Source organism: Tauraco erythrolophus, chromosome 3, assembly GCF_009769465.1.
Source record: "Tauraco erythrolophus isolate bTauEry1 chromosome 3, bTauEry1.pri, whole genome shotgun sequence".
Lineage (NCBI taxonomy): Eukaryota > Metazoa > Chordata > Aves > Musophagiformes > Musophagidae > Tauraco > Tauraco erythrolophus.
Window position 1 is genome coordinate 82,157,181 of NC_141467.1, and position 72,089 is coordinate 82,229,269.

At 45.6% G+C, this 72,089-nt stretch overlaps 1 protein-coding gene across 1 annotated transcript; it reads right to left on the reverse strand.

Annotated features, from left to right (window-relative positions):
• Positions 1–10,965: 10,965 nt before the first annotated feature.
• NCALD (neurocalcin delta) lies at positions 10,966–18,428 on the reverse strand. Its single transcript, XM_009992548.2, has 3 exons — positions 18,051–18,428; positions 11,371–11,476; positions 10,966–11,063 (listed from the first exon to the last, which is right to left on the reverse strand). The coding sequence occupies exons 1-3, from the start codon at positions 18,426–18,428 to the stop codon at positions 10,966–10,968; spliced, it is 582 nt and encodes a 193-aa protein (XP_009990850.1).
• Positions 18,429–72,089: the final 53,661 nt, after the last annotated feature.

The window sequence follows — 72,089 nt, forward strand, 5'->3', positions numbered from 1 at the left end:
TGGGCAGAGACGTTTGATTGTGTTTTACAGGCAGTCATTTTACTGGGTGGTTGTTAAAATATGGACACTTTCCGGACTGAGTGTCTGGATGGTCCGTCCGCGGGCTGCAGAGGAGCAAGAAGGAACGGGCCGGCGGCCGGGAGCTGTGGCTCCTGCAGAGTGCTCAGAGGCTCTGTGCTGGGAGCCTGTCCACATCCCTGTCCCAGGACAGCAGCCCGGGGCTTTGTGCAGCGAGGTACACAGGCCAGCACAGGCGGTCAGTGGAGCATTTTAGCATCCTGATGGAAATTAACCCCTCCTCACACCTCTGCCTTTTTATGCCTTCATGCAAAATCATATTATGGCCCTAATGGGAGGGCGAGGAGAATGTATGTGATGGGGACTCTGGCACGCTGAAAGTTTATATCATAAAGCTGATCTGAAGGTGCTCTGAGCACGCAGGTACCTGGGTGATGTAACCGATGCTCCATCCGGGCTCCAGCTTATTTCAAGCCCGTATTATTGTGCAGCTCTCCACAAATCGGCTAGGTATTTTTTTTTTTAATGTCTAAAGGAAATAGGCACAAGTTTTAGTTGTCTTCCAGTGGAATTTAAGCTACTTTTAGCAGTCCGGTGCTAATCCCAGCTCCAAATTTAACCTAGGTAAAAGCATGAGGAGCTTCAGGAGCATGCAGCGGGGTGGGAGCCAGCCCCCTCCAAAGCCCAGCTGAGCTGTCAGGAGCCCCTGCTGTCATGGGCTCTGCTGCTTGCCCCACCAGCCACGTCTCAGAGCCACTATTCACAGCTACCACCTTACCAACCCCTGGTCCCTCCCCACATCCTGCCCCCCCGATGGTGTGTGCTGGTCTTTTGGGGATAAAAAACTCTAAACCCAGAGAGGGATTTATCTATGGCAGGGAAAGCTTCCATCACCCAGCTGAGTTGGCCTTTCCAGCACCAGGGCTCTCAGCCTTATGCTTCCTTTAAAAGCCTTGTGCTTCCTTATAAAATCCTCCCTTTGCTTTTATAACCACCCTGCTTTATCTCGCTCTGCACCTGGCTGCTGGTTTTAGCCTCTGGAGGAAAAAACAGTGAGCAGCAGAGAGCCCAGCCAGCGGCAACGTGCCGGCGCAGTGCCCATGCATGGCTTAAGCCCTCGTTAAGCCCCCTCAGATGGACTTGCCTGGCTGTTGTCCCTTTGCCCGCAGCGGTGAGCCTGCCAGGGGCTGTGAGGACAGCAGGCAAAGGCTTCTTCAAGCTCCCAGACCATGGGGCTACATGAAGCTTTATGGCTCTGGTGTGAAGGGAGTAATGGCGCGTGGCACGTCGTAGGTAGCTGCAGCAGAATATTTATTAGTAGGGAAAGAACATTTAGGGGATTTCAGTAGGAGAATTGTCTGAACCGTTGGTATCCACCATACATTGGTTTTCATCAGGATCATTCAAGGTTACATATTATATAAGAAAACAAAATAATTCATATTTAGGTGCAATCAGTAATTCCAGTATGAAAAAGCACCATGTCACAAAACAGTTTACAATACAAAAGTCTTCAAAATCTAACATTTAAAAACAATATTTGTTCAACAGTAATAACAATACAGTAAAAAAATTCTTATTTCCCTTCAAACAATACTGCTTATATATTTTGGCACTGAAAAAGAAACTATCACAAGTGCGCCTTTTAACCACACAATGCTGTTTTGTGAGTGTCTATATAACAAGGAAAAACATGCTTTTGAAGTCAGTCATTTTGTCAGGTGCAGTTTGAACTGCTTTCTCAATTAAAAAGAAAAAAAAAACTAAAAGAAAAAACATCTCCTAAGCTGCAGCATGTCTTGTCTTTGGCCCAGGACATGATCTGGAGAAGCATCTCTCTCAGACTCAATCTGTTGAGTAAGCCAGCCCTGCCCGAAAGGCTGGATCCGGCCTCTCTTCCCTGTCTTCTGTCTCCAAACCTGACAAGAAATGAGACTTAAGCCCCCAAAATCGTCCTGTCTTTCAGGGACTGGCCCTAACTTCTTGCTATATCAATACATTCTGACCCTAAACTTGCTGCTCAGGCTCTTCTTTTCCTTAGTTGCTTAATTCCTCAAAATTTTAGTTAACTATTTTAAAGAAGCCACTTGCACAGATGGTCTTAAAATGTGAACCCATCGGTTTTGTCCTGGTATAGCCAGCAGTCCCAAGGAAAATCGAGCATGCTCGCGGGTGAGTGAAGGGATAGGGAAGCCTCATGCTGGGTCCAGCGCAGTGCCCTGGGTTAGGGGACCCTCCTCCCAGGTCTCCTTCTGGGGCCGGGACCGGCACACAGCATGGGAAGGGGAAGCTTGAGCCTGAGAGAAAGACAGAAAACTAGACTTTGCAGGAAGAATTAGTTTCTGCTCAGAACTGACCCCTATTAAAACTAGAATGCAGGTACTATGCTCCGGGTGAAACACCGGTCGGTGCCTGTGTGCAGCTATGACAGCCCTTGAAAAAGGCTGATTCTAGTGAACATGCAGTCCTTGGTGCTATCTCTAAAAGCTGAACAATAGCAAAAGAAAAAATAATTTTAAATAGTTTTTACATCTTACGTCAAAGATGCCACTACGAAAACACAATAGTATCACATATTCATTAGTACAGTCTTAAAAACGCAAACCAACGCTGGTAAGACTCCCATACATTCTGCATATCATATGTACAGAAGAGAACAGCTTCTCGAGAGGAGAGGACAGTCATAGAGAGATAATCTTCTGGTTTTTTCTGAGTACATTGCATAATACAAATACATTATCAGCATAGGAAAACTTTACTCTGACACTAAGAGTTCAAGAAAGGTCCTAACCGGAAGTTAATAGCAGGGGGAACAGTGCGCGTGCTGGGGGGCACAAAACACATACACAACCCTCCGCCTAATTCTGTCTCCTCCAATTGCCTGATCATCTGCTTCCATGTTAATGGGTAGGTTTTAACAGGTTGCTCTGCAGGTACGCGCTCCCAAAGCATGCAACAGCACAGGGCCAACTCCTGAGAGCTGCCCCAAGTCCCCCTGAAGGCATCTCACCTCTCCATGTCCTTTCTGTGGGCTTCGTCTGGCTGAGAACTGGCCGGAGACTCAGAATATCACCAGATGAACTTACAACAGAATTGGGGGGGGCGGGAAATTAACACATCACGATAGCTATAGGCAACTACACGCAGGACACTAGCAATTCTAGACAGCCATAAGAAAAAGATGCGGATCGAATTTGTTTAATTCATATTCGTCCCTCTCCTTTCCGAGTTGTAAAAGTCTTCCTTAGCATACGTAGGTTTGCTTACAAAGCATTCATCTAGAGAGGTATCTAATTTTGCCAAGACACAGGATATGCTGAATTCCATGCTGCTGCAGTTAGTCTGCCTGTGGTAGGTTATTTAAAGTTAGATTTGGTATCTCTACTCTACGCTGCGACGTAGAAACAGCCTGAGGGAACAGAGACGAGAAAGTTCTCCCTGTGAGATGGTTACGGGCTTAAATGGGAACTGGACACTTGGATCCATTCAGCTTTTGGCCATGATTTGTCTTAATTTACTAGTCTCTACAGCATCAAAAATATCTGCCCAAATTTACACAGACAAATGTAAAACTATTTACTTTTGCATCTATCATGTCATTCATGTGGCAGTATTTAAAAATCAAAAGGTATCAAGTACGTCTGTCAGAAGAGGTCAATATTGGTCACCTCGGGTTCAAGAGTGGAATAGAACTGAACATACAAATATTAACTACAAGACTGCTCGGACGGAATTGAAGTGAGCAAGCAGAAGAGATAAGTGGTATTGCAATGCGGTTCAATCTGTCTCCTTGCAGCAGATGTGCAGACAAAATTAATCCTTACTGTAATTAAACACTCGTTTTCACTAGGCACAGCAAGACCACCTCACTGGTAGCTGCTCAGGCAGCTCTGCTCTGGGGGTTGTTGGGACTTTTGCTGGCATAAGAGCTGAATGACCGGCAGGGCTGAATCGCAGAGGATCCAAAATAAATAAATAAACCGCCAACACAACTAGAACATGAATAAGGAAATTTAAACACAAAACACCAAAGAAACATGATCTTGTAGAGCATTCAGATGACTAACATGGAGCACAATGTCTTTAGTAAGCTTCCTTAGATCCTTATCAGATTGAAACTCTGGGTTTCAATTTTTTTCTTTTCTTTTTCAAGTTTTTTATTTTTCTCCCAGATACTAATAAAAACTATTTGGTTGCCCTGGAAATGGGAATATGCTAATGACAGGAAATTAAAAAGTGGTGGCGGCAAGGACTGCCAGTCATCCCCCAAACAACCGCACAGGACCCATTAATCTTCCCTCTGAGAGCAGCCAATTAACAGCACAAACGAAGCTTAGGATGTAAGAGGATTTTCTCAGGTGCGTTTACTAATCACCATCATCCTGTTCGGTGGGGAGATGTGAGGCCAACCCTGAATATGGCTGAAACCCCTGTCCCCGGGGAGGAGAAAACCAGAGGTCACGCCCCCGACACGTGTTTTTGACAGATGGCAGGAAGAGTTTCTGCCTGACATTACTGCGCCAAAATTATCTCTTGGTCCACAGCATCTGAGCGCTCCAGGCAGCACCGGGGCACCGCACGCTGGATGGTGATGCATGGGAAGATACTGCTCCTGCCTGGAAGAAATCAGCTCTCTGAGGAAGAAACCCTGGGAGTGAGGAGTGAGCACTGGTCAGGTTCAGTCTGCAGTGCATCGACAAACACATACCCTATAACAAAAACCACGTTGTTCCAGAGGTTCAGTGTGTTCTTGAAATGTTTAATACTGCCATTACCTATTAATAGGAAATAAATAGTGTGGTTGGCAAGGTATGCTTGGGAGGGCCAAAGGCTGGGAACCGAGTCAGATGCTGTTCCATCTAAGCACATCAAGCCTGGCTTCTCCAGATGTCAAGGGCTGGTGTTTGTTGTTCATTCACACAGAGGGTAGGGGTGGCAACTGGGAGGTGGATGCAAAGCCTTGGAGAGCCGCACACCCTGAGCACCTGCCCTGGGAAGGTGAGAACATCTTTGGTGTAAGGTCAGGGCAAGAGGGGAAGATCTAAGACACATCTCAGCTGCACGGTAAGTGAACACTACAGAGAGGGTGGCTATCGTGTGCATTGAGATCTCGGAAGCACTCAGCAGGCTGAAGAAGCTCAGATGACCATCTCTATGGTGAGACCCAGAGTCCCCAGCCTCAGCACATGGTGATGTGGGCATGAAGGAGCCCAGGAGGTCCCACGGGCTGGGCTGGCACAGAGGAGCTATTCTGTGTTGACTATTGCTGAGAGAGTTTCACCTTGCGAATTCAGATCCTGATCTAAAGGCAGTGATATCTCTTACAGTTTTTCATTTTTCCGGTCTTTTCACGTGGTTCACTACAACCCGAGCTCTTTTTTGCCTTGTTTATTGTGCATTAGTCAACATTTTACACGACAGCGTAATCCCAACTATACATATTAAAATAACACTTATGACCTGTGGGAGCAATGAGGAAATCAAATGTGTGCCTTGCAAGAAGCCCCTCACATTTGGCCTTTCCAGACTTGTTAGGATATGGAGAGTATATCTGAAAAGGTTTCTACCTTATCCTGTAAACAACTTATCCCTGAAACAACTTCTCAGTATGATGATCTGGAAGGAACAGCAGCAAAAGCTAGGCTGGAATAAGGAGTGCTGCTAACTGAGACACCCATGATAGGGAGGGACAGTTTCTGCAAGGGACAAGGAGATTGACTTTGCATCCGACTGATTGTTAGTTCTAGTGCTCTGAACGACAGAGACGCCTAACAGCTTCTGCAACTCCTCAACAATGCTCACGATATCTAGTGTCACTGCTTTCCATGCCAGTTTACAAACCCTGCTACTCTTTCTCTCTGTGCGCTTAAAATGCAGCTGTTCTTCTCACCTTCCCCAGCCTGCAAAATGGCACTGGGGCTTTGAGACTCAAATGGAGCTCTCCCTTCTTGTCTACCACCACTGTGAAGAAAGCTGCTGCAGGCAATGTTTTGCCCTCAGTTACACTTAGGAAATGCCTCATGGTCCTCCTGGGAGTGGTTTGTTCATCTTCTACATGGGGCATGGCAGAGAGCTCTGTTGCTTAAGAAAGAGAAGAGTTATTCTACTCCTGCAGCTGCATGTTCATGCTGAAGGTATTTAAAAGTGTATTTTGTCAGTGCCTCTGACTGAGCACGCGGCAGACAGATCTGCTTAGCTGGAAGGTGCCATTGCTGGACTAAGCTCTATCTCGGAGCACATTGCACCACGAGCCTGACATATCTGTTTTGTATCTTATCTGCCTGCTGCACAGTCAGTGGAAAACTCCGCGCGCAGCTCCGAGCGTGGCTCGGCTGTCTGACGCTTGCAGAGTTTCTCCACGTTTCTAAGCAGAAGTTCTGCCCACGGCACCAAGGAAACCGACTTCCCCCACTTTAAGACTCTCCTACGTGAGATCCCACTCAGTAAGATACAGAGCAGAGAACGCATCCAAACACTTGGGCAAAGGGTGAGTGAAATACTCCTCTCTAGTGGTCTTGCACTAGTTACCTGCCACTGCACTCCTGTGCCAAGGACCGCCTTGCCAGGAAAAAGAAGGAGCACCGTGAGAAAGACAAAAGGGGGTGCTGGTGTAATGGGGTGTCCAGGAGGCCTCGTCCGGTCCTCCCCACCACTTGTTTCACTTGGCGCTTGTTCGCTAGGCTTCAAAAGGAAACTCTCTTGCAGGATGCCTCCTTTATCCTGACCATGCTGCATTGCTATCATGTTTCATCTTCACCAGTGTTGCTAAAAAAATACAAGAGAGGCTTTTAAAAGAAGGGAGACAGCTGAGCTCAGTGTGTTCGTTCTGAGGAAGGAGATTCCCTCCCCCCCACCACGTGTCCCCAGGGACCTGCCAGTTGCCACCGTGTTCCCAGGTTCACATGTATGGCCACGGCCACGTTCTCATCTCAGCTTAGTCTGTGGATTAGGGCTCAACATCAAGTTACCAGAGTTCACCAAGTTTCCATGAGTCAGCTGAGTTGAGGTTCTGCCCATGCGTGTGCTTCCAGCCCACCGCCAACACAAGGTAATGCGACTTAGTCTGGTCTGCAGTGAAAGAAAATTAAGCTAAGCCGCATTATTGCACGTTTGCCATCAGTGAAGAGAGCACATGCTGAGAGTCCTGGGGCTCAAACCCCAGGGGCAGTTATTAAACCATGGGGACTCGGTCATGTGTGACCGCTTTTTGTGCTGGTGTGCGATACTTCTGCACATAGACCTCGTCCAGCTACAGAAGTTACACACTGCTGACTCGCTGGTTTAAGCAGCAGTGTCTAGAAAATGTGGAGGTCATGCTTTATAACAGAGAACAACAAAGGACAAAGTGCCTCAACAATGAGATAAAATCCTACAGCTCCTAGGAACAGCAAGAGGAACGGCACAGCTCCGTGTACCTCAGGAACATCCACTGCTGTGAACTCACAGGGCTTCAAACAAAGTTGAAACATACATCTTTCTTCAGTCTCCCTTGAACCAGAAGTGTTCACAGAAGCACATGCATGCTGGTTTCATGAGGGCTGTGTTCCCCTTTCCCTTCCCAAAGCACCCTAAACCAGAGACAGGCTGCTGCAGATCACACAAGCCACTGTTCTCACTTCACATCTTCTGGCCCAGAGTTTGGCAAGCTGACTGGGAATGCCGGATAAATGGGACTGTCATTTTCCATGGATTCAGTCTATACGCGAGGTGTGCTCACTCATTCACCGGGACAACGCGTGAGTGAAGGTCACCTCTTTCACAAGCAGCTGATACTGCAGAACGCATCTACAAAATTAAGAGGTGACGTGAGATAGTATGTGCTGCCTGCCATCCTTCTTGGGTGGAAACACAGCTAATTGATCACTTGAAGGTGTCTCACTTGCTGGGCTCTTTCATACAGTCATTTTGTCTTCAAAAGGTTTATGAAGGCAGTTATGATTGCCGGTGCGAATGCCAGCAAAGCAGAAAATTCCAACGCGAGGCGCAGCACACCACTGCTGTCCTGCCGAGCTGAGGCCTGCCGATGCTCCTATTGCAACTCCAGCTATGAGTCGCTTTTAAAGGACATGCAGAGGCAGAGAAACAAAGGGATAGTTAATAATTTAAAACAATACCAATCATCAGTGGTAGTTGGGTAAGAGAGTAACCTTAGTTCACTCTGTAAATGTTTATACAATAGTCTTATCTCCAGCTACATCCTCTGCAGCTGTGGGCTAATCCTTATTCTTCTAGATTTTGTGAACTGTGGGAAGAATTACATCTCTGCTGGCCTGGGGTCATATCGAAGGTTGTGTTTTCAAACACGTGTTGTACATTATCAACACATGAAACAAGCCTGGCCCCAAAGCCCCAAAACTGCTGAGCAAAACCAGAGAGATTAGGTTCTGGGCCAGGAATATCTTATAGAACTAAAAAGGAATGGAACGCAGTTGCTTAAATAAAAGGCAATGTTTTAAAATTTCAGTTACATGCAACTGCTTTCACAACATTAAGAAGATGGAACGATAGAAGGTATCCAAGTTCACCTTCAGCTAGTGCCAGCTTCTGTAGATCTGGGCAGCTTTGGGTGGAGGTGCCTGCACTGAGGTTCCTCCAGCATTGCCTGGTCCTGCCCACATAGCGGAGGTGACGGAGCACCCCGGGAGTGACTGACGCAGTGAGACCAGTCGCTGCTGTCTGACAGAGCAGGTGTTGACTAGTACATGTCCGCTGACCTCCCTGCAGCAAGCCCCAGCAGCCTGGCCAGGCTTGTCCTGCTGAAAAAGAACCCTCAAAGCACTGAAGAGGGAATGTGGCTTTCAGAACACATGAGGTGATGGATACAGGAGAGGGCCAGAACCTCTTCAGGTAAAGTAGAAAATTATCCTGAAGAAGGTAGGTTCTCCTTTGAAAGGTTAGATTTGTGCACAGGATGTCTAATGAAGATGAAGGAGAAATAAATACAGAACATTTCCATGTGCTAGGTATTCAGATCTGTTTGTGTCTGTGGTTGGACCTCTTTCACTTTCTCACTTTCTCCCCACACCTCTGCTCGGTATTTTCATTAATATAACGGGAATATATCATCAACTGGATTTCTGTGATCATTTGAGAGACAGGCGTGTGCCTGAAGAGATTTATTGAGTGTAATTAGCCACTCATAATAATTTTAGTATGACTGATTAGCAATGGGTTTTTTTTAATTTTTAGTTTTAATTTTAATTTTTATTTTTTTTTATTTTAATATGTTCTGCACTTCACATCTGGCAAAACAAATGGTATGGAAATTAAGTCTAAGATTTTTTCTCTCTGTTATTGTACATGCTAGCTAGTGCTCAACAAAAAATTATTCTTACTCAGCTACTTTTTCATTACTTCTAATTAGTACTTAGCTAATCATCATCTCCAAAGTAGACTTATTTTACTTAACTTATTTTAAATTAAGGCTGCTGGGGATTAGCATCTACAAGGTCACTTGACAAAATGCCAACCTTGCCTGTCAGACAAAGGTTACTCTAACGAGCTCACGAATTCCCGACGCTGTGCGCTGCCTACATGGTACCTCTCCAACAGGATCACAGAGCAGACTTTAGCTAATGACAGATTAATGCCAATTTAGTCAGCATAATGCCTCCTGTCACTAAAGCTTTTCCGTTGCTGCAGCGCTTGTAAAGTCCCTAAGACATCCCACGTACGTGTACTAGCTTTGCATACGGCAACTTTGACCAAAGGATAAAGTTTTGCAGCAGCAAATTTCAGAACTCCTGCATCTAGGCGAAAACATAAACATTCAACATTTCTCTCAAGAGCTGATCTTTTTTTTGTTTTAATTTTTATATATATAAATATACCATAAAGCGTACCATTTTCTCGTTTCAGTACAGATTTTTTGAACTTTACTAAAATAAATGAAATATAAATGCTACAATTTTATGTTTAAAACAAGTTTTGATGACAGCCTTCCCCTAAGAGCAGGCCCAGAAACTCCGTAAGCCATGTGGAGAGAGACAAAAACACCTCCAAAACTTCATACTATGCAAGAGCATTCCAAACAGCAGACGTGCCTCAGCTGGAGCTGCTTGCAGGTGTCCGTGAGTTCCTCACATGAATGCCCACTCTCCTTAGTAGCAACTGCTTTATTACTAACCTGAAAATTTCACATTCAACATGTATTTCCCTTAAATTCATTGTCAAGACCCAGTTTTCCGTATCTGTATCTGCCTTTGCTGATCCCAGACGGCAAGAGGTATCATCAGTTGTGGATTTGGGGATCAGGATTGCAAATTGCTGAATTTTCAGATAAAGCCATGTGATATCAACCACTGTAAACCTAGTAAGAAACGTTGACCTTTGTTTTTTCCCTTCTCCTTCACAACCTGGAAAATGTTCACAGCATTGAAACTAGGAGGCGTAGGAGCAGGGGTGCGTATGATACACCCCGCACATGTTTTGGACTTTCGTACTTCTTCCCGATCCTGTCTTTGACCTCAACTGGTGCCTCCTGGACAGGAGAGGAGGTTCCAGGTGAATCCTACCCCTCCCATCGCAACCCCTTTGGTTCAACCTCTACTACACTTTCAGGTTCTGTGGGTGAATACTCAGCTACTAAAGCAGCAATCTAAACCCTGTCAGCGTGTCTTGCTGCCAAGGGTTTTGTTGTTGGTTTACTCCTTCTCAACACGTGCTTTCCAAAACAGACATGTTAAAACAACAACAACAACAAAAAAAACCCAAAATGAAATCTTTAAAACAATGATAACACCACAATATCTGTTTAAAACAGTACTGCCCGTGCTCTGGACAAATTGTTAAGAGCAATTCAGCATTCTTATAATTAATCCACAACAAAAGAAGCTATAAGATGCCACAAATGAAGGCAAAATTGGCCATACAGAGGCAACACTACCATGAATGTTGTTTGGCAAGGAAAAAAAAAAAGCAGATACATAATTCATCCAAAGAACGGGTTCAGAACTGCCCGGCGCTGCTGGGATCACACTGCAGGAGACGGACTATGGATGGATCGCTCTTGGCGCCTCGGATGAACTCTTCCAGAGAGAGCTTTCCTAGAAAAGAGACATGTTTGCTTAGTGCATGTGGTGAGTGGCAGCACACCTGCCAAGTCTCTGGACAAGCATAGCGGAAGGAAGGACATAGCGGAAGGAAGGATGTCCCAGGACAATCCCTGGGAAAGCAACCCTGCAAGGCAAAGCCCTTCCTTGCTTGCACCCTGCTGGCTGTGGATGGTGGTGGCTTTGCCTGGGTAGGTGAAGGAGAAGTGGTGGGTTTGAGGGGTCACCCCGTGTGGGCAGGATATCCCAGCCACCCAGCACGGGGCAGAGGCGGCCACCCTGGAGTCTGGAGGGTGCCTACCGTCACGGTTGGTGTCCATCTGGCGGAAGATCTTCTCTGTCCTCTTCTCTGGTGTTGACTCATCTTCTGGCATCTTCATTACAGAAGAAACCATCTTATAGATTGCCTATGTGATATGACAGGGGCAAAGATCTGGTAAGAAACACATTATCTTAATGCAGGGTTACGATTATCTCCTGGTGACAGAAATGGGCAGAAAATATCCCAAGAACATCAGCTGGGACCTGCTCTCTGGATGCTGAAGGGAGTCGGGTGGCACCAGTACATGCAGCTGCCCTCTTCAGTAGGACACTTGTTTATGAAATACCATGTTTCCTTATTTAGCCATGGTCAAACACAATCTGAGTTTGGACCGAGGTTACATTTTTCCGTATTAAAACAGTATTTGAATGGACTTATCACTTGCACAGCACATTAGGCACTGGAAGCTCCCAGCCTGAGGGAACGGGAAGACCATCAAAGTCTTGTCCCATGCTGTGTGTCTCCGTGCTTAGGCCACCCAGGCACCGTCCTCACCACTCCTGTCCTTTCACCCTGCATTTACTTCCCCCCATCTCCTTTTTCTGCCTCCTCTGTCAGCATCCTGCCCTCAGGGAGGGCAGTGACTCACTCCTTTGCTGTGTCTCACAGATAATGAAGACTTGACCAGCAAGGAGGTGACCTTTTCCTTGGGGGTTGGCATGCCTACACAGCAAAAAACCCCATTCACAATTTGTTCCACAGAGGGCAGCTGTTCTGGACCCACACGGCACTGGTGCCACCCATAGCTATTCTCTGCACAGATAAATCCATTAGTCACGTATGGTACTGGCCACCCCTAAAAGAGAGATAATTTTAAAACAAGGATGAGTAGCTGTCTCTGAACTGGCTATCCAAACGTTGTCTGCAAACGAGAGCATGTAGTACCAGTAAACAAGTGTTTTTTGTGTTAGATATATTTATGGAGCTGCACAGCTGGGCAAACAGCCAGGCTGCAGGGTGGTGGCCTCAGGGGACTGTCCCAGACATTTGGAAAGGTGGCACATCCCAGCCCAAGGTAGCATTGGCCTGGTCTGACCAGCTCCTTCTGCCTCCCGTTGCAGCTTGTTGGTTGCAGGCTGATGGGCACTGCCCTGGGCAGTCACTTCACCCTCCAGCTCTGGACTGTAGATGTGGACCACATTCTTCCATAGATTCATATTCTTGTTTCCCCCTCACTATGGTGTCCACAGAGGTCAGTTGATAACTTGATGCAGACATGATTATAGTTATGTGTTCTTCACTTCCTCCTGATCTGGGAGGGGAGGTCCTTGGCACAAGCCCAAGATTGCTCATGGGACCTCCCCTCTCCCCTTTTTCCATTCATGGAGGCACTCTGCCTAGCACGCTCCATCATCTGACCTAGAGTACCCAAGGGACGTGACAGCACAGATTCACCAGCTGGAGGATGCCTCTAAGCAGCAGAGACATTTCATGCTCAGACTAGGGAGCACCCGCTTCCTCAAATGTCTTGCTGACTTCTCCTCTGTCGGCGGCTCACCTTTCACATCTCCTGGACTTTAAATAGCTTAAAGAGTTACATCTGAGAAAGGCATTTGTCTGTTTAATTAATTATCCATCGCTTATTCTGTGCGCAGTCAAACATCTGCTCCCTCAGTTATGTCACCAACACCGTAGTCGTGGATTTCCTGCTCTGCCCTCTGCTAAGTCAGTAGTGCTGGCTGTGGACCAGAGTAGAGTAAGAGAGGAGAACATTTCAGCCTGAACAGCTGCTGGCTGAATGGAAAATTGGTGGGCACCCTTTCAATCGTCATCATTGTCTTCATGATTTGCACTGCAGGAATGCCCAAGAGCTCCTAAGAGTATTGAGCAGAGCCTCAGTACAGGCAGGGATGCTGTCCACGCAACCGTGATCACCTGAGAACCAGTAGAACAGAAGAAGGGATGAACATGCAAGCACATGAATGTAGGGACGAGGGAGCGGGGAGGAGGGAACAGGGGAAGAACAAAAAGGAGAGAGTGGACAGCAAGAATTTACACCTTCCTCATCCTCATCAGCATGCAAGACTTGCAGGGGTCAGAGCAGAGATCAGGCGTATAAATCTGCCAATGTTTAAGCATCTTAAGCTGTCTGGCTTTTGTCTGGGGTAGGAAGAGAGGTGGAGAGGTCATTCTCTCACTCTGGGTGAGAGGACGGCAAAGCAGAGAATTCGTATTGAAAGTGTGGGAGCAATGCCCTGGACCAGGAGTGCAGGCGTGTTTACTCGGATCAAAGTACCCATAGTAAGAATATGCAGATTTTTAGGACAAAAAAAAAAAAGCACTTCAAGATGACTTCATCCTACAGGGTCCTTTTCACAGAGGCATGTGAAGGGAATAACAGATGAGATATTCTAGGAAAGCCAGATGGGAATAGCATAGTAAGCGTTCTTTTCATGCTGAAAATGGTTACTCTGGACAAATTCTTACGTCCTTACTCAGAAGTTGAGGGGGAAGTTTTCCCAAAGTAAAAGCCAGCTAAAGTTGATTAAGAATCTTGAGACTTGCCCCACATTAATTCAGCGCAGCTACACAGAGCTCTTTATTGCATGTTTGAAAGAGGGAGCTTTCAAAGGAAGCTGGCTTCATGCGATGATTTCGTGGAGCTGGGCTGCACTAACCCTGGGCTGTAACCTGGGACTGAAAGGCTGCAGGGGCACGTCAAGGATGACTCCTTGGCCTTGCAGCACTTGGGCCAAAAGCCATGGGTGGCACCCAGCAGGAGGAGGTTTGAAGGGGATTTTCTATCAGCAGCCACCTGAGCCAGAGTAGCCTTGGCAGGAGGAATTCTGCCAGGAGGGCTCCTTACAGCTCCCTGGCACCCCTGAATGCCACCAAGAAATTGTGCCTCCGGAGCTCTGCGTGCATCACTGGAGCAAGCACAGACTCCAGCTTCATCTAACAGGCTGGTTCCCTGCTCAGCTCTCCCCTTTGATTTTCCACTTGCATGTGGATGAGCGGCAGTGGGTGATCTAGGGCAAATCTCGCCCCTTAGCGCAGTGGTTTTGCTCCCAGTTGCTGGCTGCTGCTGCTGCACTCAGGCCATAGACCTTGGTGGGGGCTGCACTTTCCTGCCGTACTTGGCAAAGCATCAAAGAGCTCCTTACGGTGATGGCAGCAATGACAGCATGAATTTTCAGTCAATCCTTTTTACTCTCTGTTGAAACAAATTTTGACAGCTAAAAGTCTCATGAAGTGAATAATCGGCCTGAAAAAAATCGCTTTCCTCTCAATCTCATGGAGATGTTTGACACTGTCTGTACTGAGCTGTATCAGCTTCTGCTCCTTCCCGTATCAGCTTCTGTTTCTTCCTGGCTTACAAATAAGCTAGCCCAGCAAGTGAGACGTGTGTGCTTTGTTTGTATTAAACTGAAAGTGTTACTCTCGTCTCTCAGCTCAATATTCTCAAATGGTGAAAAAATGTACCCTTAGGACAAGGTTTCCATCTCTTATTTGAGCTCTTATTTTAAGAGACTCTCACCAAATATGTCCCATTTCAGCAAGGGGAACAAACTCAAATCTTCCAGCTGGTTTGCAGCTATTTTTGAGCGGGCTGGGCTATTTAGATTATAGGTAAACATATGGGAGACATGAAAAACATTTCTAGAGCAGGAGCATCTGTGAGGATCTGTGGCCAGGTCTGTCGAGAGGGCAGGCTGTGAAGCATCTTCCCCCAGTACTCTGCAGATGTGCTAAGCCTGGTATGCAAAAAATTATCTTGTGGACCTTCATTCATTAGGCTCTGCAATCGTCAACCCGCCACTAAAGTCCTTCAGGTTATGTGATCCTCCAAACTGTGCAGACAGCTCCATGTGGATGGCTGACATGTGCCTCCAGGCAGAGTTTTGGAGATTTGTCCAGGGGAAGTCCATGGCCAGGCATGGTGAGCCCGTGACCAGCAGAGCTTAGAGGAATGTGAGTGCTTTGCCCTCCAGCCTGTTGCTTTGCAGAGAAAACACACGGCTTCACAAAGCTGGTTGTGGACCATTCAGGCTCATCCCCTCGGCAGCTGGCTGGTTACTTGTGCTCCTGTGGGACACGAGCCATCTTAAGCAGCAGCTCTACTGATCCAGTGCTGCTGCTGCTGCCACTGTTACCACAAGCACCTTCTTGCAATGCTGAGCAAGAGTGCAAAGCCTGTGTGGCCTGCAGCGCTGTCGCCTTGGGCCAGAGCACGAGAAAGGAAACGCAAGTAACCGTCAGCGTAACAGTGAAAATCGATACAGAGAGAGGACTTCCAAAGCGCAAAGAAAAGCAGACTGAGAAAGAAGAAAAGCACGCCCTGCCCCTATGGTATTTAAGATACAGTAATCCGGCCGTAACAGCGGCAGTATTTTTCTGTGAAACTTTTAGGTTGATGGTGTTGCTTTTAGCGTTCATTTTGATGTATTGTCTCATGCAAAAATCTTGATGAAAACATAATAAATCCTGCTATATCAATATGCAAACGTATGCTAGATAAGGGACTTGTAATAGGTCCCTCTGAGACATATATCAGAGATAGACAGAGTTCTGTTTTTCACTATCAGAAAGACTGTGATGGCTGAGGGCCCCCAGGAAGGCGTTTTAAACAGAATCTTGTCTTTTCATATTAAAAAATAATAATCTTTTGTAAATGAAAGTGATAGCTGGTCTTTTTTAGAAGTCTAATCACTCTACATCAAAGGAACCTCTCAATAAAACAAGAAAATGTGCTCATCTACTTCACTTTCACATATCAACTGAACATGCTTCCAAAGACTACGCAACAAATCCTGCCCCACCAGGAGATGCAACGGGTGACCAGGGCAACACAGGGAGATCACTGTGATCCTAAAAATCTGGAAAAAGAGAACAGGGTGAGATCGACAAGTGCATTGCCTGATGGGAAGCTCCGTCACAGAAAGGGCAACTTTCCTGATTGGAAAACTGCTGATAGCCCATAATACAGAAATGACTGTTGCTCAGGCTTATTAGCTGTTTACTTCTATCATTGCTTTTTGTGTGGTCCCTCAAAATGTGAGGTGAGAGTAAATGAGAGAAAGCATCACTCAGTTGAGTTTCAGGTGCAATCTGAAAGGAGGAGAGAGCCAAACCTCCCAAGAAGTGCATTTGGGAGGGCAGCAGTGCCAAGCCGAGGGCTGCACGCAATCAAATTGCTGCTCTGCATTGAATATACAAATTGACAAAATGTTGCCATGTGCTAATCCTTAAGCTGCAGCTTCATTCGATGGTGGCGTTGCAGTTGTAAAAGACAATGCTACAATTTGATACCAACGCGACTATGAAGAGGAGGCAGAGCATTTCCTCCTTTAAACATGCTGGTAAGTAGATCTGGGGTAACAGGAAAAAGCTCCCAGTTTTACTGGTCCTCGCTTGGCTTGCTACAGAGAGTCCAGCCACCCGTGTTCTCGTTAAATTTTACATGAACGCATTTGTGACCTTGTTCTCCCTGTTTGTAAACTTTCTGGTCTGGGGGCTTCGTGTCACCGTTCAGCATCAAGACCTTCCCAGGCTATTCGGCAGCAGCAAGGGCTCCTGCGGTCCCAGGGGCATCTCCTCCTCCTCCTCCTCCTGAGGAGCAGGGGCTTGCTCGGGTTTGGCTCCTCGTGTTTGTTTTGTTTTATTTTGTTAGTTCTTCTGGGATCCTCTCTGTTTTCTCATGAGCAGAAATACAGCTAGAAAAACAATAATTGACAGCCTGTTTGCCCTGCCTGGGGGGAGAGGAAGATTTGTAAGGAAGAGAGTATCTTCTAATGCAAATATTCCATGGAGTTTGTCATGGCACAGAGACAGGGAGGTCTCCATGTCTGAATGCAGTCCTGCTCTTTAACTAGCTCAAACGCAGGAAGATAAACCAGAATAAGTGGAAGGCGACACGACAACCCTATGTTTGCAGCTGAGCTTAGTCTCTGGTCTTGCTGAAGCAGTGCCAGTGCTGGTGTTAGCTGCTGGTCAGAGGATATGAGAAGATCCCTGCTAGAAAGATAAGGGCACCACGGATTAGGCTGGCCCTGTACATGCAGGCTGCCACCATAGCCTGTAATTTGCATGCATTCCTTTCCCTTGATTTCCAGCACAGATATAAGCCTGAATAATACAATATATAGTTAGCACTTCAAAATTTCCAGGGAAAGGAAAGATCTTGATAACAGGCCTTTTTTTGAACAGTGCTGCATTATACAGATTCAAGCTGTGTAAATACACTGCCATATAAAAAGTGTTTTAAAGCTCTCAGCAGAGTGATGTGCCTCAAGGGTAAAAACATGTTAGAGGACGCCAAAGTGAGGTGGGAATCCTACTAATGCCACAAGAAAACGCATCCAAAGAAGCTGTGTACGGAATCGTCATCTACCCAGATAAGGTTTATCTACACTGGCAAGTTAATATGAAGACAGCTAGTGTGACACTAAGTATGCAGACCTCGCTTTCTCAAAGGAGAACTTCCCACGCAGCATGTTGCTCAGGAAAAACTTGCAATGGATATCAAATGCTGTAGTTTGAGTTGTGACACGATCTTTGCCAAACGAAATAACATTTTATATTCAAGCAGTTATACAGAGAACCAAGAACATAAACCCCCCAACACTGCCAGAGTATTTAATTCAATGTCTCATTGCAACATTGCTTCATAATTTGCTTGGAAGGAGGGAGGCCAAGGGGTGGTTGTGAGCAGCACGTACCTGCACGATTTCCAGCATCTCTGACTTACTGATGTAGCCGTTCCCATCGAGGTCATACATGCTGAATGCCCACTTCAGCTTTTGCTCCAGTTTGCCTCGTGACGTTACACTCAAGGCTATGATGAATTCTCTGAAATCTATTGTTCCGTCTCCATTGGCATCAAAAGTGCGGAATACATGTTCCGCAAACTTAGAAGCGTCCCCATAAGGGAAAAAGTTCCCGTATATTTTTTTAAACTCCTCCATAGATAAATGTCCACTTGGACAGTCTCTCAAGAAGCCTTTGTACCACTCCTGGATCTCATGCTCTGTAAAGTCTGTACTTTCTAGCAAATCTTGCATGACTTCAGGGCGTAGTTTGCTGTTTTGCTTTCCCATATTGGTGTCAAAATATTACCTGCAGAGGAAAAACAAACACATATGAATTATTATTATTGATTATTAATTATGAATAACTATTAGCTTGGAGGCTGTAGAAGAGCAGTGTGCTAGATTCTGAGTTTTCTGAAGATATTTCACTCCTGGAAATCAATTGAAACTTCAGGCAGTGTCCACTAACACAAGCATACTCTGAAAAAATTAACAAGCCTAATCTACATGTTGACTGCATTGTCTTTTCACAGTTCGGAGGACTGTAAGTACATTGCATTTCTTGTCATCCTACTTTGCCTTTGAAATCACAATGTAAGCAATGGCTGTTGCAAGGTGTAGGTGACCAGTAGCTGTGTGCTGCAGCATGCCCTCCATTCTCATCACCCAACTGTCCCAGGGACCTTACCTGAATGAGACAGATAGATTTTTTGTACCTCTGGTGGAAACCAGGTTACTACAAAAGGCTGTTTTCACTTGGTCTTGCTCCAAAATGGGATCAAGGCGCATCTGCAGTGTGCACTGAAACCAGGAGCTCCAAAGTACTTCTAGATGTATCTTTACAATCAGAATCAAACAGAGCAACCTAGAATTTGCTTCTCTTGTTTGGCAAGGAACAATTTCCATTTCGTTCAAAATGGAGATAAAATCTGAAAAGATTGGATGGTGGATTCCTCTGCCTCAAACTATAACTACGCTTTTAAATTCTCCTTGCAGAGCTATTACTAAGTACTAGCAATCTGGGTGGTCACAGCTTGTTGAAAAAAACCTTTAAAAAAAAAGGAGAAAAAAAGCACACTCAAACATCAAAACTAGAAATTTCCCTTAAATTAACCATTAAGTAATATTATTTGATATAACTTCCATTAAATTATCTTAATTATATTTTATATAAGGCAAGTTGCTACTTATCACATTGTACAGCAGATTTACTAACAAATGATGCCTTTTTGGTTTTAAGTTTTGGAGCCTAAGTGTGTTGACTCCAAAAGGCAACATCGTTAGTTTTACTGGAAGCTTAGCATTACATCTGAATTGTGGGAAGCTATTCTCTATCGAAAGAAACCCGCTTGAGAATTTGTCATGTGAATGACAGTCACAATTAAAATACGATGTATGGATAACTTAGGTAGAATTGCAAATAATTTATACAAGACTTCCATATTGTGTAAGAACGGAGTCTCTGGGCCACAAAGATGGATTTATGAACATTATGAAATGTCTGGACTTACTAATAGACATTCAATAAAATGTCTTTTTAGATCAAGGTAACGCTTTTTTTTTTTTTCCCACAGTACCATTAAATGTCAGAAGCAGCTAGTGATAAATGTACTGCCATTTGAAGCTAATCTACTGTCTATTTGGCACTGGGAAGAAGCTGAGGCTCCCCTTGGTTGATACTTATTCTTTCCTGTGGCGAGAAGTTCTCCTTCTACCCAAGAAAAAATTGAACTCTCCGAGGCAGCTAGACGACTGACTCTTTATTATCCTGTGTTGTTGCGCCAGAATGACCAAAAAGCTTTATTTCTCAAGAGTAAAATGGAAGGATCCATCCTAGATCTGTCTGTGTCTCCACGGGATCCAGGAATGGCTGTTTGGTAGCTACATGTCCACTCTAAACTCATTGCCTACGCAGTTGATGGAGAATAGGCTCCCTTGTTCACAGAGAGGAGGCTGAAAGGGGTGAGGAGTCCTGTCCAATGGGAGCCTCTCCATCTCCTGACCATGTCAGGGGCCTGGATGACTACCTTGATCCAAATGACATCTTTTCTTCCAAAGTGTCTCCAAAACACTTGGAAAGTGGAAGATGCCACCTCAAAGGTAATTTTTTCTATTGCCTTTCCTCCTAATCAAAACATACTGTACAGTTTTTAAGTCATCCAAGCTCTTAATCCTCTGAAAATAGCAAAAAAGTCCTTGTTTTATAGACCGAGTCCAACAGCTGCCGAGGCAGCTGAAGGTTGCGCTGCCTTCAGCGGGTGTTGGATGGGGTCCATCGTAAACAACCTGGGAATTAGCTGAGTGAACGGATTACATTAGGGCAGCCAGACGGGTTTATGTCAGGCAAAACAACACGAGCAGGGCCTGTCAGCAGGACGGAAAAGCAACCGGACAAGTGAAGTGGCCAGACTTAGTTTAGAGCGGCACCAGTTTAATGAAAAAACAAACCAGTAAAATCCCCAGAGTAGGTAGCAGTTACCTACACCCGCGGCTGGCAGCTGTCCCGCAGCCCCAGGGGCTGCACGATTTTCAGGCCATTAGAGGAGAAAAGGAAGATCTCTGACTAATGCGCAAGCCAGCTGCGGTAGGAGTGAGCTGGCATTAGCGACATAATCCCTTGCTGCTTTTTAATATCTCAAACATTTGAAAACGCAAAACTCGACTTGCACACTTGCAGTCCAGAGGCTTTTGAAAAATAAAATAGCGAGGTAACACGCAGGCAGAGGCCTTCAAGAGGTAGCCGATAAGAATGTGTTTCAGTCCAAAAAATGTTGCCTTTATAGCTGTACATGGCTGCAGGTGCAACCTATATTTACGGAATAATAAAAAATACAGAATAGCAGAACGCACTGCATGCATTGGTAGGAGTGAAGCATCAGAAAAACCTGTGTTCTCCAGGCACAGAGGCAGAGCTAACCGTAAGTGACTTGCCGTAAGGGGTTGTAACTCACAGCCGCTGTGATGCCAGGCAACGCAGTCAAAACCAGTAGGATTACTTCTGAGTCCACTTGTGATGAATTTGTATCATGTTCTTTGCCCTCCAGATTGTTCCTTATTAAAAGGTGGTGTTCTAGGAACTGTCATAACGGGATTTATTGTGCCCATTCTATCAACAACAGATTAAAATGCTTTTCCAGTCCAAGTACAGAAAATCCTTGAAGACACTTGAAGATCCTTATAATTACTTCATTCACTGCTGCCTGCTTCTTCAGGATAGATTAGGGTACGGGCAGAGTACGGTGAGCTCAGAGAACAGCAGCTAACAATGACAGCAATAAATGTACAGAATTAAATAAAATTGGATCTGATTTTAGGCATTTTTTTACACTTGATCACCTCCGTAGATCTTTCCAATTTCTAATAAATTATTACATGTTAAAAATACAGCAAGTAAATAGTGAACGGCAATCACAATGGCAAAGTAAAATATTGACAATACTGAGAAAAGGATGTTGTAGGTATAGAAAACAAAGACGAATTAAGTGTTTAATGATTATGTTTAACTGCATTTCTACGATTTCTTGTTCTGATACAATGGTATCAGATACAATAAGAATGACTTCCTAAATGGGACAACATGATGACATACAAAAATATTAAGGTCTTCATTCTGAAGGCAATATTGTTTGATAAAAGAATGCGGTGTGTTTTTGGCTTGAAGGGTTGATACCATTTCAGGCAACAACTACAGAAGATCAGAAAGGAAAGCATCACTGCTGTGTGGTTGCTATGAAAAGAATCTCTGTTCACCGGTTATTGTAGGAAATGTCATAGACGCTGCTCCATAAGATAAATGGTTAGAGCTTGCTCTGATCAGATCTAGGTGTGGAGTTTAGAAGACTAGACTGAAGACAGAGCTGTTTGGCAGACAACAGACTGTGATAATTCAGCATCTAAGAGAAATTAATGAAGTAGCGACTGACACCACACCTACTGACTTTCCCTGCAATGGGGAAAACAGGGACAACTGCCTGGACAGAAGGCAATGAACACTTACTCTATCACGTGTCTCCTGTCAGCAGTCTCCTGCTGCTCACATCCAGTTGTTCCCTTGGTCTGAAACCTCAGGGCAAGGCAAACATGCTGCCTGCTTCAGCAACAGCCTCATAGGAGATGGGAAGATGCAGCAGCCAGGAGCACGCAGCTAACCCATTACCGCGTGAATGCAATGCCATCATCTAAACGCACTTCCTTAAAAGAAATCAATTCATATTTTTTCTGCTGTTGGTTTGCTATAATAAGCAAGTGCTAGCAACACATTTCTAACAATGCTCCTGTTCTTCAAACTTTACAACCATCATATAAAGACAGTAAGACATCCTAATTTTTAAGATTTAGGCTTAAACCTGGAGGAAAGGCCACTGCTGAGAAAAAAGTAAAATGAGAAACAGGCACTTGTCCAGGGGGAAGTGTTGCTCTGAAAATGGAGAATTTAGAATACTGGGTACTTTGTAGCTAAGAGCATACAAAGCATCTGAAAAGTGCAATGAATCAGTTTGAAGGCAAATCCTGCCTGATATATTTCCAGTGGGGATAGCAAGACAAATCACACCATAGGCTTGGCTACAGAGACCACCTGTGTAAAAGGAAGGCAGAAAACTTTTCAGAAAGAAGCAATGAAAGTGTTGTTTTGTGAATTCAGTGCTATTCCACAAGTTAAAATTAGAAAGCACTAGATAACAAAACCTGAGCTTTAGGGAACAATCTTTCAGTGGAAGAGACATAACACCGGACAACGCAGGAAGCTTTTTACACAGCCGGTTTATACAGTCCTAAAGCCATAAGATGCACACAGGGGTTATTCTGGGACACGGATGGTGAAAATTTTGGTAACACACCACTAATGTGAGCAGGACACTTCTTAAGCACAGCTGAGAGACAGTTGGATGACAGATATACCAGTATCAGTTCACTAGACTAGTAATACAGCTCTGTAATACAGAAAACAGGGCTGCACCACCTCATTATTGCTTTTCTTCAGAAACTGTTGTTGGTTTCTTACACACATGGTCTGACCTGTTTCCAAGAAATAACCCGCTTGCAGGGACAACGCTGCCTTTAACATTTCTAACACATCATTTGAGAATTCCCCTGACAATAGCAATCATGGGATTTCAATCTCTGCCAAGCAGCTGAAGAAGTTCCTGACCACCACTGCAATGAGCCAAAGGGACAACAATTCTGAACAATTCTGGTTCGATTCTGAACCAGCCCTGCTACCTGACAGTGGTGAGGAAGTAGTGCTCCGAGATGAGTCAGTCCCCTGTGGCAATGCCTAACGGCTTGTCTGCTGTACGAGTGCTTTCTGCAGCTCCTGCGGTTCTCCGCTCCCCATCACCGCTGTTGTTTTTCCTCCAGAGCGACTGTTGATCATCACAAAAACCTGGACATGTGACAAGTTGACTCATACGCACCATCTATCTCTCAAGCTGCCGACACATCTGGATGTGGCAGGGATCTCACCTTCTTTCATGTCCTACCCACCAGTAGTCATCAACTGTCGCTGCGTACCAGCCTCCATGGTACACTGCATCGGGCTTCCGCAAGCTGAATTCTCTGCCATCACTTTCTGCTGCTCCTTCCAGTTACATTTCTGCCTGTCACTGTACAACTCTGCTCTGTCACAAGCTCAAAGAAGGGGTGCTGCTCTGTTCTGGTTGACCAATCCTCTGGTTGACCAACCCTTGCAGCACAGCATCTCCTTACCCTGTGATAAACGGGGAATGTCAGGGGGAGACCACAGTGCATCTGAGAGCATGGGACTTGGCTGGGGATGTGCTCCCAGGGCTTCCAGGCTAAAATTGTGCCCTATTCTCAACACACTTCACAATAAGAGCTACTCTTTTCCTTCTCTGCCAGCTGCTGTCGTTGCTTGGTAAAGCTTCAGATACCAAAAGGCAGTTTACCAATTATAGCATGTGACAGTCCCTGCAAATTCTGCTGTAATTTGTGATCCAATGTACACACATTTCCAGATGCATCTCTGGTTCCTCCTTGTCCATGCCCTTGCAGAATGGGAGAAGATATGTGCATTAACATCTTTGTTGGTGACTTGGACAGTGGGATTGAGTGCACCCTCAGCAAGTTTGCAGATGACACCAAACTGTGTGGTGTTGTGGACACGCTGGAGGGAGGGATGCCATCCAGAGGGACCTTGACAGGCTGGAGAGATGGGCCTGTGAGAAACTCATGAAGTTCAACAAGGCCAAGTGCAAGGTCCTGCACATGGGTTGGGGCAATCCCATGCACAAGTACAGGCTGGGCGGAGAATGGATTAAGAGCAGCCCTGACAAAAAGGACTCGGGAGTGCTGGTGGATGAGAAGCTCAACACGAGCTGGCAATGTGCACTGGCAGCCCAGAAAGCCAACCGTATCCTGGGCTGCATCCAAAGAAGCGTGGCCAGCAGGTCGAGGGAGGTCATTCCGCCCCTCTACTCTGCTCTTGTGAGACCCCACCTGGAATACTGTGTTCAGCTCTGGAGTCCTCAACACAAGAAGGACATGGAGCTGCTGGAGCGAGTCCAGAGGAGGGCCACGAAGATGATCCGAGGGCTGGAGCACCCTTCCTATGAAGACAGGCTGAGAGAGCTAGGGCTGTTCAGCCTGGAGAAGAGAAGGCTCTGGGGTGATCTTATAGCAGCCTTCCAGTACTTAAAGGGGGCCTACAGGAAAGCTGAAGAGGGACTTTTTACAAGGGTGTGTAGTGATAGGACAAGGGGCAATGGATTTAAACTGAAAGAGGGCAGATTTAGATTGGATATAAGGAAGAAATTTTTCACTCTGAGGGTGGTGAGGTACTAGAACAGGTTGCCCAGAGATGTTGTAGACACCCCATCCCTGGAAGTGTTCAAGGCCAGGTTGGATGAGGCTTTGGGCAACCTGGTGTAGTGGAGGGTTTCCCGGCCCATGGCAGGGGGGTTGGAACTAGATGATCTTTGAGGTCCTTTCCAACCCAAACCATTCTATGATTCTATGATTTACAAAAGTCAAGGCATTGGTGAACACTTTCTGGTATAAAAGCCAAGTTTCCTTCATAAGGTCAGTTATTCCTTCAGGCTGTAATACCGCTAACTGCTGTTCCAGCCATGTAATGAAATGGTTCAATGCAGCAGCTATCTCAAATGACACATTTTCTTCCCATATGTGTATACCGTTTCCCTGTGGCTGGAACACCAACGTTGCCGTGGCCTAAACATGAGTGTCAACCCAACAGAAAATGTGGGCAACACACTGTTTGTCATCTCGTAGCTCTCCAGTGGGACTCAGATGAGCAAGGCAGGAACATGTGTGTCTTCAGTGATCGTTGCCGTGCCTCAGCACCGGGAAACTCTGTAATTGTTCACTGAGCCCCCAATGAGCACGTTGGGCAGAGTGCTCTTCTTTTGCACTGCTCTCGTGTTGCCCTTCTGACGTTCACACCCTCAGAGCCACCTCCAGCTCTGTTCTCCATCTTCCAGTGGAAAATTTCAGTGCTAGTGCAGGATCCCACTGGTGGGACATAGTGCCTTTTGTCAGAGCAGCAGCGCTGGGACGAATAACTTCTCAGGTCTTAGCCTCTTACCATGAAGCACAAGCATTACCAGATCAGGAGATTTTTCTTCTTGGTTCTACAGAAAACTACCCTGCAGATTCTTGGAAGCAGCCACTTTGTTTCCTTCTGGCCATTTCTAGTTTGTTTTCACACGTTCATTTGAGTAACTGGTGTGGCAATGCTTGCCAAGAAAGGCTTTTGTTTAATTTTTTTAAAAACATCTTGGAACATATTTTTGAAAGAAAACCAAACTTATTAAAAATCACAGGGGGACTTAGCAAAAAAGTAAATATATGCAGAGCAAAATTCTGAGCCTTGCCATCCTCAATTTATCTGCTTATATTGGAAAACAGCAAAAAAATTGATAAAATTCGTGAGCAAGATTCATTTAAAAGATCTGACACTCTCTTATGAATATTCACAAGGAACAGCAGTGAACAGCTTTTCAGAGAAGTGTAACAACTACCCAAGGCCTGAAACATATACTACAGAGTAAAAATTCTGGCTAAAATCTATAGTAGATACTGAAGAACAGGAAGGAAGAATAATGCAGAAACTAAGAGGGAAAAAACAGAGGAAAAGGTGAATGGGATCATCATTGAGTATTTATGCTCTATTTGTCAATAGAAGGACCAATGGACATATGTGCTGTCCAGTTACCCATTGGTACTTCATAATGTGTTCGTCACAATGAATTTCACTAATTTTTTATTAGGCTCTTAGTCTGATTCCGGGATCCCAACCTTATCACTGCTGCAAGATACTGATGTTGTTTGTGTCACTTTCCTGTTCCTTCAGCCCCCTTACTGGGGATCCTTTCCCTATGAAAGGTGACCCTAATTGCTCCTTTGGCAGTGCTTGTTCCATGCTTTCCTGCTACAGCCTCCAGGAGAAACTCAAGACAAGAAGTAAAAGTAAAGCCTTTACAGGTCTGTGTTTTAGCTGTGGTGGGCAGTCCAAGCAGAAGCAGCTGCACAGAGTTCATGTTTTCAAACTTGGAGATGCTTACGGATATTGAACATCAAAAGCTCAGGCTCTTATCCCTTCAGATTTACCCTGGCAGAGAAATGCTACAGCTGCTCCACATTGTCTCCTGTTTCCCTTTATCATAATTCCTTTGTGCATTTTAGCAATGAGGGTTGGCTTGTGGGTAGAGGAGGGACAAGCAGCAGAAAGGCAGTGCTCCTGTCAGTAAATGCTAGTACATCACTACCAGGGTCTTCAGCATCAGTGAGTTAACTAGGTAACAGCCTAGTGCTTATCATGTTACTCTCAGCAATGCCCACGGTGTTGACTGGAATTGTTTTGAGACCAGTAAGTGGTGTTTTGACCACAAGCAGCAAAAAGAATGATGCTTTCACACTCCCATCACCTCTGCCTCAGCTTCAGCATCATCACCTTAGATATAAGCAAGAAATGCTTCACTCTGAGGGTGGCGAGGCACAGGAACAGGTTGCCCAGAGGAGTTGTGGATGCCCCATCCCTGGAGGTGTTCAAGGTCAGGTTGGATGAGGCTTTGAGCAACCTGATGTATTGGAAGGTGCCCCTGCCCATGGCAGGGGGGTTGGAACTAGATGATCTTTAAGGTCTCCTTCCAACCCAAACCATTCTATGATTCTGTCATCACTGGGGCTTCCAGAGAGGATCTCTGTTTCCAAAGCATTTCCAGTAAGGCTGAGTGTGTGGTATGGGAAAAAAGACTAGGCCTGAGTATTTCTAATATTAGGAGTTGAGGGAAAAAAGCACGTTATGCGGATTTGCACAGCATGGCATACTGTGCAGTGATTCCTCTCGCATTCATGGTCCGTTGCTCTTTTCATCTTAAAGCCTTGCACTCAGGACTCAGAGCTTGTCTGTGAAACTGCTCCTAACTGAAACGTGGTGTGCATCTATCCACCACGTACATATGGACAGGAGTGCCTCTGTATTTGCTTATGTAATGGACTGAGTTTGCTCCACCTACCAGATTTTGATTGCATGGGGGCATTGCCAGGTCTGTTCTTAAGCTACTGGTGATCAGCTACTTGCTGCTGCATCACGAGCGTGGCTGTTACACAGGGGAGGTGGAGGTCACTCACCTTAGCACAAAATCTCTGCCGCTTCAGACAAAGCACACGTAAGCATCTTCAGGAAGGTTTTCTGCTCAATTAAGTTATAACCTCTGCCTCCACATAGGGGTAGACAGGCAGTGAAGATGGCCAGAAAAGGGACTACTGGAGCTACACATACAGCAATGATTGTTCCCAAAACCTGCAGTGACCCTCCAAGGTCTAAGTGGGTGTAAATGGGGGCTTTGTGTTCCCCTGTGCACACGGAGGGGAGTCTGGACCTCCAACCTTGCTCAGCACCCTGGTGTTGCTCACCAGCCTGGGCTGCGGCACCAGGGACACTGTTGCATCTTCCACAGCCAGGAGGAAATGGCCTGCCTCTTGTAGGCAGGATAGGTACCTTGAGTTGAGTTGTTAATTAGTAGTTCATTATCTCAACTCAGTCCAGCTGGATAAGAATGATTGGTGCCATAATTCCCCCTTTTTGTTTTAGTATTTTTTTTTGTTTGTTTTCACAAAGGCTTTAAGGGTGAGCAGAGACCCGGCCCATTCATCCAACTCCAGCACGCTTCCCTTCCGCGAATACCACATCGGGGCTTGCGGCTTTACCTTCTTCTCCGAAGGACTCTCGCTCGAGCTCCCGGCTCCGGCTCTGGCTCTTTTGGCTCGGGCTCCTTAGGCTCGGTCTCTCGGCTCGGCAAGGGAGTCGGGGCTTCCCAGGGTCTCACCGATGTATCACGTCGGGGTCACCAGTTGTTGCTCACCAGCCTGGGCTGCGGCACCAGGGACACTGTTGCATCTTCCACAGCCAGGAGGAAATGGCCTGCCTCTTGTAGGCAGGATAGGTACCTTGAGTTGAGTTGTTAATTAGTAGTTCATTATCTCAACTCAGTCCAGCTGGATAAGAATGATTGGTGCCATAACCCTGGGCTCTATCCAGAGTGCTTTGGGAGGTGATGCAGAGGACCACCACCCTAAGAGCAGTGTGAAAAAGAATGCTGTAAGTGTTGGTCAGTCATTCCCCAGGGCTGACCAGCAAAGGTTTCACCCACCCAGAGCAGCTTGAAAGTAATATTTTCCCTGTGTAGCAAGAAATAAGGAAATAAGAAAGAAAACAGAAACCAGACAAGAGGGGGAAAACTCACAGATTCGATTAAGCCCTCTTCCCCGATTCCCAAATAGCCTCACTATTTCATTATTTCATTTCATTTCATTTCATTTCATTTCATTTCATTTCATTTCTTCCTCGTTCTTTAAGAGAGCACAACAATAAAAGTCATGCCAATATTCACATGCTTTTTTGGTTTACAATCATTTACTTGTGAAGAGGAACAACAGTCTACCATAGGTTTGGTAAGAAAAAAAAAGTAATTTGTTCATTAATCCTGGGTAGGACCATCTGAGGTCTTTAAAATAACTAACTCTTTGTCTTGGCAGACTTAAGATGATTCTTTTGGGAATCAAATATATAGTTATATATAGTTACATATTTGATTTCTTCAAACTCTATGGAAATAGTATTTTTGTGACAGTATGTTTGGCTTTGCCTAATTTTGTATAATAAAGGGCAAGAGAGACTTTGCTAACGCAATACATTAGGACATCCACCCTCAGGAGGCTGCTCTTCCAGATTTTACTGCATTCAACTGTTTCACTAAGCACAGGACATTTGCAGTATTTATAAATACGGGTGTTAAGCTAACAGCAGGCGAGCTGGCAAAATCTCTCAGCCTATTCCAGCTGGAGGTGACTCTATCTAGGGTTGTCCTTTCAAAAGGAGACCATATATCAAGATCCGAATGACAGACATTTTCTGCAGTTATTGTGTCTCCTATTATGAGAGCAACTCGGGAGCCTAAAGTCTCTTTGTTTAACAATTCCTTTCTGTATCACATTTCCTAAAATGCTCAAGGTCACATTCTTGGAGTGCTCGGCACTCACAATTAAACTCGGGCTTCTCAAAAGAAACATATCTTCCATTTGGGCATCTGTGTAACAGGCAGCTTCTCGAAAAGAGTCTGTACTCAGTAAACTGAGATCTTCCAGAAAATCACACCACTTATTTGGGTACCTAAGGAGAGTCTGAGTGCTTTAGAAAAGCCAGCCTTTCTACATGCCTGCATCACTGCAATTTGTCTTTATCCTGATACTCGCATCTCCAGCTACCTCAAACGCTATTCATTCTCCTCTCTCCTGAAGTGCTTCTCTCCTTTGTGTGATGCACTCACTGGTAGTAACACAATCTTCCCCAATGCACCCAAGCACACCAGTCATCAAACTCATCTAACGGCAACTTTATCAGGTTTCTAATCTGTCCTACATCTCGTTTAGTCCTTTTATGTAACTATATACGCAATACCTTGGTGGAAGGTAGTGGAAACTAAAGCAGAAAGCTACTGTTGCACAAAGTAACAAGAGAACCTGATGTGAATTCATCATCTCGATTTTTTTATCTTTGTAAATAAATAGCATGTGACTCCCAAAGAGTGACATTTGTGCTTACTCTACCCTTAAAAAACTGTTAACAGATGGTCTCCTATCCCACAGCAGAGACTTGGTGTTGACAGATAAAATTAAAGCACGATATTGGAAAAAAAGGAGCCATTAACTGGCAAATTAGATATTTTTAAGGGTGTTCTTACGATGAGGAAAGGAAAACGATGGAGGTTCCTACCCGGAGAGTAACTGAGTTTCGTTCCATATTGAAGAAATTTAGTGGAACTTTCTGTGCGAAAGTAGGCAACAGGAAAGTGGGAGTGGTAGGTTCTGGCAACAGGACCAGAATCTTGCTAAAGAGATGGAAACAAGATGCACTAAGATAATGTCAGAGTTTACAAGTTCATAAATATAAAGGTTCATGCCAGGGATGATTTGGCCAGTGCCTAACACTGTCAAGTGTGCCTGAACACAAGGGACCTAATGTAAGAGGTGATACGGATGACTAGAGGAATTTTGTGGGAGTTATAAGAATTTTTTAAAGCAGTTTTCAAAGAAGTTTCTAAACTGCAGATAAAGCGTGAATTTTCTCTTTGTGAATGTCTTATTTCTCAAAATTTTTACATCCTTGAACTTGCAAGACAAGTCTGTGAATTACCGGCCCTGGAAGAACATTGGGAGAATGTTTTTTCAGTAGAACCCATTTCTATCAGGTAATGTAGCTTAGATGAAATCAAAATGTTTTGTGGAAATGTGTCATATTCAGGAAAACACATTCTGGGAAAATGTCAGAATTGATCATTTCAACTGTATCTTTTCCTTTTAATAAAGCAAAAAAGTTCCAATGTGACTTTATCTTTTTATTAATTTTGTTTCAGCGTTTATATAACACATTAATTTTAGCATTACAGTGGTTTTGACATTATTGAGGAAACAATTCATTGCCAATGAAGTGAAATAACTCGGTATTTCCAGATCATTTTTAACTTCCATCCCACCAGGAAATTTTGTATGTTTTGTTCCAATCTGCAGTGAAAATAAAAATAAATGTCACAATTTCCTTCGGAACGGGAATTTCAGATTCTAACCAGCTCTAATCAACAACAAAGCCATCTGCTTTGTATTAATGACTTAGGGCAGTCTGTAGTACTGCAGAACAGGGTGATATTCTGCTGTTCAGCATTGCTCATGGAAGTCAATGACATATGACAAGTTTCTTGTTGCTACTTGTCTAGAGAAATTTGAGGCTAGCCACTTTTATTTTATTTTTCATTCTGTCTTGCCAAATTTATGGAATTCATCATTCAAACCCAAGATTTTCCTATGAATGTATGAGAAAACATCCTGCCAGTGACATATGGCACAGCCTACCGCCCCTACATCTGAAGGGAACTCGTAATTCCCATATTACAGTGCAGAAAGCTAATTTTGTTTTACAAAGGTTTTAAATTGATAATTTAGATACGATATTTGTTCCATGATAAATGCCCGGTTTTGAACATTAATAGGAAGATAGATCTATTTGTTTTCAAAAGATAGCTTCATCCAGATGAGTCATAATTTGAATACTATTCGAGAAGTCATATTGACAAGAAGGACTTTAGCACCAACAAAATTAATTAGCATTTTAATTCTGTTTTAAGACAATGTCTTTGTTATTTTTACTAAAAGCTCTTCTCTGTCTTCACAGATAATTTCTCATGCTGCAGATAAGGTACCGAAAAACCACATAATTGCCCCCAAGCTGGTCCAGCAATCCAGTCTGCTTGCTCAGCTCAGCCATGGACCCCAGTTCAGGCACTTTGCTGTGCCCCTGAAAAGTTTCCTGTGGATAAGAATGCAGTTACCTTTGGTGATGATGGTACCTCCTCTTTTTCCTAACAATTTGATGGTTACTCAAGCTACCTCAGGGTATCTGCTTCTCATCACTCTACGTGGACAGCCGCCCTGGGAAGGCTGGATCTAGGGGTGTACAACACGCGTTCGATGCGGAGACACTGCTCTCTGGTTCTTCTGAGCACCATTTTTGTACTAACCTGATGAGAAGCTTAGCTTGGATATGATCTATAAGGTTACTGGAAGAAGATTTTGATTTGTATTCATTTTGAAAGTCAGAATGACATCCAGTCCTGACAGCCCACTGTGAAAAACACAGACTTGTTTCTTCACTGACTGCTATTTCATGCATAACACAGTGTGCTGCCTGATTTTAGAAATTACTCAACAGGAATGAATTTGGGAGTTTGAACAACACAGTAAAGGTCGGTAAGCAAACTCCCTTAAGAGGCATAGCAAAACATTTTACAAATGAAGTGCAAAAATAATCTGCTGTGCTTCTCTGTCCATCTCTCACACACACATATAAACAAATGCTTGTATAATCTTTATGTTCTTACTATTACTTGTTATCAGTAAGCAAAACCCTAGCAGTTTTCAGTATTAAGTGTAGGCGGTAGCCTCTCATGTAAACAACAAAGGAATCTTAGTAATGGCATCTATCGTGTAGTCGCAATACAGACGTTAGTAAAAATAAATTAAATTGTTTGCAAACAATTGAAAAAAAAATTATTTACATGTTTATAGCATTACACAAACTGCAGTGAGGAATACTGTATACAAACTAGGACTGAACCTAGACCGAAAAATCTGAATTATTGGTTTGAAAAGTTTTCTGCCATCCCTGAAAATTTTCTGTAAATTCAACTAAGAAGAACTCTTCCACAAATGAATGGATTAACAGCATTTCTGCCTTCACTATTAACATCCTCTGAGGAAGTAAACAAAGTTCATGAGATAACTGTTTTCAGACAAATGAACTATTTTTTTCTCATGTAAACAACAAACAATTTGTGCTATTGTGGTAGAAAAGTAGAAGTGGCAGAACTAGAAAACTTCTTTCCAAAGTTTAATTTTAGGAAAACTAGACTTTATCTAATGTGGAATAAAATACTGCTTTTCACCACTTCCTAGTGACTGTAAATAAATAGAAATGCTGATCCTATTACATTTTTAGGCCAGTTTACTTTCAGCTCTTTGCTGTTCTCAAGATGTCAGCTTCTCTGAGATTTCATGTGACTTTTAGTGCCTCTCCCCTTTTTTTGCTTCCTAGGACCTTTATTTATTATTTAAATAAATTTTATTGCATAAACCTTTGTTCTTTCTTGGATGTTTTATTTCTCTTTTTCCCTTATCTCTTACTTTTCACTACTATTTCTTAGCTTCCCCTTAGCTCTTAGAACAAACACCATCTTTCTTACTTTTTCTATTATCTTTGAAAAAGGCCATGTCACATACTTTCACTTAATTTTTTCTGTATTTCCTCTGCATTTCTTTTCCTATTATTAGTGTTTCCAAGTATTGGCATTTCCCACAGCACACACTGTGTTAGAATAGTATCCTAACAAGGAAATATGTTATGACTGAAGCAGGAGGGTTTGGAAACCTTGGAAGGAGACCATCTATGGCTTAATCTCTGTGTCTCTTTCTGTAATTAAGTAATTCAAAAGAAATAGGTAGAGATATTAGATAAAGATATTCTGTATACAGATATTCAGATACACAGATACTTGTATCTAATGCCTAGCAAATTATTACCATTTCATCTACCATACTTTTGCCTTGCTGCTTTTGTCTTAATGGTAGAGAACCGATGCTGTTGTTACTAAGAGCAGTTTCTGAACTCTGAACAGCATCATCATCAACGTTTGATTAGAATTACAAATTTTGATGATCTGATTCCTTTACCTGGGAAACAATACTTTTCAGACATGGAAAGGAGTGGAAACATATGCAAGTGTGTGAGATGTTGACTCTAATCAGAATTTTTTGCCTGTGGCTAATGGAAGATTCACCAGTTACATGATGGCTGATATTTCAGATCCATTCAGTGACGTATGCTTTTATGTAATCATAATCTCACTGATAGAGATGTCTATCTCTGCCATTATTTCTTCCAGTTTCTCTTGTTTCCCTATATGCCCTGTATGCCCTGCTCTTTCTACAGTAACTCTAACCTCTTGCATTCTCAGTAAAAATAAAGGCCTTGTACTTGAAATGGCTCCCTCTTACTGCTTGCTACATACAGCTTTTAAGATGTCTTTAAAATATCTTCAACTGTCAATTCTCTCTTCCACATCATCTTCACCGATAAGTTGTCTCAGCCCACTCCCTGGACACTCCACGCTTCCTCTCACTTCATGCATCAAATATTTCCTAATTCTCTCCTCTGCTACCACTGTTGTGAAAACCAGTGAAGCTCCACTGCTTAGAAACAGGACGAACACTGAAGAATCAGCCTACTGTTTGCAAAGTGCCATATAAAATCACCATACAAATCACTTACTCGATAATAAAAGCACATCCTGTTCCACCGAACATGTCTCATGTCTTGATGTTCTAATGACTTCACTGGAAAGTCACTTAAATCAGTGAGCAACACAGGGATCCTCCTGTGAATTGCCAAAGGAATTCTCCAAGAAGAATTAAGAAATTGATAACTATGCAAATATGCATATATATATATATAACTGATTTTCTACTTGCTTTTTCTATATTAAAATATAGATGTTGCCCAGGAGACCTATTGCTTTTTAATGAATCTTCTAGGAGAGGGAAACATTAGTGAAGAAACTGATATATTTCATTGCAAGGTGCTCTAAAATCTATCACTTAGTTAAATTAAAATAAGGATGTTTTCACATTAGTCTCCACAGGATGATAAAACAGTCAACTTATCAACAGTTTACCACCCAGCACTTGGTAAGATTCATTTGATCTCTATCTAAATGGAAGATGTAGCTATCATATCATGAACACAGTTCAAACCCACACATCATTCATTTGTGATCAGATGGGAACTGGTTTCAGTGAGCTCATACTGATTTGTGAAGCCTCTATCATTATATCTTGTCATTCTTCTATTTTTTAAAAGGTTGGCAGTAAAGTTGGTTTCAGAGTTGGTTTCCAGGCATTCAAAAAAAAAAAAAAAGAAAGAAGAAAAACCCCACACAAAGAACTTTGGGAGAAAGCCAGAATTTTCTTGGAAGTTTCCTTCATGAAGGAGTAGGAGTGGAATAGAGCAATATCCTTGATTTTGGCAGCAAACCTTTCTTCTGGCAACTTAATTAAAAAGCCATTCCACTTTATGAGTTATCAGCAAAGAGCTGGCATTTCTGAGCGTGACTGATGGTCCTCCCTGTGCTGACAAAATTAGAAACATCAATAATTCTTAGATTAATTGCTTAGAAAATTTCCAAGAGGCAAACATTTCCTTATTTTTAGACCCTTGTTTTCTGCTGTAGTCAAAGCAGTAGAGGCCAAAGTTCAGCTACATGTATTTCACTTAAACGATGGGATCCCTGTACTCTGAGTTTTATCTCTGTGCAGAAACAAGTGTGCATCAATGCTATGTGGGTGGGGGGGTGGGGAAGGGGGTATGTCCTGTGGCCAGCCCCCAATTTCAGTCCCTGAATAAATCTTGTTCTATCTCACAGAGACCTGGAAGCAGTCTACTTGCTCACATATCCATATACCCTTCCAAAGGAACAAAGGACATGGAGATACTAGAGCTTGTAACAGGGACTACCAGGGCCAGGAATGTGGGGGCATGGAGTAGAACTCATGCCCCGTGATGCTGGCTCAGTCATAATGAAGTCATAATGAAGTTTTGCATGTGGGTAGCAAGTGGTAAAAAAACCTGCATTGGCCAAGATCCAGTATCCACGGTGGCAGCAACATGGTCTGCTGGAGTCCTGGCACAACGGTTGTTGTAGCCACCTCAAGCACAAAGCCAAAAGTTGGGCTGCTGTGAAATAATGCAAGTCTCATCACTGAGATTTTCCCTGTTGGTCATACAGGAAAAAAAAAACAGTCTTTCTGAACAAGTTTTGTGTACCCTTCTCCACCCGCTGCTTAGATACGCATCTGGAAACCCAGTAGTGGGTTTGCTTTCTGATGAAGGTCTATGTTAGTGCACCTGGAAGGCCCCACGTGCTGCCTCATAGCAGGGTACCAGCAGCACCTCAACAGGTACCTCAACAGCACAAAGCTCGTGTGTCTTTACCCTCTTATATACATGAAATGGATGGAAACAGATAAATACTGCAGAACTGCATAAGAAGTGTTAAAAACCACTGCTAAGAAGCTTAGGTCTTCACAAATCTTAGGTCTTAAAAAGGTCTTCACAAATCTTTTATTTGACCACCTAATGAAGTAAAAATAAATGGGCTCTCACAGGTCAGGCAAAGCTGCGAGCCCCAAGCTAAACACAGGAAAGAAATTGGTTGCCTGTAAGTTAATCATCGTTAATGTGCTAGAAACATGACAGAAAAGGGTAATTACCATGTTTGGAGCAGAGAGGGATATTAGTGGAGGTGGTCATTAACCTCTGTGGAGTGGGCGATAGGCAGTTAGCACCCAAAAAGCAGTGGATTAGCCGAAGTGTGGTGAGAGGTGTATTGCAGTGGGCCACCAGCTGTGCCAAATCTGAGACCATGGTCTGTATTAGGCACCTCAAGCTCATTTTAAAGATTTTATATAGGCCTTCTCTTCAGGAACAGAACTGCGAGGCCAGTGTTAGGATGGCCATTTTACAAAAGAACATTTTCCTAATAACGATTATACATCCCTGTAGGTCCCAGCTGTCCGTGTGAGCTCATCTTACTTGCAGACCTTATGCAGTCATGTTTTCTTCTTTTTAAAGGAGGCAGATGATGCAATAGAAGATCTATACCATATTTGGTGATAAACGTGTCTGTAATCCACTGATTTTGAAGACCTTGGGGGGCTTTGGCAAGGCCTGATTTCACCTGATGCTTCTTAGTTCTTGGGACAATTGACTTCTGCTGATGAACTGGGTGAGGTTGAAGGCTACTTGAAACCAGGTGGCCCCAGGAAAAAACTTATTTCCAGATGTGACCCCATTCCAGCTCAGGCTGTGATTTCTCCATGTAGATTCCAACCTGTAATGCTCATCATTATACAGCAAAGGTGCATTCTACTTTTTCACAGTATATAAGCTAATCTAATAAGAATATTATCTCTCTCACAAATTTCTTAACACTCTTAAACCATCATGGTGACAACACTGTTTCACACTATATGGACAGGTAGATCCATGCACACGTGTATTCACTCGTCTAATTCTTGATTGGTGACAATAAAGAATGAAGAAATGGAGAAGGTAACTCCTGAATGCTTTAACAGGTCTAAACACAGACACTTCACAGCCAAGCAGACGTCCAGTTTTCCCAGCATCTTGACAGCTAATAGGTTTAATACAACACCTAGCTAGGATGATTCTATCTGTTACAGGTCACCTGGCCAGGAGGACAGAGCAGATGAGGCGCTTTATAGACAGATAGGAGCAGCCTCGCGGTCACAAGCCCTGGTCCTCATGGGGGACTTCAACCACCCTGACATCTGTTGGAGAGACAATACGGCAGGGTACAGGCAGTCCAGGAGGTTCCTGGAATGCGTGGACGACAACTTCCTCCTGCAGGTGATAGAGGAGCCGACAAGGAGGGGTGCCATGCTTGACCTTGTGCTCACCAACAGGGAGGGACTGGTGGGCGATGTGAAACTTAAGGACAGCCTTGGCTGCAGTGACCATGACACGGTGGAGTTCAAGATCCATGGGGCAGCAAGGAAACCATTCAGCAAGCTCTGTACCCTAGACTTCAAGAAGGCGGACTTCGGCCTCTTCAAGGATCTGATGGGCAAAGTGCCGTGGGAGGCGGCCCTGGAGGGACGAGGGGCCCAGGAAAGTTGGTCCACATTCAAGGAGCACCTCCTCCAAGCTCAGCAGAGGTGCATCCCGACGAAGAACAAGTCGGGCAAAAAGACCAGGAAGCCCGCGTGGATGAGCAAGGAGCTCCTGGACCAACTGAAAATTAAGAGGTTAGCCTATAGAGGGTGGAAGCGGAGACAGATAGCCTGGGAGGAATACAGAGAAGCTGTACGAGTGACCAGGGATCAAGTGAGGAAGGCTAAAGCCCTGAAGGAATTGAATTTGGCAAGGGATATAAAAAGCAATAAGAAATGCTTCTATAGGTATGTAGGGGACAAAAGGAAGTCCAAAGAGAATGTAGGCCCCCTCCGGAAGGATACTGGTGCTCTGGTTACCCAGGACATAGAGAAGGCTGAGGTACTCAATGAATTTTTTGCCTCAGTCTTCACTGATAAAGCCTCTTGTCTTAGCACCCAAGCTGTGGAAAGAACTAGCAGGGACTGTGAGGATGAACCACCGCCCACTGTACTTGAAGAGCAGGTTCAAGAACATCTGAGGAACTTGAAGGTGCACAAGTCCATGGGACCTGATGAGATCCATCCGCGGGTCCTGAAGGAACTGGCGGATGAAGTTGCCAAGCCACTGGCTATTGTATTTGAGAAGTCATGGCGGTCTGGCGAGGTCCCCGATGACTGGAAGAGAGGGAACATAACCCCCATTTTTAAAAAGGGGAACAAGGAGGACCCGAGCAACTACAGGCCGGTCAGCCTCACCTCTGTGCCTGGCAAGGTCATGGAGCAGATTCTCCTGGGAACCATGCTAAGGCACATGGAGAGCAAGGAGGTGGTGGGTGACAGCCAACATGGCTTCACCAAAGGCAGATCGTGCCTGACCAACTTGGTGGCCTTTTATGATGGGGTGACAGCATCGGTGGACAAGGGTCGACCAACGGATATCATCTACCTGGACTTGTGCAAAGCTTTTGACACGGTCCCGCATGACATTCTTCTCTCTAAACTAGAGAGGCATGGGTTTGATGGATGGACCACTCGGTGGATAAGGAATTGGCTCAATGGCCGCACTCAGAGAGTAGTGGTCAACGGCTCGATGTCCAAGTGGAGATCGGTCACGAGTGGCGTCCCTCAGGGGTCCGTGTTGGGCCCGGTCCTCTTCAACATCTTTGTCGGTGACGTGGACAGTGGCATGGAGTGCACCCTCAGCAAGTTCGCCGATGACACCAAGCTGTGTGGTGCCATCGACACGCTGGAAGGGAGGGATGCCATCCAGAGGGACCTCGACAGGCTGGAGAGGTGGGCCCGTACCAACCTCATGAAGTTTAACCAGGCCAAGTGCAAGGTCCTACATCTGGGTCGTGGCAATCCCAGGCACAAATACAGACTGGACGGAGAATGGATCGAGAGCAGCCCTGAGGAGAAGGACTTGGGAGTACTGGTGGACGAGAAGCTCAATATGAGCCGGCAATGTGCTCTTGCGGCCCAGAAGGCCAACCGTGTCCTGGGCTGCATCAAGAGGAGTGTGGCCAGCAGGTCGAGGGAGGTGATTCTCCCCCTCTACTCTGCCCTCGTCAGACCTCACCTGGAGTATTGCATCCAGTTCTGGAGTCCCCAACATAAGAAGGACATGGACCAGTTGGAGAGGGTCCAGAGGAGGGCCACGAAGATGATAAGAGGGCTGGAGCACCTTTCCTATGAGGACAGGCTGAAAGAGTTGGGGCTGTTCAGCCTGGAGAAGAGGAGGCTCCGGGGTGACCTTATAGCGGTCTTCCAGTACCTCAAGGGGGCCTACAAGAAAGATGGGGAGAGGCTGTTCAGGAGGGCCTGTTGTGATAGGACAAGGGGTAATGGTTTTAAAATAGAGGGAGGTAGATTCAGGTTGGATATTAGGAAAAAGTTTTTTACCATGAGAGTTGTAGAACACTGGAACAGGTTGCCCAGAGAGGTGGTGGATGCTCCATCCCTGGAGACGTTCAAGGCCAGGTTGGACGAGGCCCTGAGCAACCTGATCTAGTTGGAGATATCCCTGTTCCTTGCAGGGGGGTTGGACTAGATGACCTTTGAAGGTCCCTTCCAGCCCTAACCATTCCATGATTCTATGATTCTATCTCATTTCTGAGTCATTCTATGTGTATCTGCTCAATTACCAACTTGCTAACAGTCACAGAGGTGAATGAGCAGTTTGTTTAAATTTGTATAATCTTACTGTATTACATATACACTCATTATACACAAACCACAGACTGTTTTTTCCAATACTGTTGCCAGATCTAACACACAAATTTAAGCAAAGCAAATAATTGATGCAAAGAGGGACAAAAATATCATCACTAAACCCAGCAGTGTGTTGTTTTCGAAACAATGCAACACATGAAGTTTGAAAGTAGTCTCAAACAAAAAAACGATATTCTGTTGATTTTTTTTCTGCAGAAGTCTATCTCAGCAGATTACCACTCTTGTCTCCATTGAACAGCCACTTGGGAAATCACATTTTTCATCTGGGAGTTCTGCAGCTCTTAGATATTCCAAACTCACTAATTTATAAAGCTAGCTGATAACAAAAGCAAAGTTAATTAAAATTTGACTGAAAAATGTCTAGAATATCTCATTCATAGAGGGAAGTATGGCTCCTTGATATGAGATGATCTTCTAGAAACACACTGAGACCCTGCTGAAAGGTGGATGGTAATCACCATGGAACAAGGATGTCTGGATGCATCTTACTGTTTCTGAGAAAGACACATGGATTGGATTGTCCGAAACAGGAAGTTTTCCAGATATTTCTTGAGATATTCACAGACTTATACTTAAATACATGGTCAAAGTTGCACCTGATGTGACAGTAATGCATGTAAGTCCTCTTGTATGCTCACATATAGAAGCACTCAAACTATTTAGAATTTCTTTACAGAGAGGGTTGTGAAGTATTGGAACAGGCTGCCTAGGGAGGTGGTGGAGTCCCCATCCCTGGAGGTGTTCAAAAAACGTGTAGATTTGGTGTTGAGCAACATGGTTTAGGGACCCTGACAGTGCAGGGTGAATGGTTGGACTTGATGATCTTGAAGGACTCTTCCAACCAGATGATTCTATGATTCTATGATTCTATTTGAGGGGAGAGTTATGGTGCGATGCATGAGACGTTCCACCAATTTGTGAGTAAAGACTCTCTGTACATTTAAAGAAGCACCGAATAAAAGGCTGAGGGGTGCACAGCTTTTGAATTATAAGTAAATTTCCCCTCTCCAAAGTGATCTTCCTCATGCACAAAGAGATCTCACTCTTAAATTTCTTAAAAAACTAGTTTCCAAGGAGTGTCACAAAAATGAAGCATAAAGGAAAGGCACATTTCACTGCATTAATATATATGCTCTAATTATATGCAAATAGACACCAGCTAGAAGAGTTGAGAGGTGAAAGCATAGACCATCCAAATTTCAACTTTTCCAACTATTTGACTCTGAAAATTCATCTTTATCTTTCCATTTAATATACATATATATATGTATAAACTATATATATATATGTATATGCATGTGCATATTTATATATGTAACATTAGCTTAAACAATATAGAAACATGGACACACTTTCAAGAGGACAAAGCAAGAGGCCCACTGGTTATGTTACCAGGTAGGTTAGTATAAACCAGAGCAGGGAGTAGGATGCAGAGGTGGGATGCCAGACTGAACTGTGAATGCCTTCAGGAGAGAACCAAATGGGTCTTCCAGAACTGCTAGGTGGGACAGATCTGAGGTCAGCCATCAGAGCTGCTTTGCATAGAACTGGCTACAGCTTTGAGTAACCTTTGAGCTGCAGGTCTGTTGAGCTGCAGCAGTGAGAGATGTGATCAGACATGTACGGAGTGTGAAGCAGGTGCTGGAAACTGGGCACATGCTTCCTTCCATCACTGTAAATCGAAAATGTACCTCAAGTAAGAGGTTGCTTAAAAACGTTCTGCCCACTGAACAGACCCTCTCCTGCTTCCTCTCCTGCTCCAAGGAGATTATATTTCTGTTCTATGACAAGATGACTTGCTTAGCAAATGAGGGAAAGGCTGTTGATGTTGTCTACCTAGACTTTAGTAAAGCCTTTGACACTGTTTCCCACAGCATTCTCCTGGAGACGCTGGCTGCTCGTGGCTTGGATGGGCGTACACTTTGCTGTGTAAAAAACTGGCTGGATGGCTGGGCCCAAAGAGTGGTGGTGAATGGAGTTGGTGGCCCATCACAAGTGGTGTTCCCCAGGGATCGGTATTGGGGCCAGTTCTGTTTAATATCAGTTGAGTCACCATCCCTGGAGGCGTTTAAAAGACATGTAGATATGGTGCTTAGGGACATGGTTTAGTGGTGGATTTGGCCATGTTAGGTTAACAGTTGGACTCGATGATCTTAAAGGTCCTTTCCTGGCCTGTGCAGGTCACAGATTATTTCTTCCTAAACTAAATTAGCCTGGCTAGGTAGCATGGTGTTAAGGTTTGGCCAAGTTATTTAAGATAAGCCTATATCATCGTACTACCGTTGTAGAAAGAATCCATTCCTAAAGCCCAAAGCTCAGCTGTTCCATGGCCAAAGGAGAAGGGACTGTTGGGCAGCCAGCCTGCTCCCCACCACTGCAGAGAGGGACGTCTGCTGTCGGTCAGCTACTCCTCTGTCCACCCAGAGGTAACTCTGCGGTGGAGGTGGTGTAAGCACTACATAGTAGCAGGGATTGTGCGAAGCTGCAATAGACACACTGACCACATCTCTCTCACTGTGGGACTGTCTGCAGCCATTGACCCTGACCTAAACCCCCTCTTTTGGCATCTCTGTTTCCATGTAGGGTTTCAGTGAGAATCCCATGCTGGGTCTCCCTCCATAGCCTGCACTCTGCTTTTGCGGGAAAGGCAGTATTGTCTTTTGCCCTGTTTTACAAAATCTTTAAATCAGTGTTCATCAGCATAATTGCTGCCGAGATTATGGTCGGCTTAGTACATGGACAGCTTCTAGTTAGCAGCAGTACTAGGTAGAGCAAAGTCCAACGCCAAGAGGAGCCGGGCAACAACAGCAAAGCAATGAAAACAGCTTCCCAATCTGTCAAAGAAGTCTTTGGTTAAGCGCTCAGGCAAAGAGCAACAAGAGGCAGATCCAAAGAAGTTTAGACACTGAAAGTAAGAGTGAGGTGAAATGTAAGATCTTTCCATCCAAATGTGCTCAAGCCAAACAGTAAAAAGTCCCTGCTCAGTGGCCATTTATCCCTGGAAGTGTGCAGACAACAGAGGTTACCTTCTTACCACATATCTTAGCATACTCCAAGTTACATACCAGTCTCAATAGGACTTAGCATCTACCTCATACTTGATCTTTCTTGTGATCCAGAAACTAGCTGTTCCTTTGACCTGAGGGAGTCTGGCAGGGAGGCCTGCACAGGGAGAACTCAAGCCTCTCATGACCTGCTGAGGTCACCACCATTTAGAGACAAAATGTTAAACTTAGGCAACCATATATTTGTGGGTTTTTTTTTTTTTGGTCCAGAAAGCTCTAATGCAGAGATCTTCTATACTGTGACTCACATGATAACGTTGTGTAAGTAAAGAGGAATAGACCAAGAGCAGTCCATGAGAGACCTAGGAGACCACACGCACTGCAGACCTGTTGACTGAGAAATCTCTTGGGTAATTTTTGTCTCTCTTCACAAACCAGAAGTGCCACAATGTGCTGGAGAAGAAGCTTCTTGCAAGGTCTTGTGTTTTAATAAATCCTAGAGGTTTGTCTGCATGGTGGGGATGTTGAGAGTGTCCCTACAGCCACAACACCTGGGCAGCTTACCAGGGGCTCCTTCAGGCACCATGCAGGCCTCTGCTGGTGATGTACTAATACACAGAGAGAGGGACTCTAGCTCAACAGCCTTTCTTTGGGTGGAAACCAGAAGGTTTGGAGGACTTGCTCAGTCCTTTGGGACCATTGGACAAGATTTGGAAGCTCCTGGTCTATTTTCTACATCATGTTTTTACCTACCTCTGACTGCTGCTAATACCAGTCTAACATTCAGGTCTTCAAGATGTAAAGAAACTGGTTTCCCCACCCCTACTTAGAAGTTGTAGATGAAGTACATGCTGGCATACATTAATTAACTTCTGCTATTTTTCTGTAGGAAAATGATAGACAACAAACATGGATTTTTTTTTTTTTTTTACTGAAGACTCTTAAAATATCAGCTGTACCTTAATGAATGGAATAAGAAGCACGTAATTAAGCATCTGCTCTTTCACTCCTATTAAGGACTGCAAAATAGCCAGAAAATTCTGAAGGTTGTGGCCATGGTAACAGACACTATCTCAGGAAAAAGGAAATAGCTACAGTTATAATTCAACATAAAGATTGCTCATCTCCTTCCCAGAGCTGGAAGTTTACAGTCAAAGCCTTGACATGTGTGCTTGGTCCGTCTATTATGATTTCTTCCTATGTATGTGACAAATTTGTTGTAAGAAACTACAATTTATAAGAACATGATGTGACTCAAGTGCTACATTCACTCTTACTTGAAGGGAGAAAAACTGCTCTTTTTTTTTTTTTTGCAATGGGCTGGAGCAATTGCTGGTAAATGCTTTTGTGGAGAACGACAATGTAGGATGACGGAAGTGGGCCAGATCTTCCCCTAAGACGCAACTGTCTCCCTCTCTTAGATCAGCGAGGCGATAGCTGCTTACACCAGAGTGAAACCCAGCAGCTACAAGCAGCATTTCTGGAGGATCCCAAAGAACTGAGCCTGGAGACCTCCTTGTCTCTGGTGGAAACTGACGAGACCACCTGCCCTCATCAAACCCTGCTCACTGCCCGACTGCTTCCAGCGTCTCCTCTAACACTGTCGAGCCTGGGGGCTGTGGCTTGGATAGTCCACCCCACCATGCATCCCACCAGACACTCCAGCTCCTCACGCTCATACAAGTGGAGAAGGAGGAGGTCATTAGTCAACTGAAGCCCCACAAAATAAAAATCAGAGCAGAGAGGGGCAGAACAAGCTGAGACAGAGGTGGTGGGAGATCATACGGATGTGCTGTGCACAGAGCTGATACCCAGCTCCAGGAGCTGTGCAGGATGACTGAAACCACTTGCACCAAGAGCCTGCAGCAAAGGAAAGGGCTTCGCGGAGTGCAGTGCTTCACACACCTGTGTAACAACTTGTTCAAACATGAGCTTGTGGGCAATGTCCATGTTGACCAAAGAGTCCAGGCAAAAAAGCAGTTTTCCACCCAACTGCCCAATATCAGCCTCGGTTCATTAAAATAATTGCAAATGCTTCTCTTTTGAAAAGCACACGCAGTGAAGTGTCTAGAAGCTCTGAAGATAAGCAGGCAAAGGGAGGCCTGGGGAGTGGGTCCTGGTGAACCTTGCTGAAACTACTGACTGGTACTTTTGAAGGCTTTCTGAAAACCTTGCCTGAAGTTCACGTCTAGAACCGAAGTGAACCCCAGCAGCTGGCTGGAGGACAGCTGTGAAGCTGGTGCAGGTAAGTGGGCTACAGCAACTTTCTGTAGGGGCAATGGTCATACACAGGGTGGGAATGCCTGAAAACTTTACATGTTTTGTAACTTCTTTTTGTAACTTTTGTAACATTTTTTTTTGTGATTTCCCTTTGAACCGGAGTGCACTGTGAGCCCTCAAACAGCACAAATTTATTTGGATTTTGGTAACACAGAAGCAATGTCTATTTTTTCCCAGAGGGTTCTAAGCTAACAAGATGCCACCATCACCTTACTGCAGATGCTTTTAGCACACTGCTTGGACCATTGTACAATTGGGCCTTCATAAAGGAAAACAACATAACCAGCACAAGGATTTCTTTTTGTCCCGACCAATTATTTAAAATGATGCTAAACTAGCACATACCAAGCATGCTGTTAGTGCCTGCAACATAAATACTGCCATTTCAAACATGAACAATCAAATGCTCAGGAAAGTTTGGTGTAGCTTGCAAACTCTTCCAGCATGGCCAAGAGAAATAAAGCTATGCCACTGTGCTGGTTTTGGCTGGGACAGAGTTAATTTTCTTCACAGTAGCTACTATGGGGCTATGTTTTGGGTTTGTGCTGAAACCAGTGTTGATAACACAGGGATGTTTTCGTTAGTGCTGAGCTGTGCTTACACCTCAAAGCCTTTTCTTCTTCTCACCCCACCCCACCAGCGAGTAGGCTGGGGGTGCACAAGGAGTTGGGAGGAGACACAGCTGGGACAGCTGATCCACATTGACCAAAAGGATATTTGAGACCATATGACGTCATGCTCAGCATATAAAGCTGGGGGAAGGGAGGGAAGTTCAGAGTGATGTCGTTTGTCTTCCCAAATAACCATTACGTGTGATGGAGCCCTGCTTTCCTGGAGATGGCTGAACACCTGCCTGCCCATGGGAGACAGTGGATGAATTCCTTGTTTTACTTTGCTTTCTCATGCAGCTTTTGCTTTCCCTATTAAACTTTTTTATCTCAACCCACGAGTTTTCTCACTTTTACCCTTCTGATTGTCTCCCTCATCCCACCGGGGTGGAGTAAGCAAGTGGAGTGAGCAAGTGGCTGTGTGGGGCTTAGTTGTCTACTGGGGTTAAATCATGACAGCCACCAACATTACATGGGCTTCATGCCTGTGATTCCTAACAATGTCATTCTTGCAGTGTGCCAGATGAAAAACTTAATTCAGTTAAGTTGCATAAGAAACTCTGGTCCCACTGGCAACACAAGGCAGCTTAATCATGAGGGAAAATCAATGATCTGTTAATCAAGACTCGTGGTGCTTTGGGGGGCTGGGGGCACAAAACACCTGGCTGCCTCTTTGCATAGCTGCCCCATGCACACCCCTTTCCCGAGGTCTTGGCCACACTGTGGTGTGGTAGAGCCATTCCCATCTCTGAGGCTGCAGAGTTGGACAAGTTCAGGGTTCTTCTGCTGAGGTCCAAGCTGCCATCCTGCTTGAAATGCCCAGCTCTTGGTGTTTCCTTACCGGCTGCAATATCTATCCCAAATTGCTGCCACAGGAGGCCTGTGGGTACTGAGCAATCCCCAGACACCGTCCAATCTTGTGCGATGCCCAGCACATTCAGCCATCCCTCATCTCAAAACATGTTCAAAGCCCCGAGGTGTCTGCCCAGCACTGCCATGCCTCAGGCTGCTCTCTCCCTCCACCTTCTTCTGGTGCCACTTCTTGTTGCTGAGCTGCAATAGGCTGTGGGAATCAGCACCTCCTGTGCCACCAGTAATCAGAACCTTCCCCCGTTTTTAGACTAGTAAGAAGTCCAGGGACTGGGCTGGAGGTGCTCATGGCTGTCCGAAACCCATGGGGAGGGCAGTCAGGAACTGCTGCAGACGTGGCGAGGGAGGGAGGCAAGGGGAGGCAGGTCTTCTCCTGATGCACTCCTCAGTATTTTGCTTGAAGGGCTTCTCCAAGTCCTGCTCCGTACAGCCTTTCATGTGAGCTGCGAAAAGTCACAGCAGATGCTGATACCCAGAGGGAGGGGAGACGTAGTGCTGCTCTGTTTTCTTCCCTGGAAGATTTGTTTTCAGAGGAGGAGATCAGAGCCATGGAACAGCTACCTGAGGGAGGGCTTTCTTGCCTGCTCTTCCAAAGCGTTGGAAATTGAATGGAGTGGAGTGTGCAATGAAGCCTCACTTCACTGGAGCTTTTATCTTCTAAAATTAGGTTAGCAAATCTATTTCTATGGTAGCTTAATCTCAGAGTGCATTATCTGTACACATGATGGACTGGAATATGAACTAATTCTATCAATAAAGTGACTGCCTGCATCTTGATTGCCAGACACGAGGAATTCAGTCTTCCCTTTGAGATGCTAAGCAGCTGCAGGCTGGTACAGTCCTGTCTCTGTGCTTCTGATTCTGATGCTTCCTACATCCAAGTTTTCTCAGCAACAGATGATGGTCTGGGAGGGGAGGAGAGGAGAGGGAGAGAAGTCTGGCTCCAGGCACCTGGCTGCACACTGTGACTCTGCACCAGCCGGTGCAGTGGCTTGGGGTCTGCAGCTCCCAGGGACATCTCCAACTGATACCTCGAGCTCTGTGTGCGCTGGAGACTCAACTGCCTGGCTCTGCTTGTCTTCAGCCTGTGTCCTGTATTGACAGGAGAGGCAGAAGCCAGAAAAAGTGATCCCTCTGCTGAGTTGAGGTCAGCAGGGAGCTTCCTGGGTGGAAGGGATCCTTCACTGGAAATTCACAGCCAGAACCCCTGGTGTTGCCCAAACAGAGCAAGGGGGATGGACTGGGTCAGAGCACACGTGCAGGTACACGATAAATGCTTTGAATCTAGGAAGAACCTTTACCAAGTTACATCCTTCAACAGCAGCTCAGGAGGTGATCTTTTTAATATCACTGACTCCACAGTACTTACCTACAGAAAGCAGGGGGCATCTAACGGCGGGTTCAGAAACCTAAATTTAGCTGTCTTCATACAAGCCATGGAAATCTAGTCAATACAATCTCTGGAATCTACAGTGTGACTCAGCAAACTCCAAATTCATGGGCAGAAACAGAAATATAGGAGGCTAGTTTCACAAAACCACTTGAGGAGGACACAGTCTCAGTTTGCTCAACATCTAATGTCAAACTGAGTTATACCATTTGTTGTTGTTGACTGTGTAGTTCCTTCCATTTAGCAAAAAGAGCTGGAAAACAACCTCATGCCAAATCAAAGCCTTTTCTGCCTGATTGCTCAGCAGACAAATCCTCAAATCACTTATTCTTAGAGCTGCAGCCAGGATAACTGTTCACCAAGCGATTAAGATGAAGTCTGGAGTGTCATGAGAGTATCTGATCCTTGGCTTTATAACATCTCAGGTGTAGGCAGGAAGTGAAGACTTGTCAACCAGCCCTCGATATGGAAAGGTGAAAGCTTATTCTTCAGATCAGAGAATGCTCTAATGTTAATTTAAAAAGCTAAATTATAGTGCAGGGAACAGGCTTAGCTAGACTAATTTGATATTTCTGAAAGCTTTTCCCTCTTCTTTTTAAAGGGAGCATCATTCAGTTCTCACTTACGCAACACGTTCGGAAGAACTAGGTGATAACATTGAGAGAGATCCAAAACCTGAACTGTTCAAGGGAGGGAGGGCAAGGACTGCTTTTCTTGTCATTGAAAGGGCAGCCAAATATTCAGTAATATCTCCTCCCTTGCTTTATTTGAGCCTGAAAGAGAAGTAGCTCTGTTCTTAGGTTTGTGGGATGTCACCACCAACTCCTCCAAAAGTCTCTAACCCCTTTGGCACAAAGAAGAAAAGAAGACAGTCAGATCTTTGTGAAGAATGGTAGGGGGAGAAGTCTTGCAGTCTTAACTGAAGAACTAGCAGGAATGTTGTTTTAGGACTAGAAGATATTTATAGTCTCACCCATTTTGAATGTAAAGGGTACAAATATCATTTTTGCTATTCCTCTGCAGGCCAAGATCTGAGGAACACAGGCCAGAGCACAAAAGAATTTTCATCCCATTCCAAATTCCCATAAAAAAGTGTACTAAGCCTGAATAATGAGTTTAGTCATTTGAATCATGAATCTGGCTTCATAATCCGCTGGGAGACTGAAGCAGAGCAAAACATGTCTACTAACACCCCGACTTGAGTACCACAATTGGCAAGTCCTGCTGAAGAGAGATCTCAGACTGAAATTGTAGAAATGTTAGAGGTTAGAACTGAAGTTTCTTGGCAGAATTGACCTTATATGGAAACCCCATAGAAAGTCTGCCTGCAGTGGCTTTCAAACCAGCACATAAGCTTTTGTTTCTAATAGATATATAGATGCACATAGGAAGGTTAATTCAAAATCACTTGGGTAAAATCAAAGTAAATCATTCCTGCTGCAGGATGTGCTGGACAGAGTAAGAGAGATGGCTCCTTTTTAAGGATCATGGGTTGAAATGAAAGGGTAGAAGGTGGTTACAATATGGTTCTTCAAAGATGAGTCTTGGGATGGATCTTGTTTGACATGTTCATTAATAACCATGATGTATAATCTCAAAGCAGTGAAGTTACTGATGACAACAAGGTGACAGGCACTGTCAGTTGGACAGCTAGGCTACCACACAAGAAGAATGGGATGATTTTAGGACCGGAATAGTGCAATGAGATGAAATACCTTATTATAAAGTGCAGTTTCTGAAGGACCAGCAGGAAGAATTGATGTTTTAAACTAGAAATGGTGGAGCAGGAGGAAGAGCTGAAGATCTGTAAGAGCTGTAAGATAACTGGAAAACACCAATATGATGTGTCCTGCAGGAGACAAATGACGCTTCCTAAAGAACCTGCTGAGACTGATCTGGTCGGGGTGGGGGAGGGGTGAGAAGTAACAATGCTGCTAACGAAGACACAGTGGGTTGCACAAGGGTTTGAAGATAGGAGGGCTCACCTGGATTGCCGTAGTACGTGGCCAGGAAAGTATACTCAGAAAAGGGAATTTGGCCCGTGGCAGCTGCAGAGCTGGACTGTTAAGCCAAATAAGGGAATGGAAAGCCTGTGCTCTCCGAGGAGACCAGAGGCACTCGGCTGTTTAGCCTAGCTAAAGAAAGGCCAAGAGGGGATATGGTTGTAGTCTATAAATACATCAGAGGGGGTAAACACTAGGGAAAGAGAAAAGCTATTTAAACGGAAGGACAATGCTGGCACAAGAACAAATGGGTATAAACTAGCCATGAATAAATTTTGTCTGGGAATGAAAAGTAAATCTCTAACCACTAGAGCAGTGAAGTCTGTGGAACAGTCTTCTCCAAAGACAACGAGACAAATGGCCTAGCTCATGTGAAAACAAAGTTTGAAAAATCCACTAATAAGGTCTATATGAGATAGATACCTACAGCAGACTGGATGAGGTCTCCACCCTCCTCCTATCCTGCCTTCCTCTGGAAGAGAAACGTCATCCTAAAAACCAAGCGCACTTCTTATAGTGGTCAGAGCCTTTCTGGCACAAAGGATCACCAAGAGGAGAGTCAAAGGCAGTAACATTAAGTAAATAGGTTCATGACATCTCTGCCTTCCTCTGCGGCACGCAATCTCACACCACCACCCATCAGTAACACGGAGTGGCAGGAATGCGAGCAGAGGGTTATACAAGCAGACAAGCAGCAGACAGGTCAGGAGAGCTGGCCAGTGCGCAACTCAAGCACTGGAGAGCACTGGGAGCTGCAATACTGTTATTGCAAAAAAATTAATTGAAATTCAGATTTACAAGTAACCTCATAAAATTCACAGCTGGTTGGGCTTAACCTTGGAGTCAAAAGGATTACCAGAATACGTTGTCCAAATCTGTGAAATAGTAAGTTTCCCATTTTTCTTCGAAAGTGAATCATGTGCCCAGCATCTATTCAATACAGATGGAGCAATTCACACTTTCTGCAAAGCTTTTATTCCTTGATGTGATCCCTTTGTCTCCTACAGGGAACACAATAACTTATTAATACCACATAGCTTTTTCATCGGAAGACCTCTGCCCACTTTACAAAGGTTAGTCAGTGACAGCTGCATTTCAGCGTTGACTGAACTGATGCACAGGAAGAAGGAGGAAAAGATTTCCTAAAACAACTGTATGGCTTTTTGTATCAGCTGATCCCGTGCTCCTGCAGCACTTGGGGTCAGTTTTCAAGGTTCATGGATTGTCAGGGATTCACAGGTAAACCGACACAAGATAGACTCTCACCAGGCACTGTCCAACTCTACCAGGGCACAGAGGCTGTTGGCACTTAAACCACCTGATGGTCATCCTTCTGCTCCAGGGCATGCCCAGGACTGTCTTGGCTGTGACAGTGGGGAGGCACCTTGCCCCATGCTGCCCGCAAGCCACACCATGACAGACATGGAGGAACTCCGCTGCGTATCACCTTCACGCAGCAGTGCCCTGAACGCACAGGGCTGCTCCCACACCCTCAGGCTTTGTGCTCCCACATCCCTGCACTCCTGATCCCACATGCCCGGCATTACATCACGTATCGCTCTGCTGCCAGGCCTCGTCCTTTTCTCGCTAACCTCAGCGCACCCATTCCTCCACAGGCAGAAAATGAGCCTCAGATACTCATGGCTGGAAAGTACTTAATGTAACAAAATAACATGATATTTAGCCTTCAACGTGTCTTCTTAATGGATTGAGAGTAGTCCCGATGAGAAGGACTTGGGGGCATTGGTGGATGAGAAGCTCAACATGAGCCGGCAATGTGCGCTGGCAGCCCAGAAAGCCAACCGTATCCTGGGCTGCATCCAAAGAAGCATGGCCAGAGGTCGAGGGGGGTGATTTTGCCCCTCTACTCAGCTCTTGTGAGACCCCCACCTGGAATACTGTGTTCAGCTCTGGGGTCTCCAACATAAGAAGGACATGGAGCTACTGGAGCGTGTTCAGAGGAGGGTCACGAAGATGATCTGAGGGCTGGAGCACCTCTGCTATGAAGACAGGCTGAGAGAGTTGGGACTGTTCAGCCTGGAGAAGAGAAGGCTCCGAGGACACCTTCTAGCAGCCTTCCAGTACCTGAAGGGGGCCTACAGGAAAGCTGGAGAGGGGCTTTTGACAAGGGTGTATAGCCATAGGACAAGGGGTAATGGCTTTAAACTGAAAGAGGAGAGATTCAAACTAGATCTTTAGAAAAAAAAATTTAAAATGAGAGTGGTGAGGCATGGGAACAGGTTGCCCAGAGAAGTTGTGGCTTACCCATCCCTGGAATTGTTCACGGCCAGGTTGGATGAGGCTTTGGGCAACCTGATCTAGTGGAAGGTGTCCCTGCCCGTGGCAGGGGGGTTGGAACTAGATGATCTTTGAGGTCCTTTCCAACCCAAACCATTCTATGATTCTCTATGTTTCAAATATTTTAAATGACAGTTTTCAGGAGGGCTGCCCCTGCAGCAAGAAACGGAGACTCTTCAGATGCTGCAGGTTACAGGAAATGTTTGATTCTGCTGTTTAACTGTCAGGTGCTTATATACAAAAAGTCAAGAAGTTACCTGTATGAAAGTTGTCAACTGTTCATTTCATGGGGAAGAACACAGTTAGAGGGGAGCTATTGCCCTAGGACACTACCTTGGACTGAATTTTCTCTTTTCCTCCTCCCGAAATAGTCTGCTCAGGATTTGAAATGGCAATAAAGTACAAACCAGTCATGAATGACACCGAGGCACTTCACTTTGTGAAACGAAAACTAACCATGCACGGGTCTGCAAGCAGAAGGGAATGCCACCGTCCTCTGCTATCTGATGAGCTTCCAGAGGGCAGCACCAAGAGCAGTGAAACAGGTTTGAGATGAGATGGGGAGTGACGAGATCAACAGCCCATTATCTGAACTCTCTGCCCACATTTTGGCTATCTAAGTTTCCTCAGGGCAGGAAAAACTACCTAAGAACAGATACCACGATACCTAACAAATTCATCTGATACCAATTTCTCTTGGGGGCTGTGTAATATAGTTAACCACTGTTCCCATTAGAAACATCAAACCTAATTATTTTACTTAACTACATTAGACAGAGAAGGTGCATGTTGCTGATAGTTGCTTAGTGGGAACACAGCATAGATCTTCCTTTTGTCCACTTGTAATTAAAATGATCTTCTTTGTATATTAGATTCAGTGGTTTATAATGAAATGCAATGAAGATTCCTGGAGTAAATCACATTTTTCTTAATATGTTTAAACAATTTCATAGAGTATTTTATTGATTGGAGGAGGAGCAGCTTCAGGAATAATGTACTTAAATTGACATGACAAACCATCCAATTACCCAGCACTTCTCAAGACTAATGCCTGAAGTAACGAGCGTGTCACACGACAGTGCCATTTCCATTTGTGCCAGACGCCTGAGAGGCAGCGATCATAAGTCTTTGCAACGGGTGGGGTGGGGTGGGTGGGGGATTTCAGAAATGACTGGGAGAAAAGCCTGTCACTGTATTGTCTGCGCGGACAAATTTAGCACTCTGTGAAATCTGGATCAAAATTACCCACCAGCAGTATTAGATAATCAACTTTAAGTAGTAAGGAATGGGGAGATATGTCCAGTTGAGCAGTGGCAATTTGGACAACGCTGTTTCTTCGGTGGGAAGACTGAAGCAAAACACAAAATCAGATACAGAACAATGAATGCAAACAACTGATGAAACATGCGCATGGTTGCATAAGTTTTTATTACCGGATGAAACAACTGTGCTTTAAAACAGGAGCACATTTTCGTTAAAAAATGAACAAAGTCAAGGAACTGAACATTGAATTGTGCATTAGAGCCAGATGCTTCGTGGAACGAGAAATTTAAGAATGTTTTTGCTTTTATTTGATGATGCTTGTAAGAAAAACTTGTGTTCACTTTTGTGAAAGAACTATTTCCTGTCGTTGAGTTTTCCTTTAGAAAGATGTATTTCTGTTTCACTAGTGAGAGCAGTTGTGTAGCTATAAAGGCATGGCAGGCTGCGCAGACATCTTTAATAACACCTGTCCTTCCAAGAGTTCACTGAGAGACAATTGCTCAAGGCTAATAAGGATTAAAATATATTCAATGACTCTGAAAAACTGTCTTAATGCTAGTCTTCCTAAATCCCCTGTGTTATTTGGAGCAATATGAAGACAGCAACTTCTGTTTGCAAGGGAAAGGGAAAAAACTTTACACTTTCCTTCAGTCAGGGCCATGTCCTGCTTTACTAGAACCTGGGGCCCTGCTGCACCAAAGCCCACAGTTCAAAACAGCCCAGCTGATATCCTGGTGCTCTGCAGGGCTTCGATGTAAAGCTGCAAATGATATGAAAGAACACCACGCGATGGCTTCCATGAAAGGACCTGCTGAGACATCATAGTTGTGGCCTCATTCATCTGACTGGGACGGCCACGGACATTAAAGGATTTGCCTGGGGTTACAAGTGAGTCCGTGGTGGGGTTTAAACAAGGACCCCAGCCTGAGGAGTCCCAGTGTGACAGATTTTGTCTGCTACCGAGTGGCATAGCCCACTTCTGCTCGGCATCTGATAAATGAGCTGTACTTCCAGTACGCGGAAAAGTCAAGGTTCAGTCCTGTACCACCGGCCCTATGGCTGACGATGTCCCCAGGGACAGCAGGAGGCTGCTGCCCCGGGACAGATGCACAGGCAGCTGGATCTGACTGGGAAATCCAGGGAAAGTGGAAAACACTCCACGTCTAACAGAGGAAGCAACAAAAACAATCAAACGTGTTTGAAAAGCTGCAGGCAAGGAGACAGGTAAATGCTCCCCTGGCTCTCTCGAACCCCACTGACGTTACACTCCAAGGCCAAAACCATAAAGTTCAAATTCAACAAAATCAGAAGCACCAGGAGAAAACTGCACTCAGAAATCTCCTTTGCTTTTTATCTCTTTCAGCCCTGAAGTTTTACGACGAGAGCACTGGGACATCCCTTCCCTCTTACAGAGTGAAATACGAAATACTGGAGAGCACTGGTGGCATCTGCGGTGCTGCCGCGGGGCTGTGGGGCTGTGGGAGCTGGGGAACTGCCGTGGCATTATCAGCACCTGGTGCTCGCTTCAGGCAAGGGAGGATTTGGAAAACAGATTTTAGGCACAATACAGCATTAGAAAAGCGGATCACGTTGGTCTGTCATTGAGAGGGTTAATAATATTGTAATAATAATATATATATAATAATCTACCAATTGGGTAACAATTTAGCCATTCTGGAGAAATAGCAGAGCAGAAGGGGTGTGGTACTGGATATCCATCTCTGTAGTTTCCACATCTTTAAAATAAATGGGTTGTAGAAAAGGTTTAAAACTGAACCAGACAGTATGAAGTGTGTGTACTGAGGAACAACACAAAATCAGCATCAAACCCACACACAGTGGAAAAATCACCTCTGTGCAGAGTCAGGTCAGCGCTGTATGTGGTGATGTCCCTCTATACAGACAGCTGTTTCTCCATAGACTCAAGATTTTTCTTTATCCTTCCTTCTAGCCACATTCCTCACTTCCTTCGCTCTGGTCCCGTTGATACCCCACTGCTTTGTTCGACAGACAGGAGCCGCCAGCCTTTTTGTCATGCCTCAGTGGCTGCCTTACTGCTGGTGGCTGTGGTGAGAGCTCACAGCTCAGGAGAAAAGCACTTTTCTGGTTATAAGGTTTTCTTTTTTTCCCCAAGGATTCCCATCCAGTTATGCATGACGACATTTACCACATTACCTGTGATGACAAAGCAAATGTATCTGGGTGCATTTCCCAGCACTGGGATCAAATGGCACAGGGACCAACTGACACGGAAATTCCCTCCTCCACACTACTGAATTTTGCACCCTCCTGAGGAGGGACCGTGTCCCATCTGCCCCGTGGGACCGGCCCAGTGGCACAGACGGGGCTTGGGTACCAGCTTGGGGATATGAATTGGCAGGGAGCGAAACTGGGATAGGGACCGCTCTGGACAGAGAGTGGGTTTCATCACTGAGCTCTGGTGCTGGGGATGCTCCTTATTTAATGCAGTACAGACCCAGACAGTGGCCACAGTACAGACACAGCTGTTACCTCCGGAAACTGGATAGCTTGTCACCTACTTGAATGTTAAAATTTCACCAGTGAGCACAGGGGAAGAATGGCCTCTCCCTGCACTAAGCAAGCCCATGGCTGGGGTTATTCCAGACCCCAAACCAGAGAGAGGGCTGTGGTGCATCCAGTCTAGCCCCCTCAGCATCCCATGTTTAGCAGCAGCACCTGTCCAAGAGGCTGGTGACTCATCTGGGTCTGGCCACCACCTCGCCCCGTGCTTTTCACTATGACTGGGGATTTCCACGGGCGCTGCTAGCTCTGGTGGGGCAGAACTGGGAGGTCCTACATGTGGTGGGGGCAGCTCCTCTCCATCTCCCGGCAGGGCCATGTGACGGCTGGCTGGTGTCCAGCGAGGGTGGCGAGGACGGGATGCTCCTCTCCCATCCAGCGCCTGGGCAGCCAGCCAGCCACAGCGAAGGTGAACCGCTGGGATGCGGCAGCAGCAAGCTGCTGCCTTGACTGTTTAATTTTTAATTCTCCTTGGGGCTTCTTTTCCATCACCCTCCAACCCCAGGGGACGGCCGCCGGCACTTGTTTCTGGAGCTCGAGGTATTTGGCTGCGTGCCTGACTGTGAGGAACTGAGGGAAGGGTGTCCCTGGCCAGGGGTGGGTGCTGCCCAGGAACAGCTGTTTTCCCAGGTCAGCATTCATGGACGGGACACCCAAGGCACCCCAAGGGCTGGGGCTGCATGCTGGCTCAGTGGGGTCCACCTGTGTCACTCCTGGACCCAAGCCTGGGCTCCCCCAGGATTATTTTTGCAGAGGCTTCCCCTCCTTTTCCTTGAAAGGAGCATCCACCAGCAAGAGATGCTTCTGGTCCAGTTAGGTTACAAAGACACTGGACAGCAGGAGCTCACCATCTGCCAGGGCACCTTCCCGCCATGCGGGCCACAAGCGCGTCCCCCAGGTAGCTGGAAGCTGTTTGGACACATTCAGGCTTCCTCTTCAAAAGAAGAAGAATGAAGGTCTCTCTGCAAGGGTAGCTGCAAGCTGTGGAAGTCTGAAGCTTGTTCCCAAGAAGCACCGCTGAAGGCTGCCAGGAAGGAATAGCCAGGCTTGCCACCGAGGAGGCAAAACTGCCTGAAACACTGGGAATTGCCACCAGCCTGGCAGTCTGTCTTTAGCCTCCAAGGGCAGCTTGAAGCCCCCTCGGCACAGGTGCAGGAGAGCGTGCAGCTGTCCTGCTCTGCTGCAGGTCCCCTCCTTTCCCCGCTCGAGCCATTCCTCTGCTTAAAAATGTTATTTTGGGAAAGAAATGAATAATGGGAACGGCGCTGGAAAAGCATGGGGAATTCAGCAAACAAAAGGAAAGCTGCTATTTTTGAAAATGCCTTGAACTGGTCACGGTGGCTTGTTTTAACCCCTTCTCTCCCAGTTGTCTCCCTACCGCCCTGCCTGGAGTGCCATCCGCAAGCGCGGTGGGAGCCAGGCACTGGAAAAGTGTGGGTTCTACAGGGTCCTGGTAAGGGAGCAACACCATAGTGAGCAAATAACTGACACACGGTAAACGAACAGCAAAATACTCCTGAATTTTTAATCAGACACTTTGAATTAAGTGAGGTGAGGGTTTCTGCAAGGGTCCCAGTATCTAATAAAAATAGCAAAAATCAGGCAAGCAGCCACCTTACTAGCACTTCTGTCACCTTTTTTCATCCCTGAAACAATGGTATTTTTCTAATTGGGGCATCACAAGCCTTACGTGGACGAGGCGAGTGGGGGATCTAACCCTGCTGCCCACGGTTCTCAGAGAAAAGGCCATCACTGCTGCAAGAAAAGAAGCTGAATCTGCCAAGGCTGCAGATCCAGGTAAATATTTACCATTACAAACTCATCTTCCCAAATGCACCAAGACCCCCCCCCCGAGCTGGTGTGGAGCACATTATACCACTGTTCCGTCAGCTCCCATTTCTCCTTGCCACAAGTGTGACCAGGTCCACAAGGTCTCGTTGCAGCCCTGGTCAACACCAGCACGGCTCTCCTGCCTCTGGCATCCTGCGCCCAGGGAAGGGCACAGATGACATCTGGGCCACCACCATGGGCGGCTTCGCATGTCCTCCAAGCAAAAGGGACTGGCTGCCTTCCCACGTGGGCTAAAACCTAGCAGAAGAGAGGTAAAACAGGAAATAAATATGCCATGGAGCTGCTGCCCTAATGATGCTGGAGGAAGAACGACTGAGCTGGTGTTTTCAGTTGCTAAAGTGACACTGCTCTGCCCCAGTGCTGCTGTGCGGGTCGGCTGGGACCCCCATGGATGCCACGGAGCCAGCGGCAGGACGGGGGCTGCTCTCTCACAGGCAATCTCATTTCCGAACTGTCAGAAAAGCGTTCATTTTGTTTCAGGAAAAAGATTCCAAACACTTCTCCCTGCATTTTCCCTTCCAGGAGAAGTATGCGAAAATATAAATCTACTTTTTGTTCAGGAAGAGTTTCTCTTTCCACTGCCCTTGACCTTCCCAAGTCCCAGCACTTCTGCCTTTCTCTGAGGTCTGCTTCTCAGCTTTTACCTTCGCGGGGACAAGTGAGACTTCCTTGGCAGAGGTCACTCAGCTCCTTCATCAGGCTCTGACAGCAGAGGCAAAGCAAAACATAGACAGTCTTCCTGCAGAAGTGCCCACTACCTTCTTCAGGAAGGTGGCTCTTCAGTAACTCTGTGACTGAATAGTCCCACACAGACCTCAGAGCTGTAAGTGGTTTAAGATCATGAGCCATCAAACATTACATGCCTTGCAACTCATGTTGGGGATTTTGATTAAGGAAACCCTCCAATGCAGCCAGGAAGAACTGCAAATTCTGATAAAGTTCTCGAGTTTTAGCAGTACAGTAATTGAAAGTGAAGGGTGAAGTGAAATAATTGAAAGTGAAATCTGTGTGCTGTGTCAAATCAGCAACAATGCTCAAGCAAGAGGAGACCGTGGCTAGACTGATGGACACATCCTTGGCCAGCCGTAATTTTGCACTTTTCTTGTTCACATCAGCCTGTGAAATAAGCCTACCAAAACATAAACTACCCCTCAGATGAGACTTTTAGTAGGCTCAGAGCGACTTTATATAAAAAGTCTCACGAAAGATAAACAGCTATGAATAGGACACTTGACGGACAGGTCCAGAGCACAACAGACAGTGTTTCTGCTGAGATATAATTGCTCTAATTGGACCTGGGCTTGCTAAAACGGCAAAGTTAAAGAGGGCTCTGCAATCATGCTGCCATTCTGCACAAAAGAATAGTGTTGTGATAGGAGGCACATAGCAGTTGTGGAAATAATCAACGGCTTTGTGTTCGCTTCCCCCTGGCATCTTGGATTTGCCATTAGGAACATGCACACAACACGAGCAGAATACTTTCTTTGGAGTTAAAGGTTCTTGGGGCTGAATTGCTTCATAGCTGAAGTCTCTTTCAGTGTTATTCAGTCGAAGTTAGACACTTCAAATGAGCCGGACCAATTGTGTTTCTGCAGTTCTGGAGGAGACACATAAAGGCCATGTGAGGCATAATCAGGGAATCTACCTGCTCTAGGAGCAAGGGAATTTGGTGGGGAAAGAAGCTAACTTTGACCTTCTGCTGTAACTTGTCTTCTCTGGAGCGAAAGCCTGTAAACTACCTGATCTGCTCATCTAATAAAACCTCTGTACTTGTAATCTTGAGTCTCTTCAAAACCTGGTCTCTTCTATAACATGAGAACAAGCATGAAGCTTTTAAAAACAAAATCTTTGACTCCAGCAGCATGTACTGTGCAAGGGTTGACTGTGCTGTGTTTCCCCAGCCCTGTTTGAACCCAGCACCCCACAGGGAGGGCAGCCCTTTTAGCCACCTTTACACCAGACGGCAGCAAAACGACAGGGGATCAGCATTTTGCTTTCCTCACGCCCTCAAGCAGCTCCGTTCCACGTGAGGCGTGGCTGGCCCATACCATGCACAACCGGTGACACTGGGTGATGCTACCAGAGGTCCCCTCCCGGGGCAAACGCAGCAGTGACTGTAAAGCAGCCAAGAGTGTCAAGCCTGCCCGTGGCCTCATCCTGCTGGTCACTTAGTCCTACCCAGGGCTCTCCCTTCCCCAAGTGGCACCACTTGCCCCGTGGTCCATCCTGCCCCGGTGGAGGATGAGCCGGGCTCTGGCCTGTTCCTGAGCCCCTGTTCTCTTGACAGTGAAATTCAGCGCACTGCTAAGAGGCTTTGCGACAAACGCAGCAGCTATAAACCTGTCTCAAAGCCTTTCAGCCCCGGTGCTCCCCTGCTTCTGTGCACAAAGACGGCTGAAACACTGCCTCCTGCCCCTCTGGAGTTTCGAAGTAAATGTTGGAAAATACCAGTGTGATGCTCAGGAGCTGCTCATGCTCCACCTGCCAACCAGCACTCACGCAGACCTCCCCAAGAGAGGCCACTTACCCATGAAGAGCCAATCTGGCTTATTGCACCCTCTCACAAAAATCCCTTCTCTGGTCATCTGCAGCTCCTGCCCTTTGCTCACATCGCAAGTACCAGATCCAGGTTGCAGGGTGGGCATCACCCAAAATGCAAGCGACAGAGCTGACGTCCTCCCCTGCACCCAGGCAAAGCCCTAGGGGCTGGGTGTTGGTGGGTGCAGGAAGGTGGCCATGGGCAGGTATGGGAAAAGGGTCTTGTTCCTCAGAGCACACTGGGGATGACAGCATCCCTGAGTCCCTAGGAACCATGTCAGCAGCCATCCTGTTATCCCTGCAGTCTTGGGTTTCTAGGTCCATGCTTCTCCTTTACCTGCCCTGTCCTGGCATTTCCTCCTGAGGAGCACCAGGACCCTCTCAGCAGGACTGGGAGAGATGTACAGGGACATTGAAGCTTCAAACATGCTCCACACTCAATTTCTGCCTCCTCCCAATGCCGGCTTCGCTTCGTGCATTGTGAGCTCTGCTCCATGTATGGGCTTGTCCAAAGCCCCAGCAAGGTGCTGGGAAAAATTGACCACAGATGACGCTCTCCAAAGGAGTGCTTCAGACAAAATCAGATGAGATTTATCAACACAAGTCCAACTAAAAAGGGAGGATGTGCTCATTTCCAGCTAACATGTCTATGATAAGTCAAAAATCGCAATAAGAATAATAAAACACTCTGAAGATGGACATCAGCTAAAACTTCGCACGATGCTGTGAACGTGTACAGCAAAAAGTCTTGAATTACAAAAGAAGAGAGAGATAAATTGAGACCCATCCTCTGCTCCCTCCTGTGACAGCAGGCATTGCTGGGAATCCTGGGCACTGGGCAAATTAAAACCAGTGTTTCAGCCCAAACGACAAGCTTCCTGGCTGTTCTGCCTGTAAATCAGATCTTTATATTATCTCGGTGTCATTTTGCGGCTGAAAGCAATTCAGCAACCATCAGCACAGCCAGACTGAAATTCAGCAGAACAGGATTTGAGCACTTCAGCTCTTAACGATTAGATGTTTCGGTGGAAATGGATCTTACAAAAAAACGAAGTTCGGCAGAAAGTTGACAGCATGTTGAGACCGCAGCAGGGAACTTGGACTTCGCATTTTCCACCTATAAGATCTCAATGTTTGCCACAGTTGTAGTGAGGGCAGCTTCTTTGCAGTGCTCCCTCTGGGAAATATCACATTCAGCAATTCCTGAATTACAGTTTCTAATTATATTTTCATACTGTAATGCTGTCTGAAATGCAAATTTGATGACAGAATAATTCAATCCATGTAAAATAATTACAAAATTACTGTTTCTCAAACCTCAACTCATACTCCCTGCTATTTAAGAAGATAAATTTAACAGCAGCAAAAGTACACCCAAAACATAGTCTTTTTTTTTTTTTTTTAACTGTTCTTTGACTATAACTGTCTTTATAGATTTTGGCTCACCATGGAAGATTATTTCTAAAATATGACGACCAAAACCATTCTGGAGTTAGGGTTTTCATTACTTTAGCTTGGAACCGACAATCGGGCCAACTTTTATGTTGCAGTCAGAGCACCATGCGCATGGCATCTGGGTTTAATCAGAAAAGCAGCTGTTGGTTAAAACGCCAAATCTCTACCGCAGCTCAGTTATCATTTAAACCAGTTGTTGCTAATCTGGATGCGGGACATTAAATTAGCACAACGTAATGATTTTTAGCAGGATGGAAACCAACTTCTGCAATATGTAATTTAAGAGCCTGAAACTCCATACTGCTACATTAGTTCCCACTGCCTGACAATTCCTCTGCCTCATACGGAGGATTTTATTCTCCCCCCTGAAATATTGCCTTGAGTAGTGGCTCAGACCTTTAAAAAGATGGCAGAAATCTCATTTTGTTTGAAAAAATGCAAGAAGGAGTCAGTGCTCTGCATTGCAAGTGGTTTTTTAGACTTTATTATGCTTCTGGCCTAAATTTAGATTGTCATTGCCCATCAACTCAACCAGATCAAGGTAGAGCACACTAAAGGCTCGAGTGTGTTATTATTACTAGGCCAGAGGCAACAACAGCTTGTTTTTTAATTTCCCAAGCTGCATCCCAGCTGTGTGAGCAGTGACTCCCGGAGATCTCGGTCCTGGTTTTAGCCAAGATCTCTCCTAAGATGAAGTGCTTCAATTCCTTAGGAACTGCTGGTCTGCTCCCCCTTTTCTGTGGACAAGGAGACCGTGGGAAGAGATGGTCTCCTCCTCGTGTACGTGCAAAGGGATGACATTTGCAAATGACATGAAGGCTGCTGGGAGGTATGAGGGTCAACCTGGCCTGCTCAGAAGAATGTGGAGAGTCACCAAGCCCCCGTGTGTCTAATTTTTTTTCCCCTTTATGTCAGAGAATTTCAAGCCTAAGAGAGCTGGCAGTGTAACAGTTGGGCAGAAGATGAGAGATGGGCTGCAGCCCCCTTCCCCCTGCCTCAGTGGTAGGAAGGAACCTACAGCCTGTTTGTTCTTTTCTCATGGTGGCCGAAACCATGGCAGGGGAGAGACGGTGGGATGCTTAGCATTACCTTGCCTAGCAGTTTCACACACTTCCAAGGTAAAATCCACATGTTTGTCGAAAGAGTTTGGTACAGAGCTGGCCAGCGAAAACGAGAGTGTGAAATCACAGAGCAGAGGCATGGAGCTCCAGGACAACACTCACACACTATCCCCTGCCTTTTCCCTGAGGAGGGACCTGGGCCAGTTCCTCCGGTTGCAAACTCTCACTGCCTGCCTGGCCCCATCTTGGCCATCCCCACCTCCTGGCCTCAAAGGGGCAGAGTCGATGGGATGCCCAAAAACCCCCAAGACTCAATGGGACGGCACAAAGCTGGCCACTCTGCCAGGCAGGACACATCCCTGTGCACCCTCAGCGGCACTCACCAGCCTCTCCAGTAATGCGGCCTCTCGGACCTCCTGCCACAACATGGCCGGGATCCTTCTGGTAAAACACAAAGTGGTTTATTGTCCTCCTCGCCCAGGTCAAGTCAGTGCCTTTTGAAGTCCTGTTCAGTATTGCTAAAGCAAGATATGTCCTTTCCAGACAGAGATGAGGAATCTATTTTTAAAATATTTCTAACTAATAGCTCTTGAGCAAAAACTGCATCAATTATTTTTCACCTTGCAGGTGTTTTCAAGGCATCAAATGCCACAGGATGCTGTATTCGAACCTAAATGAATGAGGCAAAGCCCCAGCCCTCACTGAGTACCATTGAAATGCTGATGACTTAAGTCACACCCGGCAGGTGACCACAGCTGTACGTGGAGCTGAATCCCCCAGATGTGAAGGTGAGTGACTTTTCTTGAACAGCAAGTGCCACTCAGCTCAGATCTGTCCCTGTACCCCACACCCTGGTCCCTTGCCGAACTTGCCCCACCAGTGGGTGGTGAACACGCAGACCTCGGAGGGTGGTGGGTCACATTGGTCACCTCCTCCTGCCTTTCCCTCCCACCCCATCGCCCAGACTCTGAGGGACTCACATGCAGGTGGGGGGACATGGACCACCATCAGCCAAAACACGGCTCCCTACGCTGGCCGGGGAGCAGCTGTGCCCAGCTCAGCGCGGCTGGCTTGCCTGGGCCAGGATGCTGGGAGCTCCGCTGCCTGCAGGAAGGCTGAGCATGGGGTGCTGGCACCCCCTCGGAGAAGCCGCGAAGCTCGTCTATGCCGCGGTTAAACTCATCTACAAGGAGTCAGTTGAGATTCCTCATGCACTGATGCACCAGCATCAGATGGAGAACTTAACAAAGAAAATTTAAAATATTTCACCCCCCCAAACATTGATGTTTTAGGCACAAGAGTTAAATTGGAAAGAACACAGGAGATAACGCCAAGTGAAATGGTTTAGAGGTTTCAGATGCATTTATCCTTGTCGCTCTGTTAAGAATGCCAAATGCAGTGAAATCCAGAGCATTAAGCCATAACTTTCCTTACAGAAGTGCTCTCAGTTTTAATCTCTGCCTTGGCTCCCTTTCTAAAACAATTACTTCTGCTGCGTTTAGTAACATCAGAATAATTTTTATAGATTTTTTTAATCTTTTATTGCTCTGTGTTTCAAATTGTTTTGTAGCTCCGTGATTGTTTCAGTGGCAGCTGCTTTAGAAAATCATTGCCATTATCAATAAATCCTTTGAACTTTAGGAGGAAGGGAAGAGGAGCATATAATTAGAGAAGATAAGAACAATCTAGCATACTTTTCCAGGAAATAACGCACATGATGCTTCAGCTATAATCTGTTCTTCCAATGGATCTATATGTTCCCACATAAACAAACTCAGGCTGTGGCACTGAACTTCAGCAGCCCTGGGATCTCCTTGCCCACAACAGCCCCCTTGAAATAAATGCAATACGAAAACAGACCCAAACTCCCTCTTCTTTTTACAAAAAGACCCAAACAGCATTTCGTTTCTCAATTACCATGGTGCTATTCATGCTGCAGTTCTTTTTGTAGCTATTCTAACTGCTCGCAACCCACAACAGAGGAAAACCAAAACAAAACAAAACAAAATCACAAACAAACAAAAAAAAAGCAAAACCCAAGCTGTATGTGTGCATGTGAGAAAAAGGGTAAAAGCCTGGGCTACAGCAATGTTGCTCTCTTGGCATATTTCAGCTAATTTTTCAGGAAGCTCTTGATCCTTTCCTCCGTAAACACTATACGGTCCGGAGTGCCCCAGGAGAGGGACAGGAACCCGGGAAGTGTACAGGCTGTGGGGACTCTGTGTGAACAAAGATGATTTAAAGACTCGAACTTTGGGAGTTGGATTTCAAGCCTTTCTGAGCTGGATCGGCTGCTGGCTTCCCCCTCCCTCAACATGCTGGGTACAAACCCGCCCGAAATGGGCAATATTTAAAAACCAGAAGTTCCAATAGACATATAAAGCTGTAGAGATGTCCAAATCGACACAGTACCTAAACATCATTTCTTGTAACTTCTGAATGCATTAGCCTAGGATTCATTGATATTCCTAAAGTGCCAAACGAGAACAATATCATTTTATTCTCCTTTCATGGAACATTAATCTAAATTTAACTCTGCTTTGCAGTCTGCTCTCAGAATTAGCAACTGGAAGCTGCTTTGCATCCGATAGTGCCGGGCTTGTTCATCAAGGCAAACTTCCAGCCAAAACAAACAAGTGAAAAAGATATCAGTCACGATAAGCTGCTTTCTATTCCATTTTTTTTTTTTAAAAAAAAGGAAAAAAAGAAAACAAAAATACCTGACGAGAACATAAAGCAAAGGGTTACCTCACACTGCAGAAATGCGAGTTTTTAATAGTCCATGCTCTGGCAGCCCCTGAGAAACAGCAGCGGCGGCGGCGGCGGCGGGGATAAATCCAGCATCCACTCGGTTCTCACAAGGCTTTGGCTGCGCGGCCGAAACCGCAGGCTCTGCCTCCAGCTGACGTCAAGGCGGCTGTCACATGGCCCGGCGCAGGCCCGGGGAGCACTGGTTGTCCTGGCAACCCCAGCACTGCTCCGAAATTATTTCAATAGGTCATCTGTCACACTGCGCGCACATTGGAACCATCGCGGGCACCCGGACAACCCAAACACCCCGGGCTCGCTGGAGCTGGCTGCGCCGGGGGGCTGGTCCCATCGCCGACGCTCTCTTAACTCTGTCCTCGTAAGAAAACGCGCCTCCCTCTTCCTCTTCCTCCCCCCCGCATCCCCAGCCTCCGGCAGAAAAAAACCCGAAAAACACCTTATATGCCTGGTTTGCCCAAGCAAAGGGGCGAAAGCGCTGCTCTCCGGGTGTACCGGGGCTCCTCGGCGATGCACCGGCTAGCTAAAATTAGGGTCTTTCAAAAATGACACACACCGCCGAGGTTTTATTCCTAGCCACCGAGATGCGTGTCTGGTGGCCAGCATCTCTGCCCGGGTTCGGGGCGAGGCAGCAGCGGTCCTTGCCTAAGCGATGCGGGGTGGTAGCCATGTGGGGCTGCGGGTAGGCTCCCAGGGGTGCTGGGACAGTTCAGCCTCGCTTCCCTGGGCCTCGGCCACCGGCCCTTCCTGCTCACCCCGCCGCGACGCTTCTGCTGCTGCTCCCAGGAAAACCTCCCGGGAAGGGGGACGAAGCAGTGCCTGCCTCCACCTGGTTCCAACTTACCTCCGCAGCTTTATCCGGCAGGCAGAGACATGACACCGGTGTCTCAGATTTCCTTGTAACTCTAGCTAAAATCCACTCCTTCCCCCAAATTTCCTTTTTTTCTCTCTGCGCATAACCAGAGCCCCGCAGCACACACGCACCGAGGGCAGGATATGGGAGAGACCAGGAGGAGGGCAAAGCTTTCATCTGCAAGAAGCAGAGAGAAAAGGTAAAGTGTCAGCAACAAGAAAATGCTCCTGTGCTCATCTGACTCAGTGATGGTCACTGACCAGTGCCTGGGATATGAAATACCAACCACAATAGATGGCTGCTCAGAAAGCAGAAGCAGATGTAAAGCTGCATGGGATTTGCAAATGCAAACATTGGGGCATCCTCAGCTGGAGTTGGCTTTGGTCCTCTTATAACAAGCAAAAGAGAAAATATCAAAAATGAAAAGACAATCAGGGATGGGGCATAAAGGGGTACTAGGAGGCTGGTGGGGACATGGCACTGGCAGGCAGTGGGGGAACCACTGAGTCGCATCACCCTCCTCTACATCCTTCTCCCATATGCGAGAGCAGGAGGCGCTCAGGGTATTTAGCTCAACATCAACAAGACCCACAGCTGGTTTGTGTAGCGCTTAGTGAGACATGCTTCTCTCTATCCAGCACAGCTTATAAATTGCCTTTCCACCTGCGGGGCTGGGGCTTTCCAGGCCAGTTCATATTAAAGGGCAAATATTCACTTAATGGCAATGTTTGTACAAGACAACAGAAAGTTTGGGGTTGCAGTTTAAAAAGACATCCTTCGATGCTGTGTAGTGCATTACATGCTATTAGTCTGCCAAAAATGGGTGGACTTGGGCGAGATTTTAAAGTTTTTTGGTTCTTTTAAAGGCTCTTTCACAAAAGTGGACAATATAACACACACATTTGAACAGTCACAAAACATTTCAATGGCCTTTTGCTGATGCTGGTGGAGGTGACCGCACAGGGTCCCCCCAGAGCTCCCCACACCAGCCACCCAGGAACTTGCACAAGCCCAGTCCTCCACACCTGAAACGCATGGGTGTGCAGAGCACTTCTGTCCTCTGGCATAAAAATAACCCTTTCACTCTCCTGTATGGGTTATTTTTGCTGCGGGGCAAGAGCCCAGAGGAGTTTTTTAACCATGCATGGTGTTTATAAGGACGTAGTAATTATACATTGCGAAGGTTATAATTTTCAGGCAGTTGAAAGACACTAAGTGAAAAAAAAAGGACCAATGCTCTGAAAAACATATGATAATGGCAGCCTAAAGTGTGCTGTTCCCAGTTCCCAGGGCTCGACAGAGGTCCCGCTGCACCTCCCCACCAATGGCGGCTGGGGATGACTCCTCCATTAAGAGATTTTCTGAATTTCCAACTGAAAACCCTACTTCTCCACAGAATTTTCTATAATGCACAAAGCTTTCCAGGACTAGGGGCAAAGGAGACATTTCTACCATGCAGATGGACACAGAAGTGAAAGCAAAAGGCTGAAGAATCCTGCTAAAAATGGCAGAAGAGCCTATATTCTCTGATTTAGATTAACTTTGCTACTATAAAGCCCCCAATACTAAATCAGTCTCTTCTGTAGTGTCAATCAACCAAGTGAGCCCAAAGCAAAGAGATGCAGGCACTGACTGGAAAAATACATAAAAGATATTTAAAGGCTGAAGCCTGCTGAGAAACAAATGCATCGCATCCACCTGGGACTATGGTACAAAGACTCACACTCCTCCTCCCGCTACGGGGATGCAATGCCTCTCTGTCCTGCATTGGGGACCTCCTCCCTCCCACTCCTCCACATCCGGGGCCCATGGCGGGCACTACCAGAGGACATGAGTTGGCTCCCTCACCCTTAGCACGATGAACAATCTGTCAGAGCTTCACTAACTGCAGTAACATGAGTTACACATACTACAGTAGACACATAGGTATCTCTAATACCTAAACCCTCCTATAACATACGCATATCAGGACCCATGCAATAACTCACACACAAAAACAGTGCCACAAGGTGGGACACAATCCAGCTTTTCCTCCCCTACTTCTTCTGGCTCTGCAGAGCTAACAATAGATAACATTTGTTTGCCCATAAAACAGAAGACGCGCAGGGAGCAGAAACTCTATATGGGTTGATCTTTGAACCCACAAAAGACTAGATATTCCCTGGTGTCAATCCTTGCGCTCAGAAAGGAGGCACATCCATGTAAGCAGCTGAGAATCTACTCGTGGCTTTCCTCTTACCAAAACAACACTTAGAAAAGTGCTTCATCTTGAAATCTTCCCTCGAACATCCATGACTTTTTACTGTTTTTAAAGATAAAAGGAAGGAAAAAAGCAAGTAGGCATGATTTTAATGTTTTTTATATATATATAAAAAACAAACCACACGTGTTTTGCTGGCCTCTGCAGCTTGCTGTTTGAAAGTGTGGCTAATGTTTCCATTGGCATCAGTTACACAGATAAAAACGAGAGGGAAACAGGGCTCAGCAAAATGTTGTCATGTTGGCTTTTGCTCTTGTAGAAAAACAAGGTGGAAAAAAAAACCACTGGCAAAGACATTTGAGTTTTGATACAGCTGACATGGCACTACCAGCACAGGGGGGGGTTGAAATAAAAACAAAAAGGGAAAGTGGTTCAGCCTACCCCACTAACTGACGGTGGCCCAGTGAAAGAATTATTGTTTGAGTCAAATCAGGTGGAAGATGGTTTTCCAGGAATGCAGCACTGTAAGAAAATCCTACACTCTCCATCTCTCTGTTATGGCTCTTTAGTGCCACTAATTCCTGCTCCCAGGGAGGGTGAATGATTCCCCTTTCAGAAGAAATAATTTTGGGTTCCCATACAGCACCATTGGTTTTGGGGATCCCCTCAGCTCCCTTCCGAGCAGCGAGAAGAGTCATTGGACAGGAGCGCTGGGAGGGTGCGAGCATTGGCAGTGAGGACCATTCACAAAGACCTCTGATGGGTGATGGAGAGCTCTTGCACCATGAGCTGCCTTTTTGTGATCTATTTTGTAGAGAGAAGTACTTGGTCTGCCACAATTTTTCTGGCATTTGAGGCTAAATGATGCCATGATCTATCTTTAGACAGTATTGCTTTGATTTTCCTTCCTCCTGAGGTGTGCAATAGCTTCTCACATGGTCTTTTAAAACTTTTGCTTGTACCTGCCTCCTCACAAGAGCTGATCACTTTTGAGGCTGGCACATCACTCCTGCATATCCTCCCCTACACATACGTCCTCACCTCCTCTCCTCTCTCTGCCTCTTCTCCTGGATTTCCCTTGCAACACCCTCACCCTTGCCCTGCACAGCTCGTTGGATAGACGGGAGAAACATCCTGAGCCATGAGTGAGATGAAACTCACTTTCTGCTACCCTGCACATCTTCCAGGATTGCATCTACTTCGGCAACTAAAAGGAGCCCGGGCCCATTCCCTGGCCCAGAGACCTGGTGTCACAGCACCGCTGGAGCCTGCAGCAACGAGCCTCTCCCCAGGAGGGTGGCCTCATCCCTTCCCACCTGTTGGGAAGGGCCTCAAGCCTGTACTGTCCCCCAAACCACAGCCAGGAGAGAGAAAGTAGCTGAGGCTGGCCACCACGTCAAACCTTTGGCCTCTGGGCAGTAGCAAGTGTGCGGCTCCCCTTGCAGGAATCCCACCTCACTGGCACTGAAGCACCAGGGGACCAGCTCAAAAACTTAAGAGAGCAGATGAAAACTGAAATACTCTTAGCTGGAAAAAATTCCATCATCTAGCAGTCACAATCAGTACCTCCTAAGGGACCAGCCAGAAGACTGACTTTGCTGCTGAAAGTGGATGCTTTCCATTAATTGATGCACTTGAGTGGTGTGCACTTATCTAGGGGCCAAACTGAAAGAAAACAGGGAAAAATCATTGGATCAAACAAGAATTGATTACTTGGCAACATGCAGGGGAAAAAAAAAATGAACTTTGGATCAAAGAAAGCATTTGGAGCATTTTTAAAACAAGCCAAGTATATTTGGAAACAAAGGTCTTCATCTGCAGTGGGACTTCAGCGAAGACCTGACTGGGCAGGACGAGTCACTGTTGCTTGCCTCGCTGGCAGTCACCCTCCCTTATCCTCAGGGACTGGTCAGCCTGGAAGCATAGCCCACTCCTCTCCTCTCAAACTCCTCTATTTGCATGGTCTAACCTAACCTGGCTTATTTGGACTGAATTTGCTGGTTGTTTCCAATGTCCCAAAGCAGCACTTTCTGGAGAATAATTGATTTACCAATCTCTCCCCAGACTGAAATAATATTTCAGGTAGCAAATTACCTCCTGAGCCCTCTTGTCAGGATCTCTGTAGTCTCACAATAACATTTTCTGTCTGGCTCTTCTGTGTCTGCTCGCTGTGTGGAAGTCACATCTGAGCTGCAGAGATATTAAGATCCTGACTCAAAGTCAGCTAAGCACATGGATAACCTTACGCTGGCTGAGATGTTACACGTGTGCTTAAGTATTTGCTGGATGAGATCCCAAGTGTCTGACAGCATCGTGGAAACCAACTGTGCACACAGTGATAGCGAGTGCAGAAAAACAAAGAAACAAGATAGAAACATCCTTTTCTCCCAAATAAATCTTTCTCCAATAAGGAGAAAGGAACAGAAATCAGGAACAGGAATTCAGTCATCTGTATTTTAGTCCCACCTATATTAAAAAGGAACATTTCCAGTTTTTCAAAAACTCTTTGCAGCGTTTATCACACTTGGCAAATTTCAAATGTTTTTCCTTTTTTCTTATTTTTCTTTTCCTGTGCTTCTTCTACTCCTTCATTTTTCCCCCCTTTCCTTGAGCTGCTGCTATCCACTTCCATGTAGTTTATCTTATCCGAGTAGCTGCCAGTATTTTATCTGTAATAACAAATCACCACCCTGCACCCTCATATGGAAATACTGTGTCACACTTCTGTTAAATAAACCAGTGTGTGAATAACCTGATTTATTAAAAAACGAATTTCAGCATACCTTTGACATGGTGTTTCACTGACACAAGTGAAACAAGAGCGTCACGTTATCCTTCCTCTGTGGAGACACTGCAGCCCTGGCCCAGCATTCCCCCATGGCTCCGAGGTTGTCGGCTGCACTTGGTCAGCTCTTGGCACTGGAGACCTGTTTTCCTCTGCAAAGGATGGTGGCATTTGACAGCCTGCTCCTGGGAG

Excerpts from the sequence above, each read along its gene's own strand:
- NCALD (XM_009992548.2), bottom strand. The coding sequence starts at position 18,428 with ATGGGAAAGCAAAACAGCAAACTACGCCCTGAAGTCATGCAAGATTTG. Across the intron at positions 11,477-18,050 it reads AGATGCTGGAAATCGTGCAG|GCAATCTATAAGATGGTTTC; the intron begins GTACGTGCTGCT and ends CATATCACATAG. Across the intron at positions 11,064-11,370 it reads GATGGACACCAACCGTGACG|GAAAGCTCTCTCTGGAAGAG; the intron begins GTAGGCACCCTC and ends TCTCTTTTCTAG.